The sequence below is a fragment of the Syngnathus leptorhynchus genome, chromosome 20 (assembly GCF_054491065.1).
Source record: "Syngnathus leptorhynchus isolate UIUO chromosome 20, UIUO_Slep, whole genome shotgun sequence".
NCBI lineage: Eukaryota > Metazoa > Chordata > Actinopteri > Syngnathiformes > Syngnathidae > Syngnathus > Syngnathus leptorhynchus.
This window is the reverse complement of record NC_141214.1, coordinates 3,918,139-3,974,315: the sequence shown is the minus strand read 5'-3', so window position 1 is coordinate 3,974,315 and position 56,177 is coordinate 3,918,139. Positions and strand designations below refer to the sequence as shown.

At 43.6% G+C, this 56,177-nt stretch overlaps 4 protein-coding genes and 2 long non-coding RNA genes across 16 annotated transcripts; 1 reads left to right on the top strand and 5 right to left on the bottom strand.

Moving 5' to 3' along the window:
• Positions 1–949: 949 nt before the first annotated feature.
• On the bottom strand, positions 950–26,069 carry LOC147040962 (uncharacterized). The gene is made up of 4 exons (XR_015063013.1): positions 25,990–26,069; positions 23,864–24,003; positions 22,564–22,627; positions 950–1,026 (listed from the first exon to the last, which is right to left on the bottom strand). It is a non-coding gene; the product is annotated as an uncharacterized LOC147040962 (long non-coding RNA).
• Positions 26,070–27,292: 1,223 nt separating this feature from the next.
• Positions 27,293–35,621, bottom strand: khdrbs1b (KH domain containing, RNA binding, signal transduction associated 1b). Of its 2 annotated transcripts, XR_015062966.1 has the most exons (11): positions 35,271–35,621; positions 34,164–34,282; positions 33,629–33,745; positions 33,422–33,568; positions 31,803–31,918; positions 31,521–31,734; positions 31,377–31,444; positions 31,170–31,228; positions 30,907–31,101; positions 28,950–29,019; positions 27,293–27,784 (listed from the first exon to the last, which is right to left on the bottom strand). XR_015062966.1 is itself a non-coding variant. In XM_085901143.1 (9 exons), the coding sequence occupies exons 1-9, from the start codon at positions 35,365–35,367 to the stop codon at positions 30,992–30,994; spliced, it is 1,047 nt and encodes a 348-aa protein (XP_085757269.1). In that variant the 5' UTR covers positions 35,368–35,621; the 3' UTR covers positions 29,891–30,991. The 2 variants fall into 2 exon arrangements, 1 of the variants encoding a protein (XP_085757269.1); XM_085901143.1 differs by lacking the exons at positions 27,293–27,784; positions 28,950–29,019 and having other exon boundaries at positions 29,891–31,101.
• Positions 35,622–35,924: 303 nt separating this feature from the next.
• Positions 35,925–37,950, bottom strand: LOC147040960 (uncharacterized). Of its 3 annotated transcripts, XR_015062973.1 has the most exons (5): positions 37,478–37,950; positions 37,096–37,235; positions 36,688–36,890; positions 36,565–36,590; positions 35,925–36,480 (listed from the first exon to the last, which is right to left on the bottom strand). It is a non-coding gene; the product is annotated as an uncharacterized LOC147040960 (long non-coding RNA). The 3 variants fall into 3 exon arrangements; XR_015062972.1 differs by having other exon boundaries at positions 35,925–36,590; XR_015062971.1 differs by having other exon boundaries at positions 35,925–36,890.
• A 1,517-nt stretch (positions 37,951–39,467) lies between these two features.
• Positions 39,468–46,562, bottom strand: LOC147040959 (homeobox-containing protein 1). Of its 6 annotated transcripts, none has more exons than XM_085901058.1 (11): positions 46,271–46,562; positions 45,617–45,737; positions 44,778–45,216; positions 44,409–44,494; positions 44,223–44,333; positions 43,528–43,737; positions 43,159–43,312; positions 42,433–42,515; positions 42,254–42,349; positions 42,072–42,190; positions 39,468–42,008 (listed from the first exon to the last, which is right to left on the bottom strand). In XM_085901058.1, exons 2-11 carry the CDS (start codon positions 45,696–45,698, stop codon positions 41,877–41,879), a joined length of 1,512 nt encoding a protein of 503 aa, XP_085757184.1. In that variant the 5' UTR covers positions 45,699–45,737; positions 46,271–46,562; the 3' UTR covers positions 39,468–41,876. The 6 variants fall into 6 exon arrangements, with proteins under 6 accessions (XP_085757184.1, XP_085757187.1, XP_085757186.1 ...); XM_085901061.1 differs by having other exon boundaries at positions 42,096–42,190; XM_085901060.1 differs by having other exon boundaries at positions 42,072–42,187.
• LOC147040958 (transmembrane protein 54-like) lies at positions 46,447–50,011 on the top strand. 3 transcript variants are annotated; one of them, XM_085901066.1, is made up of 5 exons: positions 46,447–46,543; positions 48,058–48,254; positions 48,372–48,431; positions 48,686–48,877; positions 49,184–50,011. In XM_085901066.1, exons 1-5 carry the CDS (start codon positions 46,447–46,449, stop codon positions 49,661–49,663), a joined length of 1,026 nt encoding a protein of 341 aa, XP_085757192.1. In that variant the 3' UTR covers positions 49,664–50,011. The 3 variants fall into 3 exon arrangements, with proteins under 3 accessions (XP_085757192.1, XP_085757191.1, XP_085757190.1); XM_085901065.1 differs by lacking the exon at positions 46,447–46,543 and adding an exon at positions 47,320–47,557; XM_085901064.1 differs by lacking the exon at positions 46,447–46,543 and having other exon boundaries at positions 48,042–48,254.
• Positions 50,012–52,582: 2,571 nt separating this feature from the next.
• On the bottom strand, positions 52,583–54,309 carry LOC147040957 (hippocalcin-like protein 1). The gene is made up of 4 exons (XM_085900476.1): positions 54,214–54,309; positions 53,369–53,650; positions 52,782–52,887; positions 52,583–52,680 (listed from the first exon to the last, which is right to left on the bottom strand). Exons 1-4 carry the CDS (start codon positions 54,307–54,309, stop codon positions 52,583–52,585), a joined length of 582 nt encoding a protein of 193 aa, XP_085756602.1.
• Between the last annotated feature and the right edge of the window lie 1,868 nt (positions 54,310–56,177).

The window sequence follows — 56,177 nt, the reverse complement described above, 5'->3', positions numbered from 1 at the left end:
CGTCTTTGTAAAACACGCCGGAGCCTAAGTGAAATCGATCTGGAAAAGGAGCGCCGGCTTTGCATACACACGGCGAGTCTCGTATTGTTTCGGAGGCCGAAGCTTCTTTAGTAAAAGTCGACTAAATGATAAATGATTGATTACGGTCATTAGCGAGAACACGGTGCTCTCCTTCTTGGAAGTTCTTAGCAGAGGCAATTATGTGGCACATTCATTTGCCCGTAGTGGGCATTGGAGAGCACCACGAGACGGCCATCCGGCCCGAGTGCTAATCTCTGTCTTCTCTCACCGCGCTAATAACATTCATTTGTTCTCGTCTCCCTCGCGCCGTTTGCTTCATTTGCATGAAACGTGCTTCCATTAAAGCAACGGCAGAGTTGTGAAGTTTTTTTTGCTCCATAAACACGTCGGTGGCTCCCGGTGACAGCTCAAAGACGAGCAGCATCGAAGTTTAAAAAAAAAAAGCTCGATAAATGAATGAAATCCCTCGTTCATTAGCATTCCTTTGTCGCCGAGCCCGTCTGCAGATCTGAGCAGCGTGGCCAAGTGGCGGCATGAGTGGAGCCACAAGAGGGTTGTTCTCTGTACCTCTCTCCACTTTTTGGGCGGCTGTTGATTTAATGAGGACATGACTTTGAGCACGCACTTGAGCTTGAAACACTTTTTTTTTTAGAGGGGGGGGGCATCAGAGGCGTGCTCTGATGAAAAATGGCGGATTGGGAGTACTTCAGCATCTGGGGGCTTAGAGGGCGAAAACAAAATGTGGGGGGTGGGGGAGTTGATGAGACTTTTAAATGATAAAAAAATCAATTTCAATGTCTAGTTTTAGAAAGCTACATTTTAGTTCTTCACTTTTAAAAGTCCTTTTTTTTTTTTAACAATTCTTAGTGAGCTCCTTTTGTCCTCTTTATTTTGCCAGTGAATAAAAGCGCTATATAAATAAAAGTGCCTTACCTTGACTTCTCTATGCCACGGGAGACACGCGCAGAGTGCCTGCTCTCCCCCCTGTCGAATCATTCCATCACCCTTGAGAAGAAAAAAAAAAGTGTCACGTTGGGTTGTGCACGAGCAACATCGATAAGTGACAATAGGTACAGGAGATGGAATCTGCGTCAGCGCCGTCTCGCAAGGATGGGCAGAGAAGATGGAAGATTTTTTTTTTTTTGCAGGCGAGAGACACCACAGGACAAAATTTCCACTCATTCTGTGATTATTTAGAAGCCGAGGTATGCCAGATAAAACACTTTCTGGGTTCCCGCTGCAAGTGGTCCACAAGCCATAGGTTGCGAACCCCCCGAGGTGTACAGCATCCACACATCCGGGCCCAGTGGGTCAAGCATGACAAGCAGCGGATCAGTTCGAGGGGCTCGGCGCCTCCAGCGAGTCACGCTGAGAATGTGATACGAGTTTAACCCCCTCCTCGCTTTGCTGTCATTGTGATTTGTGTCTCCCTGGTCATCAACCTCAGGTGAGACAGTTGATTTTTTATTTTTTTATTTCAAATCATAACAATCATGGCTCCAGACGGAATAATTACATAATCAGTGTGGCAACGCTGCACTTCTTTTCTAGTCTCCTTGTCTGTGAGGTGCACCGCTCCACCATTTTAAAAACAACCTTTAATGTCCAGCGTCTTGGGAACGTACTTGTACACACACATTGCTCCGCCCATCACCTCAATAGGACTCACACACACATTTAATGAATTGTGTTCAAGCCTGCTTTTCCCAGAGGCTCAGTGTGTGCCTGCATAAAGACATTAATCATTCTGAGGGAGTGTGTGGAAGCAAATGATGGCATCTTTGGTGTGTGTGTGTGCTAGCTTGTCTTCTTTAGCTGGCAATTCCTTCACGTGTCTGCCCTCAGGCCTCCCTCACAAACAAAGCAGCTCAAATTGCTTTGATTGGCCCGGAAGTGGGTTGCTCTCTCCCACAACTGCGCACACGCACCTTTTTTTTAATCTGTGCTAGTCTAGCAAAATACCAAAAACTTGCGCTGAGCACTAAAACAGCTCCCATTGAGATTCACCTTTTAATTATCTGATTGATCAATCATGGAAGTTGCTTGAATCCTTTTTCGTGATGTCACACAAAGAGATTTATTTCCCAAAAGAGACTTTTCAAGTTGCGCAACGTCAACTGATCTGACATTTGGCGGAAAACGTTTGGATGAAAATGAAGCATCAAACCCGGCATCTTTCCCTGCACGCCCTACTTATCATTAAAGGTCCTTTCATGAGAAAGTCATTTTTGTTTACTTTATCTTCTCATGAGGACGCTGCCACCGCCACCACGGTGGGAGCGGACGGCTGGTAACTCAATTCCGTTTGAAGTCAATTAAAGAATGTCTATTCATCATTTTTATTTTCTCTAATGAAATATTTAATTCCACCAAGACTGAGATGAGATTAATTAAAGCGGGGTACTTGTAAAAGAAATGCTCCTTTCTTCATACCCTTTTAATTTTGCGCGTGATTAAGTCTTTTTTTTTTAGAGACACAAAGTCTTTCACTTGGCAAACTTCTTCATTTCTTTGTTATTGATGCAGCTTCTTTGTATAAATGATTGCACCACCCAAAGGGTTGTAAATGCTCCCCAAAAAATCAATTAGAGGTCATTGAGGACATCCCATCATTAAACGTTTTTGGGTCTCAGCGGCCGCAATGGCTCATTATACTAACGAGCATAAAAATATATCACACTTCCCCATTACATTGAACTAGAAAGTGAAGTTGAAGACAGAGGCCTTTAAAATATTCATATCGAATAATTCCAGTGAAATAGCTTAAAAGGTACGCTTGGGAGAAGAAAGGCAGTTGTGATTACATTTGTGTGCTGCGAACAGCCATGCTTTTAATATACTCATTACGATAGTAATAAAAAGCTTGGTCATTAATGTCCGGTAAGCTGGATCGTATGGTACATATGGATAATTTACAAGTGAAAACCTCTCAATGGGAGGATGGGGGGGGAAAAAAAAAAAAGGACATCAATATTCTATTTAGTGGACTTTGGCAATGTAACAAGATATTATTTACACTTTTGGCCATGAAAACAAAGAACTGGACAATAAAAAAAGAATATTGTAGTAGTAGTTTTTACAAACAGAAGTGACTCGCATAGCAATGAATAATGGAGCAGTCGTAGTCTACTTTTATCAAAAAATCCAATTAAATACTTATTTTTCATTTCATTTTTTTAATTTTATATTTTAATTGAATTGGAATTTATTCATTATTTATAATCATTTATATTTACGACGGTAGGAAATCGTGCCCCTCATTTGTTTATGACTTACCCCATCGGCTAATTGCATCGCTAACGAGACTCGGGAGAAGCTGCCGCTGCTTTGGACGTGCGTCGGGTTAATTAACAACAGCCTTGATTAAGATGAGATTAAAAACCTCACCGTGTTGCATACCGCAGAACATGAATGTGACTTATCCATACTAGCACATGAAATCAAGATAGTGTATTGTATTCTTGGCATAATAGCAGCAGGAGCCATTTTCCCTGGGCTCTAATGTCATCAAGATTTGTCTAGGTCTTCCTTAAAATGTCCCCGTCCTCACCTCGCCTGTTCATGCGGACATCATCACGCTGCCAGGTGAACGCAGGCGCCAACGTTGGCGTGCGCTCCCTGGCCAGCTGTCGCGGCGTAACTCATTTATCGGAATCCATTTGTACCGAGCGTTCGTATGAATAAAAGGAGCCACTTGCTTTCATATCTATATGCCGCCTTTTTTAGCCTGGAGGGTTGTGAGATTGGAACCTGCAGACATGTTTGGCCTCATGGGGACGCGAAGATAGAAAGGGTGGAAATTCATCACGCGTTCCACATGGAGCAAAACGACATGACTCTGGATGTGGAACACTTGCCTGGAGAAAGTCTTTCCGAGGAAAAGCTACAATGGCCGACAAGAGGCCCGATGGCGGTAACTGCAAGCGACAGAGAAGAAACCTTCATCCAACTCGGTCACAGTGATTTGTTACAATATCATGGCGGCGCCCCCGAAATTGTATATTTTTGTGAGTCACCATATTGGGAAGAGATGAGAGGCAGCCGTGTTAATTTAAATTATATTTAGTCGCGTGGAATGACATTTTAAGCGGCTTAAAAGACAAATACGAGTTGGAACTTTTTCCAGGTTTTTAATGACAAGCTTTATTGACTGGGAAAAAAAAAATCCATCTATGTATTTTTGCAGCTCAGGCTTTTGTAGCAGAACTTATAGCTGCCCCGTTTGAATGGTTTGGTCCGGGATGCATAATGTAAATCTGAGCGAGGTGATGCGTGGAAATAAGAGCATGTTCCCGTTTGAAAAAGAGTGGCTTTAAGTGGCATGTCTGCTCATGCTTCCTTCCATTAGTACCCCCTGAGAGGCTTGGTGACAGCACTGTGCTCAAAAGAGGCTCGGGCAAGACGTGTGGTGGGAAGATGGAGCGGAGGGGGGGGGGTTTAAGTAGAGTTGCCCGACCTCAAGGCAAAGTAAGAAACTCTTGATGAAAGAAGCCAGTGGAGAGAGCGAAGGACAAAAGAGTGAAGTTTGAGATGTTGGGTTGTGTCGATAAGGACACTGGAGAACAAAAAGGTGGCAGCGAGCGGGAGATAAAAAAAAAAAGGGGATGAAGAGGGAGGTGAGATTGGGAGATAGTGATGAGTAAGGGAGGGGGGGCTGGAAGTTTCATGAGGGTGTCACTATGGTAGCAAGGATTTTTCTACCACCATCTGTGGAGGACAAATTCCTCAGGGGGAAAGGCAGGGTGAGGGAGGGGCTGGTGTGATGCAGAGCTTTTCTGGGTGTGCGATTTGCAGTGTGGCCAAGAGATGTTTCTGTTTCAACAGCCAATCCGTTAGGGAATAACGGATAAACGGTTAGCTAAGCAGTAAGAAAAAGAAAAAACACACACACATATGCAAGGTTATTCTTTTTAAAAGTCGTTTCTTTTGGGCCGCATTCCAGGGCCGGGTATAGTTGCTAAACGGGTTGGGGATGTGGGGGGGGCTTTGGTTGTTAATTGGCACGCTGCAACCATAGATTACCGAACATGACAGTGTCTTTTTCAGAAAAATCCATCTACGGCGACCTCTCTGGCACTATTACAGCAAGGTCAGAGAACACAGAGGCAAACCGATCGATAGCATATCGAGTGCGTGTGCTAGTGGAAGCAGAACCATGGACAAGAAAAGGACCGAGAAGCAAAGGAGAGGAAAAACGAAGCTGGCAAATGGACACAAAACCGAGTCCTGACATTCGACTTGAGTTTAAAGCTAGCGGTTAGCATGCCTGCCTCACGAATAAAAGATTCTGGCTTTGAAATTCATTCCAAAAAAAATCATTTTAAGTTGCTCTTTATTAGACAATATCCAATAAATCAGCTGAAAATACCAAAAGGCTCATCACAACAAAATGATTTTCAACTCTTGTGGAAATCACAAAATGAAAATCGCCATGGCAACAGATGAGCAAACAATACAATCAATGCTTCTACACTGGGATAATATGGCTGATATTAAAGAAATGAAAAGGGGACGTGCAGAATTCCACACACCCCCCACTCAGCTGATGTTATTTTCCGACGGGACCACTCTTCTAGAAGATGCACGCACACGGCCCATCCCTCCAAAGTGCACTCCAAACCGTTCCCGCCAGAGCTGGCTATTTCTTTCCCCTCCCTCGCCATGCATTGAAATGCTGACTTGCCTGTTGCCCAAAACCACCTGTTCTACTTCTACTAAGCCATCAAAGGAACGGAAACAGCGGAGAGAAAATGAAAAATGGAAGACGGTGTGAAATTATTAAGCAGTGGTTGGAGTAGGAAAACCTTCTTTAAAAAAAAAATCTTTCAGCCAGCTTAGAAAGATAAATATGAGCTCGCCGAGCAGCAGGACATGTTTACTCTCATTAACTGCACCAATATTGCCACACAGATTTTGGGTGGGGGGATTTAAAAAAAAAAAAAAAAAAGAAAAGAAAAGAAAAATCCATCTATTTTCTATAGCGCTCAACTCGTTATGATTCCACCTCGGTGCCATTTGCATACGGCTCACCTCCAGCCGTGTCTTTGTCACATCCATGACATCCCTCCGTCCCGACACACACACAACCTACGGCGGCAACGGACCAATGTTGAATATGTAAATTGACATCTGCTCCAGTACCCAATCTCCAGCCCTCACCATGTGTCAGATATGCAAATGCAACCAACATGGTTCCTTCCCTCCACATCCTCCCTCCTCTGCTTCTCTTCATCTGCGGCGAGAGTGCCAAGTGCCGGCAGACGAGGCAGAAGAGATGAGGGCCGGCGAAGGAGAGAGAGAAAAAGAGTCGAGGCTTCAAACAAAAGCTGATAATGATGTTGTTATGGATGGATGTTACACACGCAAACACACACGTGAGCGAGCTTGAGGGGGGGGGCGCTTATTAGAGGGAACACTGGCGGGGGGGGGTATCAAGAGAGGAAAGAGGCAGGGTGGCGTGGAGCGTGTGGGAGAAAGGACAAAGCTTCAACTCCTCTGGCACCATCACCTCACCTTCACTTCACTCTGTCCTGCGTAATGAGCCCCGGACTCCTTGCACTCACTTATTGCACTGCGGCGTGAAGGCTCCTGCACAAAAAAAATTCCATCCGTGCATTTTCTCCAGTCCTCATTAAGGTACCGGGTGGCCCAGTTCACACCCGAGCTCGGAAAAATAAATCAAATGCATCCCACCCTTGGATAGTTGACAGCCACCAATGCAATACAATGAGAGGGGGGGTCAGCGATACTTTGATCTGTGTTATTTTGAAGCGACGTTGGCCATCCAAATTCCTGATGTGTTGCTTTTGATCCATAAAGGATGAAATGGGATGCCACCTTTTCCCAGATATTGCCGCTCGCCAGTGCCGGGCTCCCTTTGGTTGACATCTGAGTGAATACATGAATGTGAAAACAAACTAGCGTGTTGACGGCTCGTCGCCAAGTGGCCAGAGTGTCGACGTCCAAAGCTGAGCTCAAAGCGAAATTGTCATTTCAAAATAACAATTACAAGAGCCATCACCATCAAGAATGAATGTATACAAGGTGTACCTAATGTACTGACCGCTGAGGTTGAAAGCCACATTTGTCGAAGAAATACGTTTTGGTTAACACCTTTTACCGATTCCCTTTGAAGTCACGTGGCGGCTTGGAGGTCTGCACGAAAACGATAACGACTGCACGCTTTGAAGCAACTGAAAAAATGGTGAGACACGTTACCGGTTAAACGGAGAGAAAACTCCAGAGCATCAGCACTTCTTGCGGAGAGGAATCGGAACATTGATTTTAAATGCCCTTATGCCGGAAGCCATATTGGAGCGGGAAAAGGCAAGTGTGCAGAGGTACCTAATCAAGTGTCCGGTGGGTGTATCACCGATTTACACACACGATGAAATATTCCGATGTCCAGTTTCAACACCGTATCCGAAACCTGCTTGTCAAATTCCGCATCCACTTCCTGCATTGTAATTTATGGATTTCCAATTTTCCCAACGACTCTTTGTTATTATTCATCTTCATCCGAGATGATACGATGCAAGATTTGTTTGTATTATTATCGCAGCCGAGTAATAATGAGTGGCCGTGTCGCAGTGGTTCGGCTTTAAAGGATTACTACAGCTTTGAAATGCAAATATTCTGGAACTTTTGTGTAAAAAAAAAAAAAAAAAAAAGGAGTTTTACTGTTCTATTCTTATAATCTAGCAGCTGTTCTGCTGGCAATATGACAGGAGACTGAAAAATAAAGGCGTGTGCAAAAGACAGCTGGAATGAGAGCGCCAGCAAGACGGTTTCATTGCTAATGAATTTAATCAATAAAACTACACAGAGACTTTTAGGTACTGCTGTTTTGGTAAGCAACTGGAAATAAAAAAAAAAGGTGAGGTAGGATACTTTGATCAATGTGACTTGGAAAGTCTTCTCGGAAATGTCATTTCTCAAGGCTGGCCTGAAATAGAAAAGTGTCTGTCGTGTGCTTATCATTAATTCAGGTTAATTTAGCTTCGGGCTGCTGAAACATTCCCATCCACGCACATGAATTATTGGCTTGGAATATGCGAGATTGTATCACAAGAGGGATGGGGGGCTGGCGCGAAATGGACTTGAAACTTTAAGCACAGCTCAATATTTGAACAGGCCATTCCAGGAAGCCATATTGACCTCCATCACTTGTGTTTCACTTAAGCGCTGGCGGAATATCGAGCCCACTGAAACAACACCAGTCGGTCGTACGCGCTCAAGTGCTGCTGTATGAAAAATGAAAGGCTCAAGAGGAGCCCAAATGAAATGTTTATGTCGCAGCTTTCCTCTGAGGCAAACCTGGAGCTCGCTCTCAATCTTTTGACATTTTCTCTGTGACTGCAAAATAGTTTCAAATGTTTTGTTTTTGTAATCATTTGAGGATTGATAATTCAATAAATAAATAAAAAATATTTCGGTGTGTATATATCACGTTTACACACCCCTGTTTAAATGCCATTTGTGTTATTTAAAAAAAAATTAGACCAAAAAAATGGCCACTCTTTTGTGGCCGGAAGACAATGTGGTTGCAAAAGTTGACACACCCTTGCTTTTTTAAGAGACTGTTCTAGTTGAAGGAAAATCCATATTTCTTTTGCTTTTTCTGCACAGTTTAATAGAAAAGCTGCAAGTCAAGTTGAAGCAACAAGCTCGAAAATACTAGAGCGACATCAAAATGACAGCGGCGAGCGAACAGTGCAGCAAATTTAGAAAGTGACAAGGCCTGGTGACAAGCTGAGAATGGAAATGAGAGGCGTTGAAAGGTGGGAGGTGGATGAAGACACAAAAGCAAGTTCAAAAAAGAAAATAAGAGGAAACACTTTCATTTTCACGGACAACGAGCCAAGACGTGGCGTAATGATGTGACACAATCATCGGGCTGTTTGCACAACTGGAAGGAGGGGGCGAGGGGGGGGTCTTAAATGTGTGTATCTAAGTTGGATGTGTGACCTTGTATGCATGTGCGTGTGCGTCTATGTGTAAGAAAGCTGTCAACTACCCCCGGCAAGAGAGTTCCAGCAGTGTGTCAAGCTAATGGGCAGAAACTAGGGCATGGTGAATTATTCAACAGCTTTTTATGGGGAGGAAGATGCTTCCAATATCTTCCCTCAGGAAAAATGTAATGACCCTGCTCTCATAATACTTTCACACACACACACGAAGCTGCGTGTGCGTTCGACACCATCGGTTTAGTTCCCAAATTCCTCAACTAATAGTCTTGTTTCCTAAAGCAAACACAGCAGCGGCTAACCTCTGCGACACCATTTTTTTTTTTCCCCCCGTCCAAAACATTTGAATTATTCGACGAGACCTAAGGGAATGTTTGAGCTTCGAGTGTTGAAAATGGATGAAAGGATTTGGGGAAATAAACTAACTTGACATCGGTTGTGTGCACTTTGAATGAGGACGATCATAAAAAGCTTTATTTCCCCAAAGTTCACCTTTAGAGACATTCCGAGCTGCCCGAATCAAATCTTAGACAACACCTGACATTTACAGCAAGGTTCATTCTCTCGTTCTATCTCGCTGTCGCTCTCCTAAACTCTCCTTCGGCCCTTTCCCAGCATGACTCGGTGTCCAATCTGAATCGTTGACATTTAATTAGTCGCTGAGTGGAGGACACTTCTCCAAATCAGCCCTCTAGTGCCGCTGACCTTTTCCGAAAGGGTCACTCATCTGTCGTTAGACCACATACACAAACGCCGCCTCAGCACTGACAAAGACACCCTGTTGTGAAACTATATAAAATATCTAGTCGGATGTTTGGTTCCCCCGGCAAAAACGGGCTTGATGATTCCGAAGAGTGTTTGTGGTCCTTTCAGTGGATTGCATCATTCTAATCAGGCATCACGAGAGGATGCGAATCACACGAAACACGACGGTTAAGTCTACGGTCAGCCGGCGATTCCGCTCGACATATCGGCCGCCAGACGATTTTTTTTTTTAATCCGCCCTGGAAGAAACCGTCCCTGTCAACACAGGCGAGGCGTGACCCAAATACAAAAAAGAAAAGTAAGATGGGCTAACAACCTGGCAGAGGCAGCTCTCAACTCATGCCAGTGATGGGGATGTTGCCCAAAATTAGTTTTGGACTTACTCAAAGATTGAGTAGCATGTTCCAAAAAAAGAAAGATGAAGAGGCACAGCGGTGGTGGAAGCACGTAGGGGAATAAAAGAAAAGCTGGAGTTGGTCCTGCCCTGAGATTGGCTAGCGACCAATTGTGATGCAAAATTAGCTGGGACAGACTCCAGCACACAAGCGGCAGGAAATATACGCGGGCGGTGATCTAGTCGAGCGTGAGGATGTTGGTTTCCAACATCGTTTGAAAAGCTGGCCACAATGCCTCATAAACTTAACCTTAATGGGAATGGAATGGGATTTATTGTGATTGCGCAAGCACCACAACACAGCGATAAAATTTACTTAACAGTTAGAAGTGGATAAAAGAATCAAAAATGAAGATCATTCAAAGTGGTCCAAAATGGATGGATGGATTTGTTTTTTAAAAAAAAAAGCCATCCCGCCTTTGCATATCTCCAATCCAGGCTTGGCAAATCCCCATGACTATTAATAACGGCATAATGGGTTGTGACAAGCTTTGAACCCAAATTCCCACATTCACCCCTTCCCGAAGCTTCTGAAGTAGCACACGATGGATCGGTGGTACGCTTTAATCATCCGGCGTGGGTTCGAGCCCGTTTGACAACAAATCTGTCCTTGCCTTGCCCTACACAAGATGCCAAACAGCAGCTCGAGACCTTTTGATCAATACACAAATAAAGGCAGAATAATGCCGATACGACTTTTTTGTTTTTCACGCCTGGACATCCTGCATATAATTACGATTAAAGAGAATTCTGCAAGATTGCGACAAAACTGGAACTAGCTCGTAACCTGGACTAGATAGCGAAAACTCGTTTTTTTTTTCTCTTTTCTCACCCAGTTTGCATCCAATTACTAAAATTACTATGGCGTTGAGACAGGACAGGGGAGATTCATTAAGCCCATCCACAAGTATATCATTAACTGACCCTAGATGGACCACATGAGACCCCCCCCCCACACGTTAACACTCCAAAATGGAATCTCTGGGAACGCTGCTATTCCCCAGTCTGTCGAGATGAGAAGGCGATACGCTGGATGTTTTGTGCATGTGTGTTTTTTTTCTCTTTCTCTCTCTCCCTCTTTTCTTCTTTTTTTTTTTTTTTACTGTTCCAAAGCTTTCTCTGATCTGATCTGATGTGAAATCACAAATTGGCCCCTAGCCGATGCCCCCTGTGTACATAACAGAACTCATTAAAGATAGGAGGGTTATTAAAAAGTGATGGAGCGAGGGAGGACTGTGACAAGAAAAACGGGTTCTGTTTAATAAAAGCCACGGAGGAAGGAGGAGAGCAAGGAGCTCCGGATTAGAAAAAAAAAAAAACTTTCTGAAGCGTGGCTTAGATTCTAAAAAAGCATTTGACATGCTTAGATATCGTCTCAGGGCTGAGCAGAAATGAGACGGACTCTTTGATGCTAAGCTAGGCTACAAATAAATGATGCATGACTCCCCACTTAAGATAACAACATTTGTTAAATCACCCCCATCAAGCTGACCCCCCCCCCCCCCCCGATCATGGAAATACGGTCCGCTCGGCCGCATGCACTCAAAGATCTCGGCTATTCTGCTTCATGGATGTTCATCTATATTTTAGTTGTTGTGACTGGGAAAGCAAAGACAAACACACTCGAGCGTCTCGAGGAGGTCGGCCGGATGGATGGCATGTCGCGAAAAACTTGGAGCGACAAAGCTCGGGAAGAAAAAACTGCGAGGGAGGAGGATGAGGTGGGGGTGGGGGTGGGGGGGGATGTTCCAGCTTGTTTGCTCTCCAGAGGCTACGATGGATCCAGATGGATCAAGCCTGGAGGGGGAGCAGAACGAGCATCAATATTTACTTGCTTTCTCTCTCTTGTCCCAATGAGGCAAGACGAGGAAAAACAGCATCATGTAGAACCACTTAAGGCTTCACATTTATCAACATCGAAAAAGAAACTTCTTAATTTTTCAAAGATGCAGCAGCGGAACCTTGCTTTTCATTTTTCGCGATCTGGACTCAACTCACCACCAAATTCCGAGTTACTTTTAGTTTTCTTCGGGGCTAATTTACGTCTACATATTCGACACATCTTCGGGGGGTGGGGGGTCTGAGTAATAAAACGTGAGGTGGGATTGAGCTAGCAGACGGTGACCTTGGGAGTCAATAAATATGAGGTGAGCAACGTGGTTGAAAGGTTAATGACCGGGTTGGCTCATTACCTTGGAGACATTTTGACACAAGGAAAAGCAGCGGCATATAAAATAAGACGGAAGGAGACGACAGCAGATAGATTAAATCATCATGACGCTCCATCTTTTGGAAGATCTCCAAAGAATTTTTGGATTGGACATGGAAGGGGTGAAGGTTAAACTACGTGGTTGACAGAGTGGAGAGAAATGGGGATAAACACCACCGGGTTGGGTTTCCACCATCCGCCCACCCCGTCCATCTTTGTCTCCTATGCATGGCTTCTTCCGCCCGTTTGGCGTGTACATATATGTTTTGACGTCTTTATCGTGGAGGCGGAGGAACGACGCGGTGGCAGCGATGCCGTGTGAAGCAGAATCCGGGCAGAATGGAAGCACTCGTCCGGATAATGGAGAGAGAGAGAGAGCTTTGTGAGCTTGGAGGAGTCTTGATGCGCCGCAAAACACACACACACACACACACACACACCAACAGCTGTAATTTGTCATTTGGCCGGGAACTGGGCCGTCAGCTCGGGGTAACTTTTTTTTTTTGATGCTTTCGGCGCCATGATAATCTTTCCCTTTGAAGGCCGGCCAATCCAATCCCACGGCTGACATGGCCAAGACGGACTCCACTATTCTGACCTTTATTCTTGCACCAGCTAATCTTTCACTATAAAAGGGAGGCGTGATATTGGCAGTGCGTTCAACAAGCTTCACGAATCCAGGCTTTGTTACCCCCACCACTCCGCCCACCCCCCTTTTTTTTTTTTTCTAGTTGCTCCCGTTTTTAATAAACGCAGCACAAAGGACTCTTAGTCACTTGACATTTAACAAAACCTCATGTTTCCGCCTTTGGCTTAATGTTCCTAGTGTGTCAAAACGACTCTTGTGTCAGGTCCTCCTTTCCCCCCCCTGGGAGCTTATGAACGTGGTCATGTAAGGCTTTTCTACACTTTCAAATGATTTTTTCAAATGCTGAAGAAGGTCCAAAATGGTAAACATGGACCAGGACTGGAGCACCGTTGGGTCAACCTGCTTCCTCCGAGTTTAGAGTGGCTTAAGGATGAATAATTGAGATCCTTCTATTTGTTTTCCGACTCTTGATGCTCATTTTTTGTTTGGGCCCCTCTGCGTCATTGTTGTCCTTGCAAGCCCAGTCCGAGTGTGAGCTCGCATCAACGAGGCAACCTCCAATCTCCCGCTATTTCCCGACATGGTCGCAATCAACACTTGAAGCGCGCCCCGCTGAGAAACAACCCACACTGACTTGGAGTGATGGCGATATAGGGCGAATGAAAGGGAGAAGAGGAGAGACATAAATAGCGGGCGGGTGGAGATGGAAGGAAAGAAAGCCAGGCAGCTCCTTTGGTGAGAATCCTAAATTTACCCTGATGCTGAAGCTCCCCGCCGCGTTCAAGTCATACTCTGACAGAAGATGAGCTGCATCCGTGCATAAAAGACACGCAAACGTGTACGGTTACATCTCCGAGTAGAAGTGACAAATTCACAGATGTCTCCAGCTGGAAATGATAAAAGGTAAATAATACCTCGGCAAAATCGATAGCCCGTGTTAAATTACACTCCTGGGTACATTTATCTTCTTTCCAATAACACTTTTTGTATTTTAAAATATTCCTGCGTTTTATCATGCTGAGCCCATCCCTCAGAAGAACACAATCGATACAAGCCGGTTTAAAGAGAAAGTTTTTAGTCTTTTATCAAATACGGAATGAGCAATATTTTTGCTTATCAGGGTTTTATTTTTATTCATTTATTTTTATGTATTTCTTTTTATTTATTTATATTTTTACTTTTATTTTGTAGTTGTAACTTCCCCAAAAAATAAAACTGTAATGGTAAAATCAATCTATTATGATGAAGTCATATAACCAATTCTAAATATTTTAGGGGGACCCCAAGTGAACTAACAAGCGGAGTCCTTTTTCTTCTAGTTCTCTTTTGCTGCAACCGAGTGAAAATAAGAAAGCACGGCGCACAACATTTGGACTTTTCACACAGCGCTGGAGCCCACCAAAGAAACAATGTTGATGCAATCACATCTAATTGTCCGCTAATGGCTCCCTTTCCGCTTTCCTTCTCTAATTGGCTGGAGTGCCATCTGCGCACACTCGCCGATGCAAAACTACTCCCCTTCTTTTTTTCTGCAAAACTATCCAGAACTTGCCTGGATTCAATTTATAGCTGCGTGAATCATTCCGGGCGATGTTAGCGGTTGAAAGTCTGCCGTTGTCTAATAAATCACCTTTCAGCGGTTGTCACCTTGTTGGAAATCTTTTTTTTTTTTTTTTTTTTGCTCAACCAAAGGTGAGACGGATACAGAAACAACTGTACTCTAAGCACAGCTGTTACCATGGAAACCTCCTTTACCTGAGCTCACCTTAACTGATGGATTTTGTCGCATGGATGTCGAATAAACCCGGGATAACTTCCAATGCAATGTGTTCGTCACCACAGTGTGGGTGGCTGTCATTAAAAAAATTCCCAGCTCCATTATTTTGTCTTTATTTTTCCCTAGGAAGCTTTTTACGGAACTAAAACGTGCTCACGTTCCATCCTGAAAAAAAAAAGATGGCATATCGCTTTTCATGTGTCATTTGAGGAAAAAAGGCAAAGTCAGGCAGCTCTCCCATTAGGATGTGAATCACGCTCGGTGGCACAGAGATGGACGGATCCAGGTTTATGTCTCCTTTAACACCGCAGAGGTGACACATCAATTCACACTTGTCTGCTTGGATGCTAACTTGCTGCGATGGCACTCTCTTCGGGTGCTCACGTTGTTTTTCTCCCAATGGCAAATGGTTACCGACGTGCGTTTGGCAGACTGATTTAGGACAAACGAGACACTATTTTGCATTTTCAATTTTCACATAAAAACCTCGTCTTGCGGTCGTGCAGAGATCCCGCATTTATTCACCCGTGCGTTCTTTTCTGACAATAGAAGAAAGAAAAAAAAAACACACAATCGGATATTTCGATGATGTCGGTTCCCGGTGTGATGTGTAAAATGCTTTCAAGGCGGAAGTGAGTATTAAACTTCACACCTTTGTGTCTGTTATTTCCAGCTCTTATACTCCCTGTAAAGGTAGAAAATTGCCGTGTCTCCGGATTGTTTATATTGAACAACCAACAGTTGGAATTGTTTCTCCAGAAAGGTAACACGGGGTATTAAGAATGTGTCTAATAATTGAAAACTACATTTGTCATTTCAATGTTGGCGAAAAAGCCAAATGTGGAGAGTCTCTGTCACCAATGGCTGCCATTTTTTTTTGGAACATCTGCCTTTTCAGCGGCCATGAGAGAAATACATGTGTGGGGTGGGCAGCAGATTACCACGGCGCAGCGGTGTGCACCTCATCCCCGAGTGCGACAGGAGCAGATGTTAAAGCTCGTGTTGGCCGTGGGGCTTAAAACGCGAGTCCCATCAAAGGAAACGGTCGCTCCCCGTGGGCAGCGGCTCGGCGTGCCATTTTTTTTTATTTTTTTTGCTCTTCATCCAACGTTCGTTCGCTTTGTTCATCCTAAATCCCCTATGCTGATGCCAGAAAAAAAATAAAACAGGCAGCTCAATTCCACTTGCACTCCGATCGATATATATTGTCCTCCATATTTGGCCTGATTATGATTCCTCGTTTGACCGCGACCCATATTCCAAGCAAAATGGCAATTATGTCACTTGAATCACGTGGAGTAAATGCAGCCTGAAAGCTGCAGGCCTCTATTTTGTGTTTTACAATGTGCACCGCCTTCCGGCCGATTGAGCTGTCACAGCATTTTGGTCACTGCATGGATTCCTCCCGACGGAGGGCTTGGTGGGTAAATTGAGCATCAAGGAGAGTGTTGGACCAAAAAAAAAAAAAAAGGAGAGATGCTCACATCGCACTTCTCCATTCTTCGACTCATCGGACTAGCTGCCGTGACCCCCTCGTATTAGAAAAGTGCTTTGGCGCCACTTTTTTGTCTTTACTTTTCGGACTTTGCGGGTTGCGAGACTCCGCGTTTTTAATTCTGCGTGCAAAACTTTGGCAGCTGTTACGCCGGGGTTGCATCACCACGACGCGAGTCACAACAATTTCACGGCTGTGCGAAATGCGGTCAAAAAAGTCACGAGACTCCGACGGTGTCTGAAATACGAAAATAATTCACACTTAAAATGTAAATTATTCACATTTAAGGAGACAACAAAAGTAGCAAGTTGCTCTTCATTTTGCACATTCCAGTCGCCGAAGTCTCCTCTTTGGCTCGCGGCTTCGTCGTTATGGCGATGAGGATGGAGAGAAAGGTGAGCGTGTGACAGACGGAAGGTGGGAAGAGGAAGAAGTGAGAAAAACAGAAAGAGAGAGACAGAGATCAGGCATCTGTGCAGAGGTGATGTTTCTCTGTGTCCCCCCTCCCTCGTTAAACACATCACCCTGCCTGTCGTCGCTTCAGCTTGTTTTTTGTGCCGACAAGAAAAGTGCATTAGCGCCACTATTTACTATATCTCTCGTACCATCGAGACCCGTCGCTAGCAACCCGGCCCCTCCGTACAAATAAACACCAGTGAGGCCCATTTTTATGAAGACAGACGAAACTAAATAGTATTATAAAAACTGCCGCAGCGATTTTTTTTATTTTTATTTTTATTTTTTTAGCTGTGCTCCACACATTGCTGCTGCTATCTCTTCAAACACAACATTCCTGGAAGCTCAACGCATCTAAACGTAGTATTTGACCTGCCTGTCTAGTTTGTCGATCCGGAATAGGGGGGAAAAAAAAAATAAAAAATTACGTTGAAGCTCCGACGGGAGCCGGAAAAATTTCACTCGGGTAAAAATCACATTCACGGAAAGCTTTAAGGAGCTCCTTTTGAAAAGCTCCTGCCGACTTGTGAGAACACTTGAACACACATAAGACTGGCACAAAAGTGCGGCCTGTCACAAGTCCAATTGTCGAGCGATGTACTGGAGAAAAGCGCCGCGGACAGATGCAGCCTGCTCGGTGTGGGAGGAAGGTGCTGAGAGGTGAGATGGAAGGAAACTGTGAACAGAAGGGGGAGGGAGGGGGGGGGCATGAAGTGCTTGTCTGGTTGAACGTACGCTTTGAGGACACCACATTAGGTACGCAGACACCATCATAGAAGAAGCAAGTTGTCTGCGTTCACTCCCACAACGGCGCAAACTCCCCTTTCTCACCGCGCCTGTCTATAAAAAGACCATTCGAGACGGTCATGATTGAGAAAGTGAATGAGTCACTTCTTGGAGGTTACTTGGTTGAATCACGGTAGACAAAACCTTGCTAGACAATGAAGAGAATCTCCTTTCCTGGTTTGCTTTTGCATCTGCGATAAAAACTTTTGAAAGAACCGAGTCATCTTTGATAAACTCTACTTTCCGCACACATCAAATATAACGACTCATTTGCACTTGCCTGTGTAATGAGCAGAATTTCTTTTCCTTTCCATCTCCGTCGTGTCATCGCACACGTTTAACGAGGTTACATATTTACAGGTTATTGGAAAAATAACGATTTGAGAAGAGTGCGTGCTGGACGAAACAGGTGGAGGCAAATAAGATGTCCCGCTGTCATTTCGAGCATCTGGCAGGGATTAGCCGGCAGATTGTGGCTGCATAAAATCTCAGGCGCTATCCTTCCCATTGACAGACACTCATTTAAGATGCGACTCACTAACACAAAATGCACCTAGGCGCCAAGTTGTCGCAGTAAATGATACGCAGTGGCGGATCTAGAAGGGGGGGCCTCGGGGGGCTACTGCCACCAATGTGGAAATAAGCATATTTTAGCTAGCAACAACAATGTTTGGGGCTGAGGAAACAATCTGGTGTGATCTTGGAACACATCTGGGGATCACCAATAGGTGGTGAGCAGGCCTGAGGGAGCCCACGGGCCGCTGATTGAGCACCCCTGGTCCACAGACTAGTTCACACGTCCGTATCCCACATCTGACACAAGACAACACAGTAGTCTTGTTTACATTACAAATAATCCCTTCTCCCTGGAAGGCCCATCTATTGGACTCTGTACAAAGAAATGTTTTATGTTATTAAAAAAAAAAATGGAACCTCAAAGCACAAATATGGCCCTCGGTGAGATTGTCTCCTTTGCTAAATATTGCAGGAACGGTGCAGCGGCAGTGAATCACCAGCGTTTGCTGCCCGTGGGTGGCAAGTGTAGCGCAGACTTTGTTTGTTATTTCAAAAGCCCAGCGCAAAGCCCGCATGTATTGTGCCCGAAAGCAATTACTGCTGCGGCTGAGCGCCATGCCACGTGTCCTCAACCATGGGAGGCGCCGAATGTGCTGTCTGCAAAGAAACGTAGGCAGTGAATAAATGCATGAAAAATAAAAAAAAATGGAGGGAAATATTGATTTGCAATATTTTGCTGTAAATTGTCTAGCTTTGCTGGCTTTGAAATTGAGGAGGTATTTTCGACCTCGCCGAGCATAGAACGCACAAATGGAATGAATAATGAAAAAAGAAATGGTTTGTGTTTTGGTCACGCACATTGCAAGATTATTAAAAACAAAAACAAAAGATAACCGGTTGCCACATAACCATGCGAAGCGTGACCGATTAAATTGCATACTGTGGTGTGACAAAGTTTTTTATTTATCGGCATAGCCATTATTTAAAGTTTCATGTTTGGGGAGGTTGTCACATTGCATCATTTGAATTACTGCCACCTATAGGCCTGGAGTGGATCACAGTTTCTTAATGTTCAAATTTGCTTAGCCAGTATAATAAAAAAGATAATATACGGTCTAAAGAAGACCAAAATGAACAAATCAATCATGAAATCAATCAAATGATGATCCTCAATAAAGTCAATCCCTACTAGGAAGCCACTCATCAAAGCTTTCTCCTCCTCAAGGATGTTTCAAGCACAATCCAAAGACACTATCAGGCTGACTTCATCCATCAAGATTATGAATTTTCAAAGGCACTATCATCACCCAAAAAATCTGCTGCGCCTTCACTCTGCAGTCCATCCCCACTAAGTCCATTCTTTGCTGACGCGTGGGACCTTGATGTCAACTTTGGAGGATTTGCCATGGCACATTTACGCTGCAAATCTAGGATGTTAGTGCCCCCCCCCTCCCGTTAATGTTTCCGACACCTCGCGGTGACTCACAAAGCCGTCGAGCAAGGCCAAAACACGCCATCACAATGATACAAAACATTCCAGAGGTTTTATTGCATTTTGTTGCCTACCACCACCAATTAGTTGCAAAACATCCACCGACTCAAAGAAAACGGCATGTGGTAAAAGAGCTTTCATGTAAATGCCAAGGAACAAACTATCTCTAACCTTCAGTACCGGGTCGTGTTAGCCCGAGGTGACAAGGGTTCAAATTCAGCGTGTGCAAAAAATCAATGATCACTTGTGTTCACGCTGCAAAGATCAATGGTATTAAGAGTGATCAAAAAAGGGTGTCAAATCACAGCCCGAGGCAGGCCGTGTCCCACTCGCTACATTTAGCAGGCCCGGTTTCAAACACATCCCGATAGCAACACGGCAACCGTCTCCGGGGCACGGGCAGATAAATGCATCCACGGCCTGAGCAGCGGCGGCTAAGTAAGCGAGCGGCAACCGAGGCGGCGCTTCATTTAGGAACGATATTAGGATTTACGAGGCAATGAAGCGCAGAGCTGCTTTATTACGCCGCCACCGAGGAGGAAAAGCACCAATGTCACTCGGAATGTTTCGACTCGTGTTTCCTTCACGACGTTTACAAAATCAGAAAATATTTCAGAAGTCTACTTTGAAAAAAAAAAAATCCCACGTGACTTTCCATCTATATTGGATGTCTATAAGCCGCCATTAACATGCAGCACTGTGACTGAGGCCAATCAGGCATGGAGAGAAAAAACTGCTTATCTCCAAAAGTCATGTGAAGGAATACAGAACACGAATCATATGTGGGGGGTATGTGATGACGCTGACGCCGCGGGAGCTAAAGTGCGAAAAGTTCTTTTGCTGCTTCACTGAATCCAGACTGGGATCAGAACTGCATTACAAAATGTGGCTGTACCTAATGAAGTGACCAGACAGTTGTGCAAAAAAAAAAAAAAAACTATTGAGAAGGGGGAATCCTCGGTCGTGAAGAAGGTTAGGTGAAGCGTGTCCAAACGATGGATGAACACAGGTGGGAGGGGGAGCAGGTTGCCGAATGCTCTGTTCACTATTACAACCATTCATCAGCTGACCAGTGACAGCAGGGAAAAGTGAATCAGAGCAACAAACTGCATGTGCCATTCATAAAATACGATTCCGTACCGGTAAAATCCCAGTGGAGCTATTAAATTCTCCAGACAGTTTTTTTTTTTTTTTCAAACAACAATTAATTGTATTTGACCCCAAGACTGAATATTCCTCCGCTTCTATGTAACAAGGAAAATAACTCAAAGCTGGAGTCGATTTACTTGCATCATCCGAACGATTTGACGCATCGCTCGGTGTGATGACACCTAATTACACGACGGCGTCAAAACGCCGAGCCTCTCCGAGGTCAGCTTGTTGCAGTTTGTCGTGGCGAGGACGCCTTCATTTCACGCGCGATACAAAAGGTAATTATTAGCTAGCGAGACTCTCATTAGAAATGTTGCGTATCAGAGCGGTGCAGCGAGAGCAGGAACCAAATCTAATTACCGCCCTCTTCTCACCCCGCGACATCAATACTCCATTATTGCGGCTTGTCTCCGGGGCGTAGGTCAGCTCGGACTCGGGCGCGGAGATTTATACGTAACCCGACAACCACGAGATATGATGCTATTAAATGATATGTTGTGGAAAAATTCAATATGTGCAAAAGCTGAGGATGCAATGAAGTACACATTCATAGACAAAAATGAATACATTCATTCTAATGAAAATTTTTTGGGGGAACTGATTAATCAGTGGAAAATTAAAATTCAACTTCTGCTCTAAAGGAAGTATTTTTGGAACAAGTGAGCCAAGGATGCAAATTTCCTAAGTCGCAGTTGAAGAACTATTGCAAGAATCTTACAAGCATATTTCAAACAATCAGGTGTCCAATTTAGTGCTGAACTAAATTAGGCTTGTTGAAGGTCTCCGCTCGACTGAGTTCCATCCCAGCGATTTTTTGCAGTCATTAAAAAAAAGAAAGCCAGAGATCCTAACTCCGAGAAGCCTCTCGTTGCCAAGCGCAAAGAGAAACTTTCATCTTGGCCAAGTACTTTTTTTGTCGCCTGATGGAGAAGTTGCAAATGAGAACGTCGAGGGTTGAAAACTGTGGGCGGCATCGAGAGTCAGCCCGACGTCGTTCCGCTCGACGGGTGGGCGTTTTCCCTGTACTCGGTGAAGCAGGTAAAAAGAAAAAAAAAAAGAAGGAATGAGGGGAAAGGTGAGAGTTATAATTCAGCGGCCAAGACGGCGGGCGAAAGAAGGAAGGGCTCGGCGTGGGATGGATTTATTGCATCCACTTCCATCAGTGTGTGTAATGATGCTGAAAGGCTGCGTCCCGCCGCTGTTGGTCACGATGGGAGTGAAATTAAACAACCCGTCAGCCATTGTTCCAAACCAATAGCTACGTTTACACTCCCCGTAAAAGGCGGGAATTTTCCATATGGTGGTTCTTTATAAAAGGCAGAGGGCTGGGTCAAGTCAACACAACCATGTTTTGCATCCTCTTGTAATATTAATAATCCGAACATCTCATGGTAAATTAACTTTGCATTGTTTGTTTACCAAACCAACCAAAAAAAAAACAATTTCAGTGCAATATACACTTTCCATTCTTTTCTCTACCCACACACACACACAAAAAAAAAAAAAGTAATATATGCCGGCTTCGCTGTCGCTGAACTCGATTATTTACCGTTGTTTTCAGAACCTTATTCACTGATAAGACCTCAGGGCTCGGAAAATGGGCCCCGTGTGAATTATGCAAGCCGCCGGCCGTTGAGATCAATAGAGGCGCTGTAAGTCCAGCCTGCTCTACATATTGAATCGCTTGCTTGTGTTGTCGGCGCCTTCATTCTTTGTGTATATTAGATATGTGCATCTTAAACACCTCTCAGACTGCGCCGCAGTTTGACGACACGCTTTGCAGTACAATACAACAATCTGTTCATCCCACTTGCAGGTTGTTCTCATTTGCAAATACATGTTCCCCATTGGAAATAATGTCACGTGAATTAATTGGTTCCACTATCTATTGACATACTTCCAAATGATAAGTTATAAATATTAAGATGCCTTGTATTTGTCTTACCTGATGTTGTTAGCCAATCAGCTCCTTTGTGTGCAGTCATTTAGCTCCTCCTCCTTTGGTGCCACTGCAAGAAAAAGGTCCATTACTAAAGGTAGAGAGGCTCCAGTATAATAAAAAGATGTCACGGCATGGCTTCAAGCATCAAGTGTCTGGTGTCATCTCTTATGATGCTTATAAGCACTGGAGGGATTATTTCACGGTGGCAGGGGATTACTAATTCTCAAAGAGTGAAAGCACCGGGGCCTGTTATGGTTCAAACTTTGGTCTCTCTTCTTTTAGAAAGCCTTTTAAAAAAGTATTCATGTGTGCTACGCTTTTTATTTAATTTCGCCCGAGGACGTGTCACCGGCGTCGAGGTCGAGCTCGGTGACGCAGAAGACCTCCAAATTCACGAGATGATCTTTTAGTGACGAAATAAAACGGCTTCTGGTTTTGTTCAATAAAAAGCAGCTTTTTATTTTCGACGTATGCTCGGATGTTGAAACTGAACACGTGTCGTCGGGTCTCGAGGCGGAAGAAAACGTTTTGTGATTTATAAAAAAATACATTTTAAAGAATGTCACAGTCGGTGATTGGAGATTTCCTGAATTCATAATGTCTCGCGTGTGCCTTAACCACCAGGGGGCAGTCTAATACACACAAGTAATGCATATACATGTTAAACTCAGGAAGATTTTTTTCGCAGACGATAAATAATATATACATATGTGGATATTCTTTTATTGTCTACCTACACACATACATTTCTGTAGATATAGTTGCAATGTGACCTGAGTTAGAAACTCCAGCCTGAGAGCTATTTTTATCTCAAATCTGCTTTTGTTTCTCAAATACATGCAGGCTAGTAGCAAGCAAATCTTGCCACTAATTGCTTTTCCTTGGCAGAAGTCTGCACTGTCTGAGTGCTTTTGTTTCCTATTAGGTCTGTGCAAGTCCAGGTGGGAGAGAAGAAAGGATGACAGGAGGAAGTAAATTGGGGGATGGGGGGGTTGCAATGTTTGGCATGAGTTGTGAAGATGAACCTACACACACACACACACACATGAGCAAGCAAAGAAGAAGAGGAGCTTCTTGTTTTAAATGAGACCATAGTGAGTTCCATTCTAATTTCCTACTCCCATTTTTTCCCGGGCTTATGCCGACAGAAGCCTAATGATGTCCCCGGTGACGCCTCGTGGCTACGGCGTCACGTCAACGCCCAGCAGCTGGCCAACGCTTCGGCCAGCTGAGCCCGCCTGACTTGAAGGGCACGCGGGGGGCAGATTGTGGCGACAACGCGGTCTTTCTTCATCTTGGCTACCTTTTTTGTGCTGCCGCCCATCTCTAGACAGGAAGCATTAGGCTGCTTCATTATCTGCTCTGCTGCAGATTCGTAGGAGGAAGCATCAGTGCTTTCACCAAGGCCGCCACGCCCCGTCCGTGTCGCTCGTAAGCTGACACCTGCGAGATAAAGACGGCGGATTAGAGCTAGAACGGCAACAATGAAGTTACATACAAACGTTCGTGTCTGAATAGTAATACACATCATTATTGGGTGATTTGTATCATGTAATGTATCAAAATTCAAACCCCTTTTATAGAGATTTAAAAGGTAGGGAGTAATTCATCTTTAATCTTTTCCGAAAGGGCGCTTTTGCTTTCGGGAATCTGGCCAACACACTTGATGCGCTCGGGAAACCGCAGCAGTGTGCAAAAAGATATTATCAAACTATCTGAACTGATCTGAAACCAAGAAAGTTTTCCAGTGTTTCGAAAAATGTTCAAATATGAATATTAGGTAGCAATGTTTTGCAACCTTCCCAAACACATCTTCATGGAAAAATTCCACAAAGTCAGGTCAGGTGAGTATAGCGAGGTGACTCCACAATGTTCTCAGCGAGGAACTGTCAGATGCTCACGGCAAACGTTGGAGTTGTTGAACATACAACGCTCTTCTTCTTCTTCTTCACTGAACAAATGATATCAAATGTTTGACACAGTCAATCTAAAACCAGCAGAATCATTTGTAGATCTAATTGGATTATCAATGTGACAAGTACCTGGAACTAATGTGACATGAGTGCATTCTAATGAGTGCTACGTGCATGTGTGTTTGCATATAAATAAAAAGTTCAACTAGTGTCCCAGTTACTGAGAATAACTCAAAGGAGTACAAGTGCTCTCACAGGGGCCGCTTTCCTTCTAAAAATTGCCAAGTCGTCAAGGTTGCTCGCTCCAGAGGGTCCCGTGGTGGTGTTGTGATGTGCCTTTAAATGCTAATGAATTCATTATCGGTGTTGGCATGCAAACGACGTCAAATGAACACCATTAGATGATTACGTGCTCGCTTGGTTATATGGATGCATTTGTTCAGGGGAAGGAAACAACAAAAGAATTTGTCATGTGCTAGCAGAAAACTTTTAAGTGCACAGGCTTTTGAGTAAGATGCAAAACACTTAAATAAGACAACATGTGACAATTTGTGCGTTTGCGGGGAAATTGGAACACAATTTGTCAGGAAATGTAGTACATGACATTTACGGAGTAATTTTCCCAACGACTTTCTACATGTGTACATTTAAAGCTGTTATTATTTTTATGGGCAAATGAAGTTCAGAAATCTCCATGGTAACTTGATGATGATTTGAGAGCTTCTTAGAAACGATCCCGATTTGAATTTCGTAAAATTAGTACTGCTCACATACTTAAGATTACAATGTGAACCTAAAAGAGATTTCAAATCTACAGCTTGAAGCTCAGTCAGTCGGGATTGAGGCTAATGTCAGGTGAGGAACCCAAGAGGAGCTAACAAGGAAAGTAGACAAGAGAAGAAAAGCAGAAATGAGGAGAAACTGCCCAGGGAAAGTCAAAATGTTGTTCTTTTCAAAAGCCACTAAATGCAGCTTGGCGTGGGCGTCGAGCCGCAGTCTGCCGTGGTCAAGCACACGCAGAAAGAAAATGTGAAGATGCCAAATGTTTCAAAGTGAACTTGAAATCTTGACTTTAAACGCTGGCATGGAATCACATTTGGTAACCTTAGTAACAATTCAAAATGAAGGAAATTCTGGTTATCAAATGTTTCTATTCTAACATAACCGGAACAAAACAATGGTTCAAAATTATGAGTGCACCTATCCACAGGTGCGTGACGTCACGACGACATAATAGAAGAAAATAACCAAACCATAAAAGCAAACCATTTTCTACCATTATTTTGAATTTGTCCTGCTTTATTTTGCTATTCTTTCTGAGAGTCAAGGTAACTTATTATCACTTGAAAGAAAATGTGCAATCATAACCAGACCTGCAAGAAACCAAAATTTTGACCAAGTTTTATCATTCCAAACTGCTCTCTAAATAGTAAAAGTCACCAATGCATATATAAAAAAACAATGCAACGTATAAAATCATCCATTGTGCTCTACAGGAATTTGATATTTCACTTACCTGATTTCGTCGCGACTCAAGCTATATAAACAAGTGAGGGGAAAGTGATGAGGTCATTGATGCCAGGCGGTGTCATCCAGGTGCACGCAATGCATTGTGGGACTTGTAGTCTATATGCCAAAACAATCATTCTTCATTGTACTGTTAATTACCAACATCATTTTAGTTTTTTATTCCCATCACTGATATTTACAGGCCAACAAAAAGAAATTCTGACTTTCACAGGCATTTGTTAAAGTAGCAAAAACAATAATGCTGACTCAACTTTTGAGTAGTAGGGGTATTTCTGAAATAATTTGGAATGCACTTTGCATAAAACAAATCACATCTGCGCGTACGTGAGACAGAAAATGCCACACCTGTCTTGTTTCCCAAATAACATTTATCAAACAGTGAGCGTGTGTACGCCGTGTTCTTCGCCAACTGAAAGCTGATAAGAAATAGACCTTTCATAAATCCCAGTGATATTTAAAAGCGTCCCCTGAGGCCCGGGTTGTACTCCCAACATGCGCTCGCGTTGAATTCTCCCAATCCCTGAGCGACCGGCCGCAATCGATGCAATCGACGAGCCTCGGTGAAGGCAACCTTTGCTTTAAAGCTGGCTTACACTGCAGAGCGGAGATGAACAAGGGACGGTCGTCGTAGTCGTTGACACGTCAAAAAATCATCATCTGGATGAAATGAATTTTTAAGTAGGAGTACCCCTAAGACTGAATTCTCATGCTGGTATCAAACCATCCCTGCCATTTCTCCTGGAGGATCAAGGCCACTCAGATCGTGGGAGGGGGAGTCAGCTCGGCGCAGGTCGCCATGACAACCGCCTCTATAGTGTTGCAACAAGCGTCGGGATGCGATGTTCCTCTGATGGTGTGAATTTGTCAGGAGCAGGAGATGCCATCCAGCTGTCCACCGGATCGCCATCTCCACTTCCACACGCCCTCATGTTCTAACACGTCCACCTCCACGCGGGCCTGACAAAGACAAGCAGGTTCCCGCTCGGTTCCGTCTCCTCTCCAATTCGCCGCTATATGTACATTACAAGAAGGAGGCAACGATGCGGACAAGCAGAAAGCTCATGTGCACTTTTATTGATCGTTCAAACAAGTAACATTTACTTTATTCTCCTCCCTCGTGACGGACACTTGATCGATTCCGAAAGGAGACTGCTTGAATCGCTTAGCCTTCATTACATTAGAGAAGAAGCAGGGATCATTATTTCACGTATAATGGCCCAGACGTGGGGGGGGATTATTTTCTGTCTGTTGACAATTCATTCATTCATAGAAAGGCCCCACCCCAAAAATATAATTTGGAAGTTAGACTAAAAGTATCTTCGAAAAGCATGACTCGAGACAACACTTGGTACAAGAGTTAATTTATTAGAATAAAAAATATTGGCTGGCTATAAAACCAAAACAACAGTTGCATCCTGTCTTTAATTTTTTTTTTTAGAACTATATTTTTGAGACAGCCTTGGAATTCAGACGTGACAGACTGCGAGGCTCGACAGGAATGGAAAAAAAACAATTTCACGGCTCCACTATGAGAGAGACGAGTGTTCATTTGACACCAAATCCAAGTGGAACAATTGCATTAGAACCACACGGTGGTTCTCAATCAGCAAAAAAAATAATAATGAAAAGCAGCAATTGGATACAAACTTGGGTGCTTGGGGAAGTTCATTTTTAAGTCTCTGGCCATTCTGGGGTGAGCTTGCTTGAGATCTTTGGCCCGGTTCTCAGTATGAGCTTGGACCCTCTCCCCGAGCCACGTCGCCAATGTCTCCTGCTTGTATCTGTCGAAGGGGGGGCGGGGGACAAAGCAGAGACACCCAGATGAGCCGAGATGTCACGAAAACACGTGTCAAAGTGCTCAAATTCATTTTAAGCGGACTTTCCCTTCCTCGAGCGTGCGGCAGGCTTTTTGACACGAGTCGAAACCAGTTGAGGACAGTTTACTTTTTAAAATCATAGGTTGCCATTTTCATCCTGCATATTCTGCTCAGACGGGTGAAATGTTACCTTGGAGACAAATAGTTTGCTTTGTCGTTTTCATCACGCAGGAAAACAATAGCAAACTATTCTCATGAATTCCAATGTGCTAAGCAAGTTTTTTTTTTTTTTTTTTTTTTTAATCTAGATGGTGCGACAAAGAGCCTTGAACCAATCATCGAAAAAAGCAAAACTACATCTAAGAATCGTTTGATGGTGGCTCAGATAATAATGTGAATAGCGGGATGAAAAGTACATCATGATTTATGTCCGCCTAAGCATTTTGGTAACTTCTCGGGTTCATATCATTTACTTGAGGTGGTGTGAATGAGTACTTTTATCATTTTCTGCTATTTACACAAGAGTGAGTGCAACTCGAAGTAAGAGCCACCCTAGGGAAAATGATGGTTAATGCCAGTAAATGAAAAACTGTTTTTAAGTTCTTCACCTTTTGCTCACTACCTCCCCCCAAAAAAATGAGAGCGGTGCTACTCTCCAAACATTCATTGCATTTTTTTTTTATCTTCCTGTCGACGCTATATTGCGAGTAATCCCTCAGACAGTGCTCTTCCTCCTCCTGCTCCTGTTTCCACTCTGGGAATCACCAGAGTGCCTTTACTTGCCGCTTCCGTTCTCTCGTGGGGGGGGGGGGGCTTCGAGCAACGGCTGCTCATTAGTCACTTTCTTCGAGACCGCGGTGACACTAGCGCGACGCCTCACGCCAATTGGCATGCTTGTCAAGACCCGAGGAGCTCATCAGAAGCCGCCTGAGCTTTGGAGACACTGGGAACATTGTCAGCAGGCTGCAGGCTAAATCTACAGCAAGAGTTACTAGCTTGGGGAAATGAACCCGCAAAAGGAGTCCAATCATCAATCAATCAAGTAGGGCTGGACAATATTGTTAGCCGGTGCATGATTAGAGGTCCCGAAAGCAGCATGGAGGTGGTTCTTAATGGGAAACGGACCAACCTGAGGGTCGCACGGCTTCCCTCCTGCTGCGTGGGTCCTTCCCGGTACTCGGCGAGAGGCCTCGACGGGCCTGCGGGGGAGAAAGTAAAAGAGCGCCAATCAATACCCGGTTGACAGAGCATATGGAGATACTCGTGAAATGGAGCTCATGCAATATGTCTACAAGAGAACATCTGTTCATGCAACTCAGTTGTTACAACTTGGTACAGGTGGAACAATTTAAAAAAAAAAAAAAAAAAAAAGAAGAAAAAAAAAGGAAAAAAATATTACAAAAACAGCTCTTAGATTTGGCTTGGTTCATTTTAGCAAGAATTGCATTAACACCTGATGGTTGGTTAGTAAACAGAATTATTTTAGTACATAGAATACATTGATGTTGAATGTTTTTTTTTTTTTTTAACCTTTTGAGTCCTTTTGTCTTTGTTGACTACTTTTAAAGCATGTTTATGTCAAAGGATAAAAAACACACTACCAAATTAAACATTTAGGGTTAGGTTACCTTTACAGTGGAGTTGTCTAGGTTAAAAGCCTCCTCTCCATTGCACTGCCATTAGTGTGTCATTCATGACAACGAGGCCTAGATCCTGAATGGTGGTTTGAATTCAGTTAATTTGCAGCGGCGATAAAGGCAACTGGCATTAACGGTTAAAACGAGACCACAGGTAAGAGGATTGAAAAAGTCTTATACATACCCAGGCATTCAAATGCTTTACAACTCTAAACACATTAGGAAGCTATCCGGCTTATTTTTAGCGGCCTTACCTCGGGGTCCTTTTTAAAAAAAGTATAGATAGAGAGAGAGAGAGAGAATAAGTCTTTTGATAATCCATCAAGACATCCTTTAGGAGGGTTAAAGTCAAAAGCAGAATTCATTTTAGATTTAAAATGCGCTTTTGAAAAAACAAAATAGGCCATTTCAACAAATCAAAAGCAACGTTACGTTTCATAGAAAAACCCACTAAGCTTTATTGACAAACTGCTGCAAAACATCTTTTGGACAGATTTAGGAACCTATTTAGGCAAGCGTACACAGGTAGTAGCATAATGCATTTTTTATGGAGAGGGTACAGAGTAAGTACAGTTAGGAGATTTTAAAATATGTACAAGAGTTGGGATTGAGCTGCAGGATCCCTTCTCTATGGAGAGAGAGACGACCCATGTGGAGATTTGTGTCCCAATCCTTCTTCTCTTTTTTTTGGGCTCATGCGGTTTTATGCAGAATCAGATCACAATCAAGAAGACCTGAACTGTTTTGTTAGCATAACAGGAGGCCATTTTATTGTTTTGTCTTCTTTCTTTGTTTACATGTAAGTCAAATAGAGGATATGAGGACAGGCCATCTCAACAGTGTCTTTTTAGGGCTATATTTCAAAACTCGAAAAGGACAATGACAAATATTGCAGCCTAGAGTCTTAATGAAGAATAATGTTTTAGAACTATTTAAAACAAAACATCACAAAGAAGGAATTGATTTCCATTAACTTTAATTTACTGGATTTTAGATTTTTTTTTTTTCGTTTCTACATTACAGCTTTTAAAAAAAGGTCTTTTTAATGGACTATATTAACAGAATTTTGAAATGTAGCCTAAATGGGAATCTGCAACTGAACCTTGACAGATTCTTTATTTATAAAACACAACTAAAATGTATTCTTTAAGACAGGTGGAGAGTGAGCCATTACTTCAACTGGAAATTACTATTACAAAACATTAAGAAAAAAAAACAATTGTAAAAAAGTGGGAGTGGGATTGGGGGGGGAAGGGAAACAAAGCAGAAAGAACTCTAGAAATTGCTTTGGTTGAGTATGTTATGTGTTTTAGGGGGATGGCGGTGGGGAGTCAAATCTTACCCAAAAAACTTATTTCCAATCCCCAAGACTGTAAAAATTCTAATTGAGGGGGGGGGGAAAAAAAGCAAAACAAATAAAAGGGAACCAAAGCCAAAACGGACAATTACTTGTGTTGGGCTGCTTAAAGCGAGAGCTGCCGATGTCGACAGGCGCTCGTCAGGGCAACCCTGTAAGGGGGAGGGCGGGTCCACTTCAGTACTGTTGGTACGGGTGTTGCCTGTAGGTTGTTTTGGCGGCACCTCTGGCCACCGGCGCGGCTTTGCCCGGAGCCGCTCGCTGGGTGCCGTTCCAATCGTCCTGGGCTGAGGACATCACATGCACACGGTTAAACTTGCATACCTCACAAAAAAAAAAAAATGTGTATACTTACTAAAGTTTTCATATGACTCTGCTGAGTCTCCATGTCCATAGTCATAATATTCTGCCTCTCTGATGGTTGAAAAAGGAAAGAAAAAAAATACATGAGTGAAACGTCGACGGAGGGGATGCTAATTACTTTCCAAAGTGGCATCCGGGTCCGAAACAAATTTGGAGTGAAGGTGGCAGGTGAGAAGAGAGAAAGGTGTGATTCACTCACGCCTGTGGCTGGCTGTAATAGCTGTCGTACGACTGGTAGGTGGTGTCAGCGTAGCTTTCGTCGTAGGCCTGGGGGACAGACTGGGGTGAGGCAGACGGCAAGAGAAATAATCATCATGTAGGAAAACACGTCAAGGTTCCTTACATATTCCTGGTAGGTCTCTGCGACGGCTGCAGGAGTGTGCTGATGGGGCAGCATTCTCTGAGGGGGCCCGCTGCCAGACAGCCTGGCACCGCGGGGCGCGGCAGCTCCCCTGGTGGTGGCGGCAGCAGCCGGGGGTCCTCCGCGAGGTGCCGGGGTGCCCCTCACTGCTCCTCTAGCTCCGCGAGCTGCGCCTCGAGGGGGCATTCCTCTTCCCCTGGACCCACAAGGTAAGCGTTCAGTGCTTAAGCCCACCGACGTTTGTCTTCGTCTCGGTTTCCTTACCTGGGTGGGCCGCCGCGTCCTCTCATGCCGCCTCTTCCTCGGCCACCGAGCTCTTGGCCTCCATTGAGGTAGCCCAGCTCCATGAACTGCTCTTGGCAGATCTCGTCCGTCACGTCCTGCATGCAGAGCAGACAATGAATGTGACTTATGTTGAAGCGGCAATGAAATTCAACACAGAGGACGAACGAGAGCCAGCATGATACTTTCATCCTTTCAAAAAAAAAAAAAAAAGTTGCAGTGAATTAGTGTGTGTCTGCCTGCCCAGATCCTACAACATAAGCCGCCTCTTTGCTCCGGGGAGCAATTTAGAGCTCGGCACTGTGACCCAATCAATTCCTTTCATACAGCAGACCTGCACGGCAATGGAGACGGACTTCTAATGACGCCCAAAGACACAGGAAGGGGCTGGAATACGAGAAGACAGACGGCGGCTTTCAATTACCGCGAACGGCCGTCTAAAAGCGGGAGCCCTTTGACTGATCGCAAATGAATCGACGGCGACGTGTCATGTCGCGGGCCAGCTGGGTGACAGCTCTTTACCTCTCGAGGTGTTAAATGAGTCAACCTCTCCGTCGAAATGATCAAACGTGCGGTAATGGAGCTCCCAAAAGGACATTTGACAGAAAAGGTAAGCTTTTGCCTTTTTGGGGGGAGTTCCATTTAGCCACTCATCAAAAGCACCAGGATGAACCTGAGGACAAGTGTAGCTACTCAACCGAAGGCACGGTGGAACCACGAAGGTCAAATGCCGCAAAACTGCTGCAATTTGGAGCTTCGCCATCGTTATCTGGGGAAATACGCTTCAAAGGACCGAGCTAAACTTTCAAGTCTGCTCCATTTTTCTCAATCAGGTCATCAAGCCCTTAGTGTGCTTCACAGTTTTTGTGCTCTTTTTTTTTTTTGTTTTGTTTGCAATGTCATCGCACAAAGGCCTCAGTGACGATCAGCAGATGCTAACAGTGCCCTAGCATGCGCATGACCAGAGTAACTTGCAAAACAAACATCACTCCCATGCCAAGCGCGAGTGTGACTTACATCGCCTACATATCATGCCCCCCCACCCCCACGGCGCTGTAAAAACAACTCCAAATAATCCAAACGACAGCAATACAAAGTTGACAAATTACAGCCACCTGGCAGATTTTATTCCGCACATCACGGCAGTAACAACATCGTGACTGGTTCAGCTCTTCCCTTTTCAAAAAAATGCTGCAACCCAATTAAAAATGTGAGGCCCCGAGCATTGTTAGCGAGCACGTAGCATTCGCTCCAACCAGATGGAGCAAAAGTTCAACAACATCAGGGGAAAAGAAGCGCGCGCCGTCTCGGCGGCGCAGCGTGAACTTAAAACTCACAGCTGCCTGGACTTTGAACATCTCGAGAGGAAAGACGGAAATAGATAGACCTGAAGAAGAGCGTTCATGCACCAACAAGAGCCACCATTATTCACACTGCCACTTTTCAAGACAATACTAAGGTGAATTTGGGGAATTGAGGGAGAGAAAATGACAACCCAAAGGAAAATCCCGGAGTGTGTGATATTTTTGACAACCGTTCACTCCATCTACGAGTCCAAACAAATGACAGACGGGAAAGATGTCACTCCCCAAAATACTCACGGGAAACAGGAATTTTTTGACTTCCTCCATGGCGTGGGCCATACGCAGATAGGCTTCGGGCAGGGGGGCGTACACCTCGACAAACACGTGCAGCTCCATGGACAGGTGGGAGTACTTTGGCTCTCCGCCGTTCCTCAGCTCTTCCTCCTTCGGGACGGAGACGTTCATTTTCAGGTCGATTCACTTTGATTCCAGCTACGTGCATACCTTTGTTTTGTCTCTCATCGAGCCCTTGCCCAGCACTGAGATCTTGGCTCCGGTTTCCTCCTGCAGACGTTTGATGGTGTTGCCTTGGGGTCCCAGGATCTTGCCCACAAAATTAAACTGCAGAAGCACAGAAGAGACAGATGAGACGATGATCAACTCGAGAGGTTCCACCGTGCTTTCCACATTTAACATGCAAATGAAGGATTAGCTTGCATGATTCTTTTAGTGCAGACATAAAACCCTCCCATCTATTTCCCCTCATTGCCGCATGACTTAAACCAACACAGCCGCAAGCTGTGAGTCTTGTCGTAAATTACGTTTATATGGCAAAGACGGCGCATTTACTGAACGGTGGCGCAGAAGAAAATTCAGAGCAGCCCTGTTGGCATTTGGATCTCTTTACAGCTATTTTATAACAACACACTTGCTAGAAGATGTAATTACGCCACCGAGTGGCTTTATGAACGTGAACCTTAACTACGATGGGATGGATGAATCACATGGGGGGGAAAAACAAACAAACAAAAAAGCTCACCTTGGGGTACTGTTTCACAGGTATGAGGACTCGCTCCTTGAGTTTGATGAACTTATTTGTGAAGAGATCAAGGTACGTCTCTGGATTCTTCGACTCGCCTTTCTGGATCCTGTCGATTTCTGCAGGGGGTTGGGGGCGGCATAACATGAGACAACCGTATCAAAGGCACAGGGATTTCAAGCATGGCTTGAAAACTCAAAACATCATGGGCAAAGAGATTGCATCATATACTTAAAAAATGGCTCAGTCTCAAGCAGGAGACTCCAAAAAGTGGAGCAGGAACTTGTCTCCTTTTTCACCCAAATTAAAAGCAGACTCAACCATGGAGTCTTCTGTATAACATGGTAATTTTGGAACAAGACATGAGCTTTTCAAGTGAAGAACTAATGCTACAAATCATCTTCCGGCAGTTTTGCATCTTCGCCAACCAGTGCACCAACTTTAAATACAGTAAAACTCACCATATATTACAGTATTGTCCTAAAATAACATTATAAATGTCTTCAAAATTATTTTACCGCATTATAGCAATGTACACCAAGCAAAAGACATTAGCTCACTACCAATAGTCGATTTAATGATAAAATTGTTGAGTATGAGCGTGCTAAGTTTGCTGAGGATTAGACAAAGAAAGTCTATGACAGTTGTGCATGCGTGGGGTCCTCGTGGTCGCTTATGGACCAACCAGTCTTGCAAATATTGACTTCATCACCCCTACAGGTGCACATTTGGGAGTTGAAAATAATAAAAGAGATTGGGGAGGCCGTCGACGTTTGTTTAAAGCAAAAAAAGACCACGTCGACGGTGCTTTGACCCTCGTTCCAGCAACCAGGAAATGGGAATAGTCAAAAAAATAATAAAAGTACAAAGTGCAGCTGCAATGCCTACCATTCGTGATAATATTGCACACAACTTATAAAAACTAACTGTATAATTTAATATAATTGCGCAAGGGGGATCAACACGCTTCCATTCGGAAAACACAATGGAATCCCGATCGTCGCCACATGGCGGTCCAACACCGTAGTCGCCTTCTCTCGCGACAAACTTCCACCAAACGCACATGATCGGACAAAAACAACCCAACAAAAACAAAATCGGCTTTACCTGCTTCCAAAAGTTTCATAGCATGTGTGAAAGACGAATCCAGACTGTCCTTCTCTGCCAGGAGCTGGGGGAGGTATTTGTCGTCACCGTTCTCCATTTTGAGTTTAAACAGAAGCGAGTGGGGGCTCAGTTCGGGTGGAGTTAAAAGCTGATACGGCCCAAAAAACAAAAATCCCCAAGAAGTAGGTGCAAAAAGTAGTCCTTTTATGTATCTAGAAAATGCTGAATAGATAATTCTCCTTAAAGCGAATGTTTTACGGTGATTTTCAAAGTCGGACGTGTCCGCTACTTAGTCGTCGCCGTTGTTGGTCCTGATCGCTCGGTTTCCTCCCGATCCGCTCAGTACGCCGACTGGGTTAGAATGAGCGAAGAAGAAGAGCCAGGAAAAGGGACGTCGATTGCGGAAGTGACGTCATGCTACGTAAACTGCTAGAGCAACGCCCCCCAATGAATGATTACCATCTGATTTTATCAATACAGTAAATTAAAAAAGTATTAGGATAAAGTTGGCTAATGTTCACACTTTGTACTTGAATTTAAGTACAAATATGAGCGATGGAAATGAAAGAAAATTTTACAATATTTCATTTGTCGTTTCTTTTAATTATGTTTACCGCAACCCGTCACAGACACTCGGGCAAAAAACAACAACTATAAAATTGAAACAGAACTTGATTTAAATGTAATTTAATATTAGTATTACAGTGCAGTACTTTATTGGGTTTTTATAATTTAAAATAACCCTGTTTCCATTTTTTTGCTATTTTGCACTTTTTAACATTATGTCGTCATTCATTTTGCATACAGATATATTTCTTTGCATGCAGGTGATAAAATTAAAATCCTATCAAAAAAAAAAAAGGTGCGCAAAAAAAAAGTATTCATTACTTCCAATAATTGGAAACATTCCAGAATTTTCCATGCTTGCATGTAGCACTTTACTGGCCCTCAGTGGTAGTGCTGAACATTGCAGAGAATGCGCCTCATGAACAGCTCAAATTGCTTTCATCAGAAGAAGTCCTTTCCCTCTCCACTAATATCGATCCCACACACTAAGTGCAGAAGTGAAAAGAATGAAAGGTGGTGGTGCTAGTAGGGGGGCGTCAGGAGCAGACCTTTCGGGGATTGATTCCTCTGGTCTGGATGCTTGTAATGAACCTGTCATGCCATTGAGTGGAGCGCACGAGGAGGTCAGATGGTTAGACTTGACCTAATGCATACAAAGCAAGTCCAGGTCAGTACTCGTAGAGTAGTTGCAGCAGTAGGAGTAGTGAGCAAAGCATAAAAAAAAAACCTGTAGGCCATTTGTCAGTACGCCACCTGAGAGAGAAGCATTACAATTAACCGCAAGGCGCATCCCGGCGTGCATCTGCTCGGAACAAATGAGCTTCAAAATGTGTTTGCGGCGTGCACTTACAAGCAGGTTGGAGACCCGCTCGTGCTACCCGTGATCTATTTATGACCATTACGCCGTTATTAGGATTGGGACTCGCAAAGGCCATCCTTGACTCATCTCGTCATTGACAGAATGCTTCTTCGCCTGTGAGCGGAATTCCGACGGGCTCATAAAAGGAAGAGTTACTCCTCTTGGCAGGTGGATGAGTTCCAATCCGTTAGTCCCTGCAAAGAAAAGCCGTTCGGAGGTCAACAGGTGCAAGATGGAAGATGGTCAACAGGCAAAAGTAGCTGCTCATCCACATCCACCGTCAGTCAAGCTCGAATGAATTTGCAAAATTCAATTTCAAATAATTCTGACAAGATACACGAATCATTACGCTTCATGCAATTTATTTTTTTTGCGCTCATCAAATAGGTTATTTCTCACCTCTTTGCTCCACAGCCATCCATAATTCCATTTTCCTGTTCATTTAAGAACAATAGCTCCGAGTCAGCGTTTCAACAGCCGCTCGGCATCACATTGTCCTTGATTCTCAACCGTGTAATGTTCTCTTTATCTTTACGGCGCTGTGTGGCAAGAATAAAACTGTGGAACTAAGTTTTTAACATTGAGAATAATAAAAAAACCAAAAAAAAAAAACCATGAACTTCATTGAAATTTGAATGTTAGGTACATTGGAATATATGAGCAGAATTGCAGCCCAAATACCAACGTGATCATTTGAATTATGCTAGCAGAACTTTGTGAACTACAAAAGAGGCTATCAATCAAAATCCCTGAGGATTTTTTTTTTTTTTTTTTTACCCACCAGGAATGCCACCTCTTCTCCCCCTGTCGTCGTGGATAATCAGACTTCTTGTCAGGTCCGTCTCCCACTAGCGTTCAGGTTACGGGGTCCTTCTCCAAGTGTCGGCTCCAATTTGTCCACTTTGGCCTTTGGAGTCAAAGTATGCATACGCACAACAAAGCCCTGTGGAAACAAGTTTGGTGATGGGGGGAAAAAAAAACAACATTCACACACACTTGCCGTGGGCAGAAACAAGTTGAGGCCTCTTGAATGGAACGGCACCTGAATCCAGATCTGCATTGGAAACGAAACTGTCTGCAAACTCACAAACACTGCCTGTTGTGAGCTGCAATATATTTCATTAATCAACATTAAAAAAAAAAAAAAAAAGCACAACGTGCTTCTTCAGCAGTCACCTCTAAACTGTGTGCAATCTTCATTAATTTCATCACCAGTTGATTCACAACTCGGGCTCCCTCCCCGACCGCAATTCTGATTATGATGATGAGTCGAGGAGTTAATAAGCTTATTAATTACCTGTGTAGGAGACAAGCCGGCTCCCACGGTGACCCCCCCCCCCCACACACACACACACACGAACAAAGCATTGTCATCCTTGCCCGACTGTCTCCAAGGTCGCGTTGCTTTTTACAGTGCTGGCTTTGCTACGGGAATCTCAAAAGTCACACGGTAATGAGCTTAATTAGAATAATTCAAGGTCGGGCGGGAGGATGGTGTTGTGTAGAGAGGAGGGGGGGGGGGGGGGGCGTATAAAAAGAATGAAATAAAAGGAAATCGTATTCTGCTGAGAGCGGCTTTAATGAGATGTCGTGCTTAAAACCAATGTAGTAAAAGTTCAATTCAATTGCGGAACAAATATTGAAAGATATTTTTGAAACAACCGACTTTGACATCATTTGATGACTGCTGGTTTGCTATTTCAGTTCAGTTTTTTTAATTTTTTTATTTTACTTCGGGCGTTTGTGAAAGTCGACGATATAGAAAGAGCAAAGAGAGAAAGTAGAAAGAAAACATTTGAAGCTCAGAGGAAAGGCTTCTATGGAGTATTTCAACCAGTTTGTGGAGACATCGTTAAGCAAAAAAGAAAAAAAAAGTGTTAGAGGTCTTTTTTTGGACTGTGTGACCATGACAGATTCAGGCCAACGTGCACTTCCTCCCTTTGTCTTTTTTAAAAGGGACTTGGCATAAAAAGGTTATTTCTCATCTAGTTTCTCTTTTTCAAGGGTAAATGAGTTGTGAGGCTGCCACCTACCTATAAAGGGCCTTTAAAATGAAATAAAAAAAAATGTAGAAAGGAGAAGTGTGAAGGTAACCTTAACAGTCCTCCATCTGTGTGCACACTTCATCGTATCAAAAACGATACGCTCAATTAAAGAGAGAGACTGGACGCTTCACGGGCTGGTAGGAAATAAACAGGTGAAATCAAAATAAGCTAAATCAGCAGAAAAAAGACTAATCAAAACCGCCTGGCCGAGCAGTGGAGCAATAAGCGGTGACAAATTGAATTGGATACTTTTCATGCCACATGTGTCATCAGGCTTCTTTTATATAAATAAAAAATAAAATAAAAAAGTGTGTGTTTACTGAGGCTGTGAGCTGGTCTGTCGTCAGCAGAAAAGGTGACAGGTCGTGAATTCAATTTTTTTTTTTACTGCAAAAGGAAAGAGGGGATGAATGATAGCGGAAGAACCTCTGTCTCCCAAAAAAAAACAAAAAAGATGCTGTCTCGTATAATAAAGAGAAATATTTGCTAAAGGACGACGCAGAACAGACTGGACGTGCATGCACACAACATTGTGGAAATGGAAAATCATCTTTTCCACTGCTTAGCCTTTAAGCGCGCATGCATTTGCATATTCATGCCTCGTGTTTTTATATTCCAAAGATAACTTGATGGCTAATGAGTGGATTAGAACATTTGAAATCGATTCAGATATGAGCCAAGAGGCTTTCTATTATTCTTATTACAATCAGATCAATGAATGCCACATTTTTTTGCGTTAATTTGCCCTTAAGGTACCGCGGTCACCGCACAAGTGCAAATAAATTTAACAAGACGCATGAATAGAGAAACTGGTGATCACTTTCTGCATATTTAGAGGGGGGGTAACACATTTTTGAAAATGCTTGGGTAGTGAATTAGGGGCATTAGTTACTAAACCTGTGGGCGGTGTTTGATGGAATTAACAGTGACGGCCGGCCTCGTACTTGCGTGCTGACATGATGCTTGAAGAAATGAGCACAAAGGAAGTCACAAGAAATCATGGAATCAGAATTAAGACTGAATCGCAACACTTTTAAGTTACTTTAGCACGACACTACTGCCATCTGCTGTTGAGAACCGGGCAGAAACTGTCATCTATTGTCATGAAATACAATATAAACACTAAATATGTCATTCTCTAGCAAATATAAATAAAAAAACATGTCATCCTGCTCACAGGCCCGTTGGGAAGAAGGTGTTCCGGAACTGCTCTCATCAACAGACGACAAACAGGACATAGCACCGCCATCGTTAACAATACTTTTATTGTTGCTTGCTGTCAGATAAAAGCAGATAGCAAGGAGCATAATAATAATAATATTCAGTTGTGAGGGTTTCCTTTGGAGGATGGACCCCCCCCATGAATGCTACAAGACACTGTATTATGAAGAGTCACAACAATGGCTGCCGTTGCCTTGTAACACAAGATTTCTCTTCAAGAAATGTTGGCTAGTGCTGGACCACATCACCTGGACCACCTTTGGCATCGGGAGGTAACGCCATTTTAAGAAACATGGGCTGTAGTTCCGCAAATAGTGGCTACTCAGATGCGGGTCATATTTTCGGAATCCTGTGTTTCGGTCGGTGCTGCTGTTTTGGTTAGCGACAGACTTCAAATTACAGTTACGACTTGTTTTTCCAAATGGGGGCATCTATTTGAGTTTATTTGTGAGCAGAAATGTTTATTTAGTATATGGACGGCCACTATTTGAGGAAATACGGTAAAATCACCCCAAATTTCCTTCTTTAGCAGTGTACCTTGGTAGGATGCTGCTGTTTTGGTTAGCAAAAAAGAGATGACTCTTTAATGTCCGTGTATGATCTGAGGTATTTACAGTTACGACCCGTTTTTACTATTTATTTTTTCCTGGCGGGAAAAAAAAGGCAGGTATTTATTTATGTTTCGATTCGTCCAAAGCGGACGACACGGAGGGACGGCCACTATTTGAGGAAATACGGTATATTACAAGCACGTTTGTTCATTTTATGAACATTCCTGGAGCGACTTCAGCGAGCTTGAAGTCTGCTAGTCATGTTTCAAGTTTGACAACTCTACAGTATAGTTCTGCTAACGTCGTTAGTTTGAAGAGAAGCGCTCACAAATGCGATTATCCTCTGGGTTATTATGTACACAAGCGTTATTATTACTATTAGAGTGAGATCCACTTTTGAAGTGCAGTATGCGAACAAAAGCTTTTAGCTTATTCCAATAAGGAGGGAAGAAGACGGCGTGGTGATTTTCAATCACACTGACGTTTGTTTTGGTGCAGAGAAGCTTTACAGGCTTGGAAAATGAGGTTAGATGAACGAGTGGGGAGGGGGGGGGGGCAACAAGAGCAGCATCGAGTTGAACAAAGATATGATGGATAGTCCTCGCTTTGTTCTACTAATAAAAAAAAAAAGTATAAATAGAACATCCTGTTTGGAGTGAGCGCGGATATGAAGAAAATCTCTTGAAGCTTACACACGCAGACACACACACACACACACACATACACACACACACACACACACACGCACACACGCACGCAAGCACGCACATCTGGTGCACTTCTTCACTATCTTGATCCACCATTGTTGGATTTCCTGAGATTCCAGGTGTCCCTCAGGGCTTTGCAAATTCCAACATTGGCCGAATGATTTGATCAATCGACTCTTTGAGGTCGGACGTCAGCACCAGAGAAAAGAAAAACACGCATCCATGCAGACGAGCTCTTTGAAAGAGTGTCTCTGACCTGACCTGCAGGCACTTCATCACCGCTTAGCGTTAAAAAGAAAGCACGAGGCAAAAAAAAAAAAAATTAAAAAATACAAAAACAAAAAAAAACGATTAAAATGGGTGAGGTATCCTTGAAGTATTTCTAAGGAATTTAGGCTTATTAATACCACCTTGGAATGCACTACATATTGATATATGTTCATGTATATATATATATATATGTACGGTATATTGCTGTTAACATAAGCAGGATAACTTTCGATAAATATGGCAGCCTCTTTTCCGTCCGAGGCACCTCGAGTGAGCTTCAGAACCCGACAGTGTCTTCAGCTCCCTGAGGAGGAGGCAGACCTCCCTTTTTTTTTTTTTTTTTTTTTTTAAAGATTTAAAACTCAAACGACATCACCAGCTTTTGGTCACTCTTCATCCACAGTTTCCCTTGTTGGATCCTTCTCTTTCTGTTCTGCCACCTGTACGGCGGGACTGGGGAGGGCCTCCGATGTGGTCCGGTCTGGTTGTTCCGTCATTCTCTGGGCGGATGCTTCTTCCTGTCAACAAGTGATGAAATTAAAATTCGACATTTATTATCGTCCACTTCTGCGTTAGCTTACCTGCTCTGAGAAACGTTGATTAACCTGATCGGAGAACTCTTGCATCTCGCCCTCTTCGCCGTTGGAGTGGCAGGTCGGACTGGGGACCTCGATGCCGTGGCTTTCCAAAATGGCGGCTTCTATACATACATGAAGGTAAATATAAGATATTTATTTGCGATATTTCAGTCTCAAGCGCTCACCGATATTGGCTCTCCTCTTCATCTCCTTGCGGCGGTTGGCAAACCAATTGTACACCTTTAGCGCCGTCACGCGTTCAAACTCAGACAGCTTGCAACCTGAATGTAAGAAGAGGAAAAAAAAATTGACACGCTACGAATATGAATATGTCATTCACAAAACTCAAGATGTCTTTTGATACCCGGTTTCTGGATGACCGAGTTGCAGGCGTTTGCGATCTCCTCCCGCTTTGCTTCATCGGGGTATTGATTCTCCACGAAGAAGCTGGAGGATGAAAAAGTGATGGAAATGTTACAATCATACAATCAGGATTCAAGTCAGAGAGACTGAAAAGTTAGCGGATTGGAGCAACTCTGCTAGTTCTCTGGCTAGGTCATCTTGGCATGAATCTGAGGTATACACATATACACACACGCACATGTCCGTCCTTGGATCTAAAGAGCTCCTTGGGATCAGCACTGCAGAGGGCCCCGTGTGGTCTTATTACCGTGAGTGCCCCTAGTACTTACTGCACGAGTCTAATGGACAAATCAATTGCGCACAGTGGGTGGGACTGTTAGGGGTGGAGGTTAAAAGAGTCCGGGGGGGTGTGGGATGAGGGGGGTGGGGGGGGCAATGCTACTATGTCAGCATCCTTCGGGCCGGCTGAGGAAAAAAAAAAAAAAAAGGACAAGTCTATTCCAGGGAAGCAGAGGTAATAAGAAACTGCTTAATCAAGTCAAACAGGATAAGGCACATGCTCCCAAATGTGCATGGTATGCTATTTGCTGCTCAGAATTGGAAAATAAGGAGAGATTTGTTCAAGGGCTGTTTGTGGTAACACATAAGAATGATGCTTGTTGTGAGGAATGATCAAATCTAGTGCAGTTTTGGAATGGCCAACAACAACAATAATAATAATAATAACCTCTCCATGATGGCCTGGCACTCCTTCCTCCAGGTGAAGCGGCTTCCGCGACGCAGCCTCAGCGGCGCCCCGACTATTGCCGGCCTGTCAGCCATGATGCCCGTCCGCCAGTCAGGTTCCTCCTTCACCATTGACCGCATTGATAAAGTTGCACCTGTGGGGAGAATTGCATTTCGGAATGATTCCATCGTTATTAGGATTGACATAACAGATACCGATAGATTCCACAAGATGGCGGCAAAGCAATGACGCTCCACGACTGACTTTAATATGAAAATGTGCGAGTCTCCCGTGGCGATCCGGTATAAGTGCAAGACCGGGTTTGGTGATGAGAGGGGAGGAAAGGGGGTGGGGGGGTCCCAGGGTTACCTGGCTGGGCTGCGCTGGCGGCGGCAGCAGTGTACCACGGCAACAAATGCATCAGCAGCTCTCTCTGCCTGCTCCACACGGGGTTGGAGTTGGGGTTGAGGTTGGTGTTGGGGTTGGGGAGGCAGCCGCTCGCCCCCGCCGCCAGCCCGTCTCTGTCCCCTCCCCTGGCCCTGGGGCTCACGCTGTGCTGGCTTTCGCTCCACCTCAGCCCTTCAGTCAGGGTAAGATTGCAGACGTCAGTTTTAGGGGGCAAATGGAATTTGCATTGTGCCGTGTTGCGCAATCGGCCAATAAGAATTTGCCATTTCTTTTTCATTTTGCCGTGTCAGCCGAGTGAATAGAAGCAAAGCGCTGTGGTTTGGTTCGGAACCACTGCGGAGGATCATTCTTGTTATTGTTAGTATCGGCCCGTGTAGGAGGGAAAACCAGCACCAGAGCAGCTCCAGCATGAGAACTACAGCAAAGCTTCGAAGGTGAAGCGGGTAAAAAAAAAAAAAAAAAAAAAAATAGAAAGTAAAGATGAATGAAGAAAGAAGCAATGCGCGTGTCAAGTCGACTATTTCTGGGCATGACAAGCCAAATCAAAGCAGTTGTGCGTCATCTTCCGCATGCGGGAGGAAGTAGGAATTTGTTAGCAAGCATTCTTTTGAATTCCACTTGAACCAGAAGCGTCTGCATCTGGAGCAAAGCCTCACCTGGGTTAGTTCTCTCCAGCAGGTACCAGCGGTAGAAAGCTCTGCGTTTGGAGTCGCTCATCTCCAGACCTTGCTGCAGCAGCCACTGCGAGATGTAACTCTGACTAATGCCTGAGTAAAAAACAAAACAAAACCAAAAACCTATGAGCATGTCAGGGTTAAAATTCAATTGTAGTCTTTTCTGACCTGTAACTTGTCCCACAATTGCCTGAGAAATCCTTCGGTTGTTGAGGAAGGTTTTGATCTCTTCTTTCACCAGGTTGCTATCCCTCCTGTGAAAGTCAAAATATATGTCACTGCAGAGGAACTTTTGCACAATGGTGGCTTACTTAACGGATTCAGTGAAAAGTCTTCTTTTTTTTTTTTTCCTTCCCTCCCGAGTTATCCCAGTACACCTGACCTGAATTAACGTGACTACACTTGTGGAGGAACAGCCTGCAGCTCTGGGGAGCTCAAGTGCCATTACCTGATGTTATAATAGTCTGTCTTTGTCTGCTCCTTGATCCTCTTCTATTCATCCTCACCCAGAGCTAATTCACGCTTGACCTTCCTCACCTCATGTATTCCTCCACCTTCTCCTCCAGGTCCCACTCCTCCTCCCCGACTACATCGTAGCTGAACGAGCGCTGCACAGCCACGCTCGTGGGGTACAGCGGAGGGGGCGAGGCTTCAAAGCTGTTGCTGGGGGACAACGCTGCGCCGTCCAGCCCGGAGGTCTGCGTGGTGGCCGAGGCGAGGGAGAGAGAGGAGGTGGACGACGACGAGGAGGGTGCCGGGGCGGAGGTGGTGGTGTTGTTGTTGCCGTTGTTGTTAGTGGAAGGGGCCGGGTGGGAGTCACAGTGAGGTGGGCGGTGGTCCGGGTCGAGCCTCTCCAGAGACTCCAAGGCGTGGAGTATTTGGGGTTTGGTCATGCCGGAGAGACGCAGACGCTGGAGGAGGTCGATTTGCTCAATGGTGTAGCGCGGCTCCACCCCGCAGCACTCCATTCGGACATCTGCACAATTGTTGAACACACACCACAAAATTAGGTACACTTGCAAATTGTCTATGAGTGAAAAGCAAGAATTTGCCATAGCGTAATACAAATTGACCTTTCAGTAATTCAATATGGTAACCAAAATAGTTAAACAGTTCTCAGTATGATGAATTGCTATTTTGTGTTTAAAAAAAACATGAATTAAAAGTTTCAGATGGAAAAAAAAAAGTCTGAATCACACATCTTCTACAACGAGACAAGCTTGCCACTCTTTCTAAAAGTTGAAACTTCCTTTGCAAATGGCAATAAAGACAACGTATTGCAACAAATTCAATATGCTTTGCATATCATTATAGAGTGACAAAAAGTTGCATTTTAGTGATCCAAGCCAAGAACCTCCAACCCTCCGCTATCTTACCTGGTGGAGGGGGCGACCCGGAGAGGCGCCCCGGGAGTGGCTCCGTGCTTCGGGTTGCAGCGGGGACACACCACTGTCGCATGGCTCCGCTCGGCAAATAGTTCCACTCAGCGTGGACCTCCTAAATACAGACGCGCTGCAGGTTATCGCAGTGGTTAATCGCCCATTAGCATGCTGTCAGACCGTCAGCTCCGAGATGACTTGCCGGAAGGCTAAATCAGCTAAGCTAACGCCGCTAACTAGTCTGGTTCCCTAGAGCCTGCTAGGAAACAATCCGTTAAGCTATACATTATTGCGCGAATGAAATGCGGGGGTCAACTAGTTACCTTTCAAAATAAAAGCACATTCCTTGTCAATTTTAAGTTAGTGATTTTAAAACTTGATTGTGTTTTGAAAAGCAGAGGAAGCGATGTTGTATACATTGACGACGCTGACTGTATCGTCTCGGCTAACTTATTTAAACTTGCACAATGGATAAAGGAAGTATAGTAATACATCTTAATAAGTGTAGTTACACATCAATAAACATGATGTCTAGTCAAGTAACGATTAAGAATGAAGGCTGTTAGTGGCGGATTAGCTCCGTAGCTAGCGTAGTTAGCTCGTCGCTAACTAGCACCGGGGTGGTCCCACGGCGGACGGTGTCTCGGTTACCTCTCGGCAGCGGTGGACGGACAGCTGCCGCCGGCTGGCTGGCTGGACGTAAACCACTGCAGGTGGGAGAACCCGTCAACAAAAAAAAGTATCTCTCCTTCCCAAGTTTCCCGGCTCCTGATCTTTTTCTTTTTTTTTTCCTTTACAGCCGGGCAAGGAGCACCCACCGCTGGGTCATGTTGTCTTTGGGCTATGCAGCAATACTGTATGCAAATACAGTACAAGGAGTCTCGATTTATGACCCCCTCCTTCACCCGACACCACCGCCGTCAAGCACGTCTGGATTATTATGACTTCCGGTTGTGCTGTAAATACTGCACTGTACACCCACTTAGCACTAAAACGCAATGCATAAAAATACCTCCAATAAACTTGCTTTTAGGCATGAAATGCAAAAATAAGATCAAATCCATACTGAGTGAACATTTCCTTGTGTGCACATGTACCCAAAGCTTATCAATTATGAATCTGTCTAATGTGAAAAAAATGGGAATTTATTACAGTAACTTGTCACGGTTGTACTATGTGTGTCGTGCAAACAGTCATAAATCACACTAGACATTCTAAGTGAGGAGTTTGTGACTATTAATTGTCTCATTTTTAGATTTCTCCACGTGATGGTGCTAAAGGTGCAGTTTTACAAGGTGCCTTTCTGATTAGAAACAATTATTTCTTTAAAATGCAAACGAAATGTATTGAAAGGAATCCTGTTCATTTAAAAAACATTGAATCATTTTGGTCATAAAATATGATTTAAAAGTCATGTTTTATTGTTTTACATAACATGATTAAAATTAAAATCCATTAAAGAAAATAGAGTGTTCCAAAAAAAAAAAAATCAACTGAAACTTAATAAACAGGGTACACCTTTTGAAATTACTGAAAGACAGGCGTGGCATCAACAATGCCACCTGTGACTAAATTAAACCCAGACATTTACAAAATTCCATGGCAGCTTTCAAAATAAAACTACAGGCTTCACATGGACTTATTAAACCACTTTAAAAGCATTTGTTGCTCCACTCTCAAGTGTATTCTAATTTCAACGGCAGCCAATGATGGCAGTGCTTGCAAAAAACAGTCAATTCTTAAACCCGCTTTCCAGAGATGTAGGATTTTTTTATTTTGAAGATCATGTCTGTCAACATGCTTGAGCTGCCTGACTGGTCATGTGTGACTTGTTTTGTTGAAAGTGGGGACATGACCTGCGGTCCTTCTTTTAACACTTAAAGCTTTACCATAAGCCAACGTAAACGAATGGTGACTTGATCAAGATGGCCAGAACAGGTATTTGACATCACATGGTTTTGATCAGTATTAAATGTGTCAAAGATTTAAATATATAAAAAAGAATATTGTCAGGGTGTGGCTGTGGTGTGGCCAGAGGGGATGAAGTTTGTGGAAACAACTGCACTTGTTTAATGTCATTTAGTATTTATCGGTATTTTTTTTTGTGAGCTTTTACATTTAAAGTGTCCATGAGGTTTTATGTCAATTTAATTGAATTCTTGAAAATTAGCACCCCAATAAAAAATTACCTTCAACCCAAATTGATGGTAATACGTTTTCTTGCTGTATCTAATGTTGAGCTGTACTTTTTAAAATGGTCTTTCAATGGGAATTGTGTAGCACCAGCCTCTGTTGCTATCATTAATGATTAATGCCAGCGACATTTCTGCGTGTCTTTGACCTGGCTCGCATGTCTCCGATCGATACAACAGCGGGACGTTGAACCGGGGACACCGCCGCCAATGCGCCGGATTATCTAAACATGACTTTCTCCGCAGGGGTGTGTTGCGCCAACCTGGAAGAGCCCACGGCTCTGATGAAGATGGGCCTCAGTATGTTGCTAGTGGGCCACGTCAACTTCCTATTGGGAGCTCTGGTACACGGTGTGGTACTCCGCCACATCAACCTCCACAAGCAAGCTCGTGCCATGGAGTATGCCATCTCCAATGTGGTGGCCCTCGCATCTGGATTAGTGGTGAGACTACCACAAATTTATCACTCTTAAATTTGCAAATGAATAATTGCAGAATGACCTTTTTTGCTCCTCCATACTGGTCAGGTCTGAATTTTTATTTATTTTTTGTCACTGCAGGGGATTGTTATAGGCATTCTTGCTATTGTTCTGTCCAAAAACAAGAAAAGTAGAGCCCTGGTGAGTACTGGCACTCTCTGATTGTTGGAAAAATATGGGAAGTATGTTTACTATTATGACAAGTTCTAGTCCTCAGATTTCCAGTTTTCTGTTTTGTCCAACAACACCAGTGTTTCCTTGACACATTGAGCACAAATGTTGTTTTTCCCAGAACTGTGAACTACACTAACAAATCCAAAATTTCAATCATAATAATAATAATACGAAAATATAAAGAATGCGTGAAAATATATATGCGTGTGTGTCAATCTCAGACATGGTCCCTCTTCAGCATCAGCTTAATATCGTCACTCACGGCGTCGGCGTCCGCCATCGGCCTCCTGGTGTCCGTGGTGAGGGCGATCATCCACGGTGGGCGGAGCCTGCTGACGCACTGCCGCTTCCCAGACGCCGTCAGCTACTCCAGCGTCACCAACGAGTGTCCTTTTGACCCCACCCGCATCTATGTGAGTGAGTTAGATTACTAAGTAAAAGTAGTTAACTGTTGACATTGAAATATTTCACCTTACAAAACAAACTAACTCGGAAGCATAATGATGGGTAGATTATTCTGCTTAATTAATATTCCACAAATATAACAATACTGTATATAATAATCAATAATATATAGAAAAGATAAAGTAGTTCTTAAAACACAACTCTCAGACTTGCGCATGGCATCAACAGCCTCACTTAAGTGGATGCGCTCAAGCCTCAGATTGAACCTCACTTTGCGGTTGCTATCTAACGAGCAGATGCTCCCCTCCTATTAGAGCACCACTCTGATCCTTTGGGTGCCTCTCATCGTGACTTGCGTGGTCCAGCTGATCTTTTCCGCCCGCTGCCTTTCCGTGTGCGTCACCTTTCTGGGTTTGCCCTGCTGGCCGCACACCAAGCGGCCGAGAGAGGCGCGAGCGGCGATCAAAGCCACGAGGCCGCTGGAGGAACTGGCTCAAGAACGTGTCAACAAAGCAAAGCAACCCAAAGAATCTCCACCTTCGCTTCCTCCCAAGCGCTACACCGATGCCCCGAGGAGCTACAGTGAACCCAGAAGACCGGTCCGTCACCTGCCTCCCCCGTACTACAGGAGCGTCCCCCCCGCAGAGAGGCGGCCTCTTCATCAGCAGCCTCGACGGGAAAGGGGGGAAAGGTCACGCAGCACAGACACGGAGCAGGGGAGCCGGCAGCGACCTCCAGAACAGCGCCACCTACTAGAGCGAGGTGCCCTGGATCGATCTAGTTTCTGGATTTAGCCAAAAAGTGGACCTTATATCACACTTCAACCTGCACGGATCGGCCACTTCATTAGGCACACCTGCACAATCTATTGCTGTCGATAATGTTAATCAAATCTGAATATTTATATCAACATATACTTTTCATGTACAGTTGTCCCCAATGTTGTGGTACAAATGTGTGTCAGTATTAGTGATGTGTAGTTTGAGTCCTCATTATTTTCACCAATTAAATGACAACATGTTTTTTGTAACTGGAGTTAACTTTCAGTTCTGTGCCTGACGTGTTGTACCTCGTGAGGGTGTGACTTCAACCACATTGTGTGTAGTTGTTTTATTTATTACCTTTTCAAAATAAACATTTGAGTTATAGAGGTGTGTGTTTGCTGACAGTGACTTGACAGGAAAGACTGGTTGCACACGTGCGCACACGCCCATCCACACTTGGGATTATTATTTGTTAATTTGCTTGATGGTTTTTTTTTTTCAGGAAAATCCCCCAAATCCCAAAATTTATTTAAAAAGAAACCAACAACAACATCATAGTTTATATCCTAATTTTATTTCGAACCAATAATGACAGAAGAGACCACACGTGCAATTTTGAAACAAATATATCTATATTGGTAATTCAGGTCCAATAGAACAAATCCCCACATGATTTTTTTTTTTTTTTTTTTCATGCAACAGAAAAGTTAGGAAGGGTGCATTTGCAGTGCAACGGTTCAATTAGAAGGAAGAAAGAATATATCTGAGACAAGATAGCAAGTTCATGTGAGGAGGCAGCGACAATAGAAAACACTGTTGTTCCTTATCCTACCAGCAAGAGGCAGTGACGTTACAAAAATAAATAAAACGAGTTGAATAGGAAACTTAAAAAAAAAATCACCCAATATTCTGATATGAGAAAATATGGATAATGAATTTTTTTTTTTTTTAAATGGGCTTTCATGCTTGTAAAATTTATAGTTCTAGCAAACACAGTTTTGTTGATAGAATGAAAGCGCACCAAACAGGTGAAGACCTAAAGATATTTGAACCGTTTTGATTGTATTCGCTCTACTGCTGTCAAATAACAAAAAGGAGGAAAAACTGTTTGTAATTTATTAGAGGGGAAAAAAAAGGAGTCTTAGTGTGACACTGAGAAAAAAGGCTGATGTCTTAATATTCTAAGAATACATAAAAAGAAAATGCTGCGTTATCTGAGCCTAGTTTTAATATTAATGTTGGAATGTTAAGTAGACCCTAAGTTATGGTCTGGGTTAGTTGCGTGTATAAAAAGAAAGTTGCAAGAATAAAGTCATAAAGTTACAAGACTAAAAGTTGTAATTGTCAAATACATTTGTACTATTACAAATAAAATATGTTGGGTGCACAATATTATTTTCAAACATGAGTTTTTACAAATACACAAAAAGTTGCAGTACAAGAAAAACTTGAATACATTTTCTTTCTCATAAAATTATGACTCTATTCTTGTGATCCCCGTTGAATTTTTTTTCCAGTGCGGCCTTTATGCTACTTAGACGAATTACCGTCTGCTCTGCACTCTGAATTTTTACTGCAGAGTGTATTTTCTCCGACATAAGCAATTAAGATTTCAAAGCCGGGCTTTTTTTGTTCAATTAAACATGTTTTGTCAACAAATCCAACGGTTCTAAATATGTCTGAACATCCTGCCCCGTAAACACAGCCGCAACTTTGGAATCCACGATAAAATACTGGACTAATCTTGTGACACATATCCCTTCATCGACCTGCCCGCTAAGCAGACTAATCCAGGAGGCGATTAAAGCGTTCCGAGTGATGAGCGAGCCCTTAGTGAGTGACCGGGGAGTCAAAACAAGACTTTTTTTTTTTTTTTTTTATCTGCTGGGTACAATGCTGAATCAAAAAGATACCGCCGTGCATAACTTTTTGGGGGATTATTTTCTTTATAGGTTCATGCAGTGCTGATGGGTTACAACTGTCTTCTTGTGATGATAATAATAATAATAATACTGTTAAATTAACCTCAAGCATTCCATACATATCAACATGCATACACACAATCAAACTTGATACTTAAACACAAAAAATGTGCTACTGTTTTTTTTGTCATCATATCAAATGCATGTATTTCACTTCCACCAACCTTAACATTGCCGTTTGGGCATTTCTCTCTGTCACTATGAACAACGATATGGTCATATTTAATACGACAATGATGAAAAAAAAATGTACAAACAAATTGACTTGAATGCCTTATGTACAAAACACAAATCAAAATAGCAAAACTATAATGATGACAGCCACAGCCATGTCTGTTCCTATTCCTCAAATAGTGGCCCAAGCTCCTATAAATGTTGCTAACCAAAACAGCAGCACATAAGCAGCCTATCAAATAAATTTGAGCGTTTGCACTTAATTAAGAATCTGTATAAATAAAGGGCTCTCCCAATAGATATGCAGTTAAATAAATAAATGCTTCCAACCACTAAATGAGGAAATCAAATCATAATATCCTCATAATAGCATCCAAAATGTACTTAAATTGAAATAAATTAAAAGCAAATAAAATTCCAACCAACATCGCCCATACCAATTACAACATGAGGCTACGCTACATAATACTTTTACCGCCTTTGTAAATGAGCTTCATTTTATGGTACACATTAGACATGATATATATAGATATATACATGATATACATGTTTGTGCTGGATGAGACGCTGCTCATGTTCCAGAGCACGTTCAGGAACATGACCCGCTCTCATCGATAAGTATGTCCTTTGATATTAGCTGACATATACAAAAATAAACAAGATGACACGTGATACGTTCCTTCTTATATTACCTCGCTTTGCAAACACGAAAAAAGATGATGTGAGAGAACCATCATGCATTTATCTTCAATGACCGTTGTCATAGCAACAGGGGAAGAGTGTGTGTGTGTGTTTAGAACTGGGAGGCCGAACTGGGGTCACACTGGAGTAGCCGGACGATGGAGGGGTCACTTTTGGCACCTTTGATGAACTCCTCCAGGGACAACTTGCCTGCAGGTGTGCATGCAGAAAGATGAAGTATTTTTCCTAATCGCTATTTTTATATTTAATATAGAATACACACACTGCGTATTATATGTTAAATAGCTCACCGTCATTATTGAGGTCCATCTGTCTGAAGATCTTATCCGTCCTCTTCTCGGGCGTGGACTCGTCCTCTGGCATCTTCATTACAGAGGACACCATCTTGTAAATAGCCTGAGATGGGGCAGAGAGGAGAGTTTGAGTGGCAACTGATAGGAAAAAAAACCCAAACATCCAAGTACGCATGAAAGACGAATAGAAGAGACTGCAAACTAGTGTCATCCGGGTGGAGGTCATTGATCTGATACATCTTGGGCTCCACTCGTATGACCGCTGCGCTCCCTCTGGTGGCATTAAATTAACCTGAGGGAGCCTGCGGCGCACATCTACAATTAGCTTACAGAGCCATTAAAATGGCTCCCGTGGGAGTGGAGAGTGTAAAACAGACAGTAGATCAGTGGGACACCTCGAGAGGGGAAGGACGTTTGTGAAAATTAGAACCAAGAAGCGTCTCATTCGATTACGTATGTTATTTATGCACTGGCGGCGCTAGGATGTTTTTCTTGGGGGGGGCCATGGGGCCGGGGAAGATGATAAACGCCCAGTTATTGTTTATTAATTCATATTAAATTTTTATCGGATTATTCAGCGTCACCTGTACAATCTCCAGCATCTCCTCACGACTGATATAGCCGTTGCCGTCCAGGTCGTACATGCTGAAGGCCCACTTGAGCTTCTGCTCCAGCTTTCCCCGCGACGTCACGCTCAGGGCGATGATGAACTCCCGGAAGTCTATTGTGCCGTCGCCGTTGGTGTCAAACGTTCGAAAGACGTGCTCGGCAAATTTCGACGCGTCTCCGTACGGGAAGAAGTTGGCGTAGATCTTCTTGAACTCTTCCACGTTCAAAGTTCCACTGGGACAATCTTTTAGGAAACCCTTTGGGGGAAGATAAAGACAAAAATGACCTTTGGTCCAAAAGTCGTATTCAGAAAAAATAACAATGCAGACAGTCTGTTTAAAGCCGCTTGTTAGTCATGGGCGAGCATCATCTGCGGGCGGTGACTTGAGGTCAACGGGCCCGAGGTCAAAGGTATGCGAGGTGGCGGCTTTATCAGTAACAGATGTTCCTCGCCCAGCTGTGCGCACATTCGCTAATGTATGCGAGTCTAATCCACATAGAAAAACATCGCATATGCACATAGGAGTGACACGGACGGGTCGGCGTGCCATCACTTCTTAATCCAGTCTGGCCAGTGGATTACTGCTCGGCCCGCTGTCAGGTCCCTTAAAATCTCCGCCACAAGTTTTGAAAGCAGTTCATTCAGATGAACGGTTCCGAATAATGGCCATTCATTTTTATCTGGTTATAGTCTACTTGTTGGTGCGCCACCTACAGGTCTGGAGTGGAACACTTTGGATTGAAATAAAGCTTATCCGATTATGTAAGCGGCATGATTTTTTTTTTTTTTTTTAATTTTAAGCTGTGTGTGAGGAGTTACCTTGTACCACTCCTGCAGCTCATGGTCAGAGAACTCCGTGTTCTCCCTCAGGTCCTGCAGCATCTCTGGCCGCAGCTTGCTGTTCTGTTTGCCCATGGCAAAGGTTTCGGGGGGCCTTTTTTTTGGGGGGGAGATTTGACGACAGTGACTACAGCACCGCTCTGGTCGCTTTTAACACCTGTCAATCACACACAGTGGGGTCGGCAACAGTTCAGCTTATGAGTTATGAGTTATTAATTAGTCAGCACTTTGGTAAGACTTCATAAACTGCTATTCAGCCCTTGCTTGCCAAATAATGAGCCACCATTGTATTTGTTTTCCCCTTTTCCAAATCTTGTGAATTATCAATGCGTGCCGATTACCTGCAGGAATTCTGATATTTACTTTTACATAATGAAGCAATATACAAATGGCGTGACTTTGACAATGACTTTTTCTGTACTAAAACCAGATTCCACGTAGGCACCAAACTAATCCCCTGGACACGGAATGTTCTAAAACACAGCAAACGGCAGCGTCACATTTGCAAAACATTAAATAAATAATCCAGCGGCTTGTTGACGTCACACGACTGATCACATTGACGCTGGCCAGTTGTGTTTATGTGTCAAGTCAGCTGTGCGCGCGTTCCTAATCTGCTTGACCCACAAAGCACAAATTTTCACAGATGGAACAAAACTACTCGTAAAACCCCCCCCCCGCCCCCCCTTTCCATCTTAAAAATCCCTTCACACCGTTATATAATTGTCACTCATCCACAGGCCTGTCTCAAGTGCCGCATTTCCTCAAATAGCTGCTGTCCCTCTAATTAAAATGTGCCCCAATTATTTTCGATTGTCCCGATAAGGGTCGCAGGTGAGCTGGAGCATATCCCACCTGTCACTTGGCAAGATCCAGGGTAGACAAAAAAAAGCAAATTATTCATAATTGCATTACATTTTAATACACCACAATAAAGCACCACACATATTTTTCCTTAATATACACAACAGGTTCACTTCCATTGACGCCAATCGTGTATCGAGCGTGCCGGGTTACTGGAGGTCTTAACCCACGCACCTTGAATGCCTCTTCAACTGGCTAATAAAAAGATGCAGTGTGCATATTAAGTCACTCACAGAGCGAGGCGTTGGCGTCCAGGCTTGACGTTGATGCTTGTAGGCATTTATCAAAGCACCTCGGGGAGCACGTTGGGCATCGCTTATGATTTATTGGCTCCTCGCTTCGCCCCCCCCACCGGGTCTTAACTGTGCATTATATGATTTACTGGCTCTTAAATGAAATATAATTATCCTTGGGACTATCTCCTGACCCTGAATCAATATTTTAGTATTTCCAAGTAACATTTACACAAAGTACCAAATGTCTGCCGGTCTTTATTGTAACAAAGACTTTCCCGCGTTCCTCATTAAAAGTTACCAGTTAAAACACTCAGAGATAACTTTCGACTTAATTGCCTTGCCCAATATCATCATGAATGATGAATGTAAAAAGCAGATCGATTAGAAGCACTTTACATTCGGCATTTATTTATGGCTGCAGCAATGTACTGTTCGATACCCGGGCCTCTAATTGCTCTATGACGTGAACATGGAATGTGACTTAGTTGTGTTTGTCTCACACGTTTGTTGGTAATTGCTTTGCTTTCGATATTGTTTGATTAGCAGGCGAGTTAGGAAAAAAAAAAATCATTTGATGTTTTTGTTTGATAAGTGGTCACACAGTTTAGCAGCTTGGCTGTTCAGAATCCAACATGGTGGCTTAAGGAAGTGTTTGAACTGTCAAGCGCTAAATCACACAGACGGCTCATTTTTTTTTTTTTTTTATGACAAGTTCGCTCCCACTATCTTATCGGGTTTCTTTCCTCGCCATCCTCAGTCACGCTAATCCCGGTGCCCACTTCCATACTCCCTCTTAATCGTTCATCTCTCCATCCTGAGTCGCAAAGCTCTAATCTGACTCGC

Coding starts and splice junctions, on each gene's coding strand:
- khdrbs1b (XM_085901143.1), bottom strand. CDS start 35,367: ATGGAGAACGGTGACGACAAATACCTCCCCCAGCTCCTGGCAGAGAAG. Junction 33,569..33,628: donor CGATGAGAGACAAAACAAAG/GTATGCACGTAG, acceptor TCCGTCCCGAAG/GAGGAAGAGCTGAGGAACGG. Junction 31,229..31,376: donor TATTACAGCCAGCCACAGGC/GTGAGTGAATCA, acceptor TTCAACCATCAG/AGAGGCAGAATATTATGACT.
- LOC147040959 (XM_085901058.1), bottom strand. CDS start 45,698: ATGCGACAGTGGTGTGTCCCCGCTGCAACCCGAAGCACGGAGCCACTC. Junction 45,217..45,616: donor CGGGTCGCCCCCTCCACCAG/GTAAGATAGCGG, acceptor ACAATTGTGCAG/ATGTCCGAATGGAGTGCTGC. Junction 44,495..44,777: donor AAGGTGGAGGAATACATGAG/GTGAGGAAGGTC, acceptor TGACTTTCACAG/GAGGGATAGCAACCTGGTGA.
- LOC147040958 (XM_085901066.1), top strand. CDS start 46,447: ATGTTGTCTTTGGGCTATGCAGCAATACTGTATGCAAATACAGTACAA. Junction 46,544..48,057: donor CCCGACACCACCGCCGTCAA/GCACGTCTGGAT, acceptor CTTTCTCCGCAG/GGGTGTGTTGCGCCAACCTG. Junction 48,878..49,183: donor TTGACCCCACCCGCATCTAT/GTGAGTGAGTTA, acceptor CCCTCCTATTAG/AGCACCACTCTGATCCTTTG.
- LOC147040957 (XM_085900476.1), bottom strand. CDS start 54,309: ATGGGCAAACAGAACAGCAAGCTGCGGCCAGAGATGCTGCAGGACCTG. Junction 52,888..53,368: donor AGATGCTGGAGATTGTACAG/GTGACGCTGAAT, acceptor GCCCCATCTCAG/GCTATTTACAAGATGGTGTC. Junction 52,681..52,781: donor GATGGACCTCAATAATGACG/GTGAGCTATTTA, acceptor GCACACCTGCAG/GCAAGTTGTCCCTGGAGGAG.